The sequence below is a fragment of the Hevea brasiliensis genome, chromosome 7, assembly GCF_030052815.1.
Source record: "Hevea brasiliensis isolate MT/VB/25A 57/8 chromosome 7, ASM3005281v1, whole genome shotgun sequence".
Lineage (NCBI taxonomy): Eukaryota > Viridiplantae > Streptophyta > Magnoliopsida > Malpighiales > Euphorbiaceae > Hevea > Hevea brasiliensis.
The window spans coordinates 1,208,584-1,266,744 of NC_079499.1; the positions used below are offsets into that span (position 1 = coordinate 1,208,584).

Genomic DNA, 58,161 nt, shown 5'->3' on the forward strand with positions numbered 1-58,161 from the left:
CCTCTGTAAGGCATAACATGATCCTGTAAAATACTTAATGAACTACCGCACTTCATCTATCGATAACTTATTAAGTACCCTATAAGGGATTTTAAAACAATTTTCTTATTTTTGATAAGTGGTGAGCATTTTCTAATAGGTATTTAAAACATTTAATTGAAATTAAAAACTAGTTAAAACTTTTGACCCATTTTATTTTTCCGCAAATTTTATAAAAATTTTGACAGAGTTCCGTTTATATTTTGAGAAAATAGTTCTTCAAATACCTATAAAAAGCACTTCTAAAAATTTTTCTCAACCACTACTTCAAATTCTCAATCAATCTCAAATCTCAAGATTCCACAATCAACATTTCTCAATTTCCAAAATTCAATAATCCTCAAAATACTAGCAATTCATCTCATTCAAATTAAATAAAATAGTTCCACTCATATTTCATTAGAGACAAAATAATTTATATATACATCATTACAAAATTTACATCAAAGGAAATTCAAACTAAATTTTTATTACAAACTTCATACAAACTTTGTACAAGCTGCTCAAGACCCAAATTTTCATGTCCATAGATTTATGTGCAATACATACATCAAAAAAAATATTTACAGTCAGGGTATAAATTATACCCGTTAACTTCAAGCTGATAGATCCTCAATCTTCAACAGCTCAGTCTGCTGCTCCTCTAGTCTCTATATCTGCAACAGCAATAAAAGCTATCGCTGAGTACTAGGACTTAGTGGTGCACAATATACTAAAATAATCTTTATGCAAAATTTAAATCACATTTATTCAAAAATTTGACTGAACATGAAAATTAAATACAATTCATGCGTTATGAGATTTTAATCCCAACACTTTCATTTTGAAGTATCAAATCACATTTCATAAAATCCACAGTTAGATCATGCCATTCGAAACAAATAGAATCTCAATAGCCAGAGGCTAAAGAGAAATCACATCACAAGGCTAGCTAGCTCAAATATATAGATATCCATTCACATCCTCTTCTACTGGCACACCTCAACACTTCTCCAGAGAAGGAATCAAAATTCGAAACTAATTACCCCCACTAGTCGTGCTAGTGAGGTGTTCAAATATATAGTCATGACACTGTGGTTTCAAAACTTATCTTAACAATTTGCTAAACAATGTCATTTCAAATATACACAGTAACTTTCAACAATTTCGATTAAAGCATCATAAATAATATCTCAATTCACTTTTTCAAATTATTCAAAACAATATGTAGCAAATCATTTACAAAAATTACACGTTGTGCACAAACCTCAAGCAAGTCGCCTCTTGGCCTCGACTCGGTTCCTCGGGTTCTTTCCCGTTATTCTTTCCAACTGAAACACATAATTTTACAATGTTTCAGTACTAGAACTTAACATAAATCTAAAATAAATTTAGTTTCACTTTTACCTAGCTCTAACGTGCTAAACTCGACATTCTTGAAATTTTTTGTTTCGGGTTACTATTCATTATACTATTCAAGTCAAATTGTTGAATTTCTAAGGCTTAATAGGTATGGGAACTCCAACTTCACCCACATACCACATTTTGGTCACTAAATTTGTTAGTTTTGATCATTTTCTCAAAACTTAGGTCTTTTAGGTAAAATTGCCAATTTTCAGTTTTGGAGTCTTAAGTTGCACTGTTTCATTGGTTCTTTTACTGTTAGAATTTAGCAAAACTTTCTTCATAGAAAATATTTCCTATTGTCTTAAGTTTATTGTCCTTTTCGAATCACTCCAATTGGAGTTTTGTAGCTCAAGTTATAGTCAAAATATAGTTACTGTTCATGTTGTAGAATTTAGTTCTGCAGATTTATTGCTCCAAATTCATTCAGCAATTTGATCAAGTTAAGTCCATAATTTGGTCTAATTTTCTTCATATGAAATGTTCTACTATGTCTTAGGTTTCCATCGGTTCAAGAATCACCTAAATCGGAGTTTTCTAGAGAGAGTTATAGCCATTGAAACTTTACTGTTCATATGGCAAATCTGCAGTTCTGCAGATTCAGTGGTTCAATTTTGTTCAGTAATTTGATTGGGTTAATGGCATAATTTGAGTTTGTGTTCTTCGTAAAAGTTTTAGGTCTATATCTCATCTAACCACTGGTAAAATTTTAGGTCATTTTGACCTGCCTAGCTCGAGTTATGACCAAATGAACAAACACTGTTTATTTGGTCAGTTTATACAGGGCAGCCTGCAATTTTCCAACTTTGGTCAGTTTGTTCACTAGGTTTTGGTCACTTTTTGGGTATGCTTCCGAAATGAAAATTGTGTCATTTAGAGCCTATTTTCATTCCCAATTGGTCTCATACCAATTGGACTTGTAAAATTCCATTTTTTGTCCCTCAAAGTTGACTTGGTCATGCTTCCAGCAGCATGACTACACTCCCTCCGAATTTGGCTTTGATTCCAACACCTCTAACACTCTTCATTAGGTCACAAATGACCATTTCTCAACTCAAATAAGGTTAACTACATCATATAACTCATTCACAAATTTTTCTCCCCAAACCCTAGGTGCCAAGAACCCTAAATTTTCAACTTCTCAATTCTAAGCAATTCAAGGAAACCTCAACCTATACATTATATAAGCATCACTAATTAAGCTAGAAGGCATGTTTAATTAAATCAAAACACATCAATTCCATAAACTTCCAAGGCTGCCAAAAATTCATTATTTCCATAAAAGCATCAATTCTTCCATTTCATATGAAATTTCAACTCAACTTCACTTAATTAAACTAAAGAAAAAGATTAAATTAACTTACCTCTCTTGGGAGATTTCCAATCTAACCCACTCTTCACTTTCTTCCTTCCTATTCTTCTTCAATATTCTTTTCTAGGGTAACTAAGAAGCTTTTTAAGATTTAGGGTTAAAATTTGTGGGGAAAAAACTAAATTTTTCAAGCTTTAAAAGCTTGTTAATAGAGGAAAGTGAGGATGAGGGAGAGAGAGAGGTGAGTGACGGGTTGAGAGATAAGTTTTCTCTTTTTTTTTTTTTTCTTTTCTTTATGCTCCTTTTATGTCTTATGAAAGACCAAAAATCTAATTAATTAAATTCACAAATTCTTATTTTTATGGCTTCATGCATGATGTCATGCATGATGTCATCACCTTTTTAACTTTTTTATTTTTTTTTATTAATTCTTTAATTTAATTTTCAATTCCGAAATTTTCTTTTCTCCGATTTTATTTGACAGTTAGGTCAGAAATCAGCTCTCGGGGTCGATTGACCAAATTGCCCCTCACCGGTTCATCCCGGTTTACAAATAATTCAATATTTTTTCCGGCTCCTTGACCTAATTATTTGACTGACTTAACAGTTCTTTTTCATGATTTTCTCTTTTCCACTGTGTTCATAAGGGTCCTAAGGACCGCAGCATCACATTTTACGGTTCGAAATTTGAGTTTAAAATGACTTCGCAGTCCTTCTAGAGAAGGTCACCCATCGCTGTGACTCTCGGCTCTTTTAACTTATTATGTTCTGTTTTTCTTGTTTATACTTAACTAATTGGACATTACTAATTATTTGTGTTTATGGTTTATCTAGTTGTCTTAAGTATGGTTCTAATCCCCTTAATTGTCTGGACCGACTCTGGTCACCGGAGCAGTAAAATATACCAGGCTATACAAATAGGGGTGTTACAATGGCCATGCTTGATGAAATATTAAACACCAAGATGTTTGAGCTAGAAGAGAAAATTGTGGTCAACTTTAGAAAGAGGCCCCGAGGTAGGCCAATTAAATGGCATTAAAGTTATTAAGGTTCAAATTGTGTCTCTCACCCCTAGGAGATTTTTTCAATTCAACTAACCCTTATCCAAAGTTTTGGAGCGTCTCAAAGCTCAAGACCTCCTACAGCTCTTAGCACCCAGATCACTACCAAATCCACTCCCACCTATCTATGATATCAACCAATGTTGTCAGTTCTACCAAGCCCACAGTCATGACACTGACTGATGCTTTCAACTTAAGCATGATATCTAACACCTAATTGATGCTAAAAGGATAATTGACCTAGAAAATCACCAAAAAAAAAACACACTAGCCTCATGCCTAACCAAAATTTCCACCTACACCAGGTCTCTACATGATCTCCATCACCCCAAATAACCCTAATAGAATTATTGACTTTATCCAACCCATCCAAAAGCCCAATGAACCTCAATCTATAATAGTTGTTGACATTTGTGATAATTCTAGCTATGATGAGGGTCCTTTGGATGTCTGGACTGATTCTGATGAGGAGATAGTTGCATTACAACTAGATGATTCAGTTCCACTAGTGTCTGATTTTCAAGTTATTGGGATCTATGAAAACTTGATGGATCCAAAAGTAGTTACTGTGAAGAAAAGGATAAAGTTTTTTTTCTGGCATGGGCCTAGGAAAAAGTATAGATGGCCTGGTAACTTTTCTTGAGATGAAGGGGCAGATCACGAGTTATGGTTTGGGCTATGAATCAACCGAAGAGAAAGAAGAACCAAAGCCTCCTAAGTCCCTGAAAGAGGCGGTAATTACCTGAACATATGATTAAGGGTTACCACATGTGACAGAGCTAAAGCAGAAAATCACACCATTAATCTAAGGACTGCATGGAAAGCCAAAAGTTTGAGTTTGTCTTTTGTAATGCTTACAGTAGTGATATTGATGTTTCCAATTCCGATGTACTTGATAAAGATTTTGAGGCAAAGATCAATAACATGATCAGTCCTTTTGCTTACTTGTTTGATATTTATTCTAATAGGCGTATGCATAGCATTCATAATTATTTAGAATTTATTTCTATTAATGCATCAAAATCAATCTCTATTAATTTGCGTACACCAAATAATCCTAAAGACATTAAGTTAGCTGAAGATTTAACCCAAGAAGAAAGAGATAAATTTATAGCCTTGTTAACAAAGTACCAAAAAGCACATGCCACAAGCTTAAAATTAGATGGCCGATTCCCAAGCCAAGCTAGTGTCCCCATAGGAAAAGAATGATCAAAAGTTGACTTAGCTAGTTATCCTAATAAGGAGTAAAATTTCATGCTGTGAAGGATTAATAGTAGCAGATGTGGACCTAGAGGGAGAAAGAAAATGATATGAAGACATAAGGAGGTCTCTGGAAGCGAGAGAATACTCGCAATAAGCCTATAAAAGAGATAGAGTAACAATTCATAAATTAGCCACTCAATTTACTTTAGCTGGGGGGCAATTCTATAAACTCTTATGTGTGATAAAAAAATAGGCTAAACAAATAATGAAAGAAGTATATGCAGAAATGTGTGGTCCCCATACGAATGGAAAGGTTCTAGTTAAAAAAAAAAATATTCGAAACATATAAGGATTGGCCTAAAAACTCATTTATGTTCTTCAAGATTATCGTAGTACTACAAGGACATCCACGAGGACAACCCCATTCTCTTTAGTGTATGGGACTAAAGTAGTGCTATCCATTAAGCAAGAGGTCAAATCCTTAAGAGTGATATTAGAAGCTAAGATCCTAGAAAATGAGTAGGCCTAGAAGAGATATGAGGAACTAGCTTTGATTAATGAAAAGAGGATGTGAGCCTTGTATCGTATGCAGGCTTATCAGAGGAAGATAGCTAGAGCCTTTAATAAGAAGGTGAAGCCAATAAAGATCAAAGAGGGAGACATGGTTTTGAAACAATCTCGGCCCATCCCTTTTGATTTAAGAGGAAAGTTTACCCAAGCTAGGGTGGTCCATACATAGTCAACAAGATCTTACCACAGTAAGAATATTAGACCTGGATGGGAATGAATTTCAAGAACCAGTCAATTTAGACAGGCTCAAATGGTACTTTGTGTGAAATAGGCCCACTAGACTGAAAACCTATAAAAGGCGGTCTAGGCAAAAGTAAGGGTTAAAGGGGAAAAAAAAAAAAAAGAAGATGAAAAGCAAAAAAAAAAATACTAGATTGAAAATCTGCAAAAGGTGGTCTAGGCAAAAGGAAAGATGAGAGAAGATCTAGATGGAAAACCTGAAAAGGCCATTCAGCAGGTTATAAAAGCTTATTTCTAACTTTGGAAGGTTGAAAATTTAGTAAAACTAAATGTAAGAGGGAGTAATAGTGTACCTGAATAGATAAAGAAGTTTCTATTGCATTAACTAGGAATAAGTTTTATTTAATTATGATTGTGAATATTTGTGTCTTAAGGGATAAATCAAATGATTAAATAATTGAACAGCATTATTTTGATTTAATCTATGTCTTGTGAGCATGACAGAATATGTGCTTGATATGAATGCCCTGGTGATTGTCTAATTTCAAAAAAAAAAAGAAAAAGAAAAAGAAAAGAAAAAAAGAAAGCTCGTTAAGTGGAAAACTCGAAAGGGCTGCTTAAGCAAAAGTTAGAGCAAACCCGTAGAAATAAAAACTAGAAAGAGCATTTTAGGCAAAAGTTAGGGCACAAATAATATAGTTCATGGAAGAGAAATGAGTCAAGGCATAAACCATGGAAGGAGAGAAGAAAAAGAAAAATCAGAGGGAAATTGTATTGTGACCTTATAGAAGTCTTTTTTGGTGAATAATTCTTCTCAAAAAATTTGAGGTTATAAGAAAGTTTTTGCAAAAAGAAGTCCCCCAGAGGACTAAGTTTTTTTAGAATCTCTAGTAAAATCAGCATGCCCATAATAGGAAGTAGCATACAAGAAGCACAAAAATCACAAAAAGAGTTCTGAGACCTAATCATCCCATTTTTTCAAATCATGAAATAGATATTTTTTTTTGTAAGTCCTTAGACGTTATTTAGGGCATATGGCATAGTTGTGTAAGGCGTAGAAGAACATGCATCAACATGTCACCTGTAGGCATGTAAGGCGTAGAAGAACATGCATCACCACAGTTTCAAGTGTCGAACTACGAGGGGGTCTGATTCTTCCTCAGGATAGAGAGGGTGATACATAGGTAGTTTAGGATCGCGGTCCTAAATACGAACCCACAACATTTCATGACAGATGTTTTTTGGTAAGTTCTTAGACGTTATTTAAGGCACATGGCATAGTTGTGTAAGGCGTAGAAGAACACGCATTAACATGTCACCTGTAGGTGTGTAAGGCATAGAAGAACATGCATCACCACAGTTTCAAGTATCGAACTACGAGTGGGTCTGATTCTTCCTCAGGATAGCAAGGGGGATACATAGGTAGTTTAGGACTACGGTTCTAAATACGAATCCACAACATTTCAAATCACACAGTTGCCATTGTTATGAGACCGTAGCTAGTCTCATGACACAAAGTGTATCGACAGAGCAAGATACACTCAATTTTTACATGACACAATTATCACTGTTATGAGACCGTAGCTAGTCTCATGACGCAGAGTGTATCAACAGAGCAAGATACACTCATTTTTCACATGACAGTGTTATTACTATTATGAGACCGTAGCTAGTCTCATAACATAGAGTACGTCGATCGAGCAATATATACTTGATCCTCATAGCCAATGTTTCATAGTTATTAGAAATTTGAGTTTCACTTTGATGAAAGTTGAGCAATACTTTCGCATTGATTTCAACTTTCGCCAAAGTGGGGGGCAAACTGTAGACCCTTATTTTATGATGAGTATGTGCATTAAGGCTGTGGAAAACCCAATGATGAAAAATTATATGACTGTAAGATGTAATTGGAGGCATGGAGCTGAATTATTAATTCCGTGACATGATCTTGAAAAAAAAATAATATGTTTTTTGGGAAATTAATTTAATTTAAATAAAATCTTGTTTTGTTTAAATTTAATATTGGTAGTTCTTAAATAGACCTAATTAAACTTAATTGAGCCCCTTGAGCCTAAGAAAGCCTAGTTAGGAATTTTAAATATGACCCATTTAATTTATTTTTTAAAAAATTAAAATAAAAAAATATCTTTTTCTCTATCCTTCTCTCATATAAACTCTCTCTCCCCCATTGGCCTCACTCTCTTCCTTACTCCCTATTGGTGCCACCCCCTTTCCCTCTCTTCCTATTGGTTGGAACACCTCACCCATATCCTAGTTTCACCCAATTTCCTCAATCTCAGTTGTTTAAGTTATCTAAACCTTATTACCCTAGGACTCCAAACCCTACCACACCTCTTCCTCACTTTCTATTGGTGCCTTTCCCTTCCCCTCTCTTCCTATTGGTTGAAACACCTCATCCATATCTCAATCTCACCCAAATTCTGCAATCCTAGTTGTTTAAGTTATCTGAACTTTATCACCCTAGGACTCCAAACCCTATCACACCTCTCTCCCAAAACCCTATAAATACCCCACTGATAAAAAAAAATTAAAAAAAAGAGGAGAAAAAAAAAGTAGAGGGGAAGACCAAAAAAGAAAAAAAAAAATTAAAGAGAGGAATAGCCAAAATTTTTTTAGTTCCTCTTTCTTTCTAGCGATATTTCTTAAAGGTTAATTCTTTTATTTTCTTTTCAAGATCTATTCCATGTAATGTTTAATTCTATGTTCCTTGTTTTCAATTTATTTTGTATGTTCATATAGATCATGTAATCATGTTTAATTTGAGGTGATAAATAATTATGCACATATTCAGTTTTCGGTCTTTCATATTTTTATTATTTTTTATTATTTTCTGAATATGTAAAAATTTTAGGAAAATTATATTCCTATTCGTCACAAAATTCTATTAATTTTAGGCTCAAGAATCACCGAAAAAGCTTTCGTATTTTGTAAGTTATGGCTGTTTGAAGTTAGGGTTCCTGTAAAATCCGATTTGCAGAATGTCTGACTTGTGGAGCCCATATCTCCCTTGTTTCTTAATATTTTTTTGTAAATCTAGTAATTTCAGAATCTTATGAATCTTTTCCAATTGATTTTGCATTCATATCTGTTGTGGTTAATGAGTTACGAATTTTACAAAAAAGTAGTACGATTCTGTCACTGAGAAAAGTTACGATTTATGTAGACCATTCAGCTAGGGTTTTGTTTGATTTATAAATTTTATGATCTTATATGATATGTAGGCTGTCTTCTGTAATTTTTTTATGATTTTTAGGCATGTCTAACTATTTTTAAAAAATCAGATTTCTTGCTACCATCAATCTGCCAGAATTTGAAAATTATATATTTATGCATGTTCTTGTATTTTCTTGGGTTTTAATTGATATTTGATCTATTTTCCTGTATTCTTTTAATTCAAAAAGTGTTATGAAGTGTTTGGATCATGTTAGAAGACTTAGACTATTAGGTAATTGTAACTAATTAGGAATCTTAACCCTTTAGGAAATTAGAGTTAAAATCCAATGTAAATTGTTATTAATATTTTCTTTATTTCTTTTTTTTCTTTAGTTTCTTTATTTTTATTACAAACAAAATTGGTAAGTAGCCCTAAGATAAGTACCAAAAAGGGCATTTGCGTGGAGCTAAACGTGAATAAGCTATGGATATCATTGTCATACTAAAAAAGAAGACCCTTTTCTAAGAGTAGCTTACCCCAATGGCAACTGCAATTATTAACAAGTAAGTAATCCTAAATTTCTAAAATAACCATTGGCATGAAATTGTAGTAATAATAGGATTTTTTTTATAAATTAAAATTAACTTTATTTTTAATTTAACTGATGTTTGCATGTAATTAATTTAAATAAATATTTCGTAAATTAAAATTAATCTTATTTGTAAATTAAACTAATATTGACATGTAAAATAAATTTAATTTAATACTTAGTAATTGTAAAGTAAATTTGCATGTTAGAAATCTTTATTAGGTTGTGATTATTTGGGCCTTATCACTATTAGAATAAATTACGCATGTACATAATTAACTTAGTTCAATTATCCTTAGGGTAATTTGGTAAAAATTAATTAATTAGGTTAACTAGAAACGTAGGGTTATTCGAAATTGAATTTATTTTTAAATTAAATTCTCAATAATCAATTAATTTTAGTCATCTGGTAAATATCATTTAAATAATTAGCAACCCCATAAATAGGAATTGCTTGTGCATGAAAATTGTATGCAAACAACAACCCTTTTGTGAATTACTTGCATGTGTAGATTAGAATTGCACTTTTTAGAATGAAGTTTAATAAAGGAATAATAAACAAGACTTTTAAAAATATTAGTAGAGAACTGGCACTCGAATTAACAAGGTTAGACCAGGTGTAAGGGGTGCCTAACACCTTCCCCTTACGTACCCACTATCCCGAACCTAGACATTGGGATATGGTAATGACGGTTGTGGAAACTCTGCAAGGAGTAAGTTGCCATCCATGACCCTCGAAAGAAACACTGAATATGTCCAAGTTATTATCCGGGTGACGACTCCTATCTATCTATGCCTTCGTGGCATAAATCCTTAGCACCGTAGTAGTGTTATGGGAAGACAATACTTACAACTTACCAATGATTTGATTTTATTAAGATTGTATGAAGTGCACGTCTAAAAAATGCTGTCTAAGGAGGTAATACTTAAGTGAGACCATTGTTACTCCACCATCTTTCCTGGGCATTACCTGATGTATTTTATATAATTCTAATGGATTATATTTCATCTCACGCCCCCCTACACTCCCACTTACAATTTTCTTTTTTAGTACTAAAAAACTAGGAGAAATTGTCACTAATGATTATTCAACTTTTATAGTTGTTTCTACCCATAGTGCAGATAGAACTAAAATTTCATAATAAATTGTGGTCAATGGAGAACATTTCAGTTGATACTAAAGGTGGACAAAGAAACTGGGGGAAAATCACTTCTACAATCTATCATTGAATAGATTAATCCAGCTCAAAATACAACAGAATGGTGCTATTCCAGCTTAGACAGAATAGTACCCTTATACAACTCAAGCAACCTTCTGAAAACTCAACAACAGCAATAAACAGAAGCCGGCAAAACCATTACACCAATACTACAAGATTGCTCAATTGCAGGCAGCAAACCTACAAGCTAGAGTCAAAAGATCAATTCTACATGACCTCAACAAAAAATTAAAAAAAAAAAAAAATCCTCCTGATCCTCAAAAGAATCAGGCTAATAACATTGGATATCGAATAATATGAGGGAAAATAATGTAACTACTTCTATTCAACTTCTAAGCCGCAAAACTGTAGGACTACCTCAAAGTACTACAGCAAACTTCTCATTGGAAACAAGAGAAGAAGGATGGCCAATCAATGGCTCATAGTGGTCAGCTCCAGCACCACACCAACCTGCACATTACAAGTAGAAATTTAACTTGACAGCCATAATAGAAAGCAGCTGAAACTCAAAGACATGAATTCATAGATTATAAATAATTTGTTCACTAACGCTCAATTTCAACATGACAAAGACAAAGTTTCATTACCTGTTCCTTTCATAAATAGGAAGAAAGGAACTTCACAAATTTCACTTCTTGGACGATGTGGGAGGAAGAAAACACAATTCTCTTCATCAACCATTGCATCAGATCCATGTGCTTGCATCTGTTAATGCATAAGCAACACAAGACCAAAATTAGAACAGAAAAAAGTTTGAAAAGGGCAGTAGCTGTTACTGCATAAAAACTTGTTAAATTTAAATTCTATCATACTGACATAATTAGAACTTAAACACAGGGAAATTCCTACATGCCAATTTCAATAAGTAAATGCATTCATGCGGCCACAGTATTAAGCATTAGAGATCAATCAGCAAAATAAATTGCAAAGAACCAGAATCATGGAAAACAAAACCACATAGAAGATGGCACTAGAACAGAGAATTACAACTCCAACTGGTAATGATACAGATTAAAAATAGCGGCTCACCAACTTCTCAAATGGATAGCTATAGCTAACCGATATTCTAATACATAAGCATCCCAATTCATCTTCTCATGTATCAATGAAATGAAAAGTAGTTATCCATTATTTAACCACAAGTAGACATAAAAACTTTAATTCACAATGCATAACAGTGCTCATGTGGAAGTGGAACATATGAAAGGTAGACTAACTGACTAACACATTACCGATGATTAGAACACAGTACTAGATACCCATTTTCCTTAACACAAATCGTGATAATATGGAATCTGCCATTCCCTCCTAATATGAAAGAATGAATCAAATATGCACATCCTTACCACATAAATCTCTCGCTTGAACTCAGTTGCAAGACATTCGATTGCTATATCATCTCCAAAAGCCGCCGCATGACCTTCTCTATTCTCATCTACAGATAATAAACCCTCCTCAGTATATTGCAAAGTGATGATATCATACTCATCATCAGTTGAACCAGAGATCGACATGTATTTGGCCCAACTGGGGCCATCATTCACCGGAATACATCTCTCTTTGTATATAGACTCGGCCGCCATTTCTCTTCAAATAACAAAAGCAAATAATATAAAAACAAGTAGAACTAAAACCGGCAACAATCTGCAATAGAATGCTTCTATTCAATAACGCCTTCAAATCTTCACTAGCAATATAATAGAAGTTCTACTTATATTCTCATTTGAAAGTAGCTAAAGGCCCTAAATTTAACGAAACACACAGATCTGAAAATTTTACCTTTGCATCCCCAGCTGAACGAGCTCATCGATCGCGTAATCCAAATTCACGCGATCCTCCTTCTTGGCCAAGAGCTTGACCTCTTGAACCACATGAATCCCCCATCCGTTCTTCAGATCCGGCGAGTACATGTGCCTAATAACGTCATTTATCACTTCTTTCTCTTCATCACTCCCAGATACGAAGTCCTCCGAGAACCGCCGCACCGTCCGCCTCCTCAGCTCCGGCGCGTCCATCTCACGCGCCATCATTGCCCTTTGTGACGCGGTGAATAAGCAGTTCCCGTCCGCCGACACCTCTCCCCCGTGAGACAGCCTGAAAATAACCGATCTTGGCAGCGAAGAAGGCGCAGAGTCTTTATTACAATCCCCTGGATGCTTCCAAAGCACACCTTTGGCTTGGAGTTTCTGTAAATGGCGTCTTTGCTGGTCCTCCAGGCCAATCACGTCCTCCCATGCGGTCGTGGTGATCTTCGTTACACTCTGGTCTACTAGATCAACTGCTTCGAGAGAAGCCCCATTGGGATCTATCCAATGGAGGGCCGGCGACGAGGGTTGAAATGTCGTTTCGGCGACGGGAGTTGAATCGCATAGAAGTTTCCCCATTTGACTTGTGTCCTTATATCAATAAAATTAAAAAAAAAAAAAAAGGAAACAAAAAATTCGCGTTCTTTTCTTGATCTTTCTCTCCTTCAATGGGAGAGAGATAGAGTTTCAGAGACCCTAGAGAGAGAGAGAGAGAGAGAGAGAGAGATTAGGGTTAACGGATAGATTTGCGAGGCGGGACAGAAGGTTATGGCACGTGGCAGTATCGGGGAGATTTAGAGTCTCAAGGAAGGACGACAGATGCTAACATAAGCCCGTGGACCGTGACGGGCAAACTGAGCCGGATATGCAATGTTTATTTATTTTTTATTTATTTATATCATTATTATATTCTCCACCAAAAATGCCTCTTATGTATTTGAATGTAAACCATGATGTATGAAAAGCCAATTCGGATTAGACACATCAGCAACGGGGGGTCGAATTTTTAGATTGCCCAATGAGGATTGGTCAATGTGGATGGTTTTTAAGATGTGCACGTTCGCCTGGGTGTGGCTTCTGGCCGGCGTAACTCGCTAGTCTGAATGGTAGTCCAGTACCTCATCCAGATTTCAGCGCAACGGTCAATTAATGACGTGGCATTTGTTTATGCATTTCTTAGTTATCCACGTCAAGTCTCAACGGCTCCATCATTTTTTTGGTAAAAAAAATATATATTATTATTATTATTATTATAAAATTAATGTTTTATTTAAAGTTAAATAATCCTTAATTTAATTTAGATATATCCAATTTGACTTTCATTTAAAATTAAAGCTTTATTTGTTTAAAAGAATAATTTATTTATAAAAAATATTTTTGGAAAAAATATATTATTTTCTGTTATTTGGTATAATATTATAAATCAATTGAAAAATAATTAATTTCACTATAAAAAATTAAATAAAAAGGAAAATTAAAGACATTAATTAGTCATTATTTGGGAGATTTAAAAGTCTTAATAGGCCCTAACAACAACAAAAAATTTGATTAATGATAGTGAAGTAAGGTTATATTTAATAGAGCGTAATGCAATACAATATAATAAATTATGTAATATAATTATAATTTAATAAATTATCATTATATTCTTATATTTGATTGTAAAATAAAATATAAGTAATTTAATGTAATAGTAATTTTTATTTTAATATTTAATTTACTTATGAGTGATAATGATTATAATGATTAGTAGTTGAATGATAGTGGTGGCAGTGACAACGATAATTAGACAGCGGTGATGGTGGCAATGTGAGATAGTAGTGGTGTTAGTGGTCAGATAGTGTAGAGATAACAATAGTTAAATGATGATAGTGATAGTCAATTGGTGGCAATAGCGATAGTGATAGCGATAATAATAATAAGATAACAGTGGTGGTGATTGTGGTAATTGTGACAGTGGTGACAGAGTAAGAGTAATGGTTACATATATTTTTATATGTAATGATCATATGTTACTTTAATTATAATTAATTACATTATGTAATTATCATTTTATTACATCAATTTTGTTTTATTACCAAATAAGGTAATCAAATATATAATGTAATCATGATTACATTATAATTTTAATTACACTCTATCAACGACGACATAAGTATTTAAGAAAATGACTATCAATATTGAAATAAAAAGTAATATCATTGCATCTATGGTTGTATGTAACGATCGTTACGTTACTTTAATTATAATTAATTACATTATATAATTATCATTACATTATATCAATTTTTTTATTATCAAATAATGTAATTAAATATGTAATGTAATAATGATTACATTACAATTTTAATTGTACTATATCAAACACGACATAAGTATTTAAGAAAATGACTCTTAATCTTGAAATTAAAAAATTATTTAAAAAAAAAATTAGAGAGCATTTTTTCATTATTGGAAAATATTTCTAAATAATAAAAAATATGAAAAATATTTAAAAAAAAACACTTTCTATGAAAACAAACGAAACCTAATTATTTTCTTTTCTTTTTCTTAAAAAAAAGAAAATTTAATAAAAATATAAATTATAAAATTTTAAATTTAGTTTTAAATGGGTGCTAAATAAATTAAAAAACAAATAAATGAAGAAAAAAAGAATAAATATATCCAAAATTGTAATCCACAAACCTCTTGTTTCTTTTGGACTTCCTTTTTGTCATTTTGTTTTGGTAGGGGAGAAAGTCAACTCTACTACATTCATACTATACTTCATTTAAAGTCTCCCTAAAACTTTCACAGGATCAACATTTCTTTCCCTTCACAATCACTTTCTGATTTGAACACCTAATCATCAAATCAAAAAGGGTCAAAAATAAAATGGATAATCCAAAAAACCATTAAAGCAAAAAGATTTCAATATCAATCAACAACCATCACCATCAAATCCCCTTAGGCAATTGAGCTTTATTAGCACATCTTGATTTGAACCCCACTATTCTCTTCCTTCTTGATTTCTCTCACCATTTTGCAAAATAAATTTAAAAATTAATTAATCAAGTTATCATCTTCAAATTGCTATGGTGTGCATATCGAATTTCTCTTAATTTTATCAATTACTTATAGATAACTATTTTAATGCAAAGTAGAAATTAAAAAGAAAAAGAAAATTCCATTGGACATGTTATGGGCTTGAGGTTTAGGGTGCTAAGTATTAACAGAAGCCTGCAAAACTACTCTATTGGGCTTCTACTGGGATAACATCCAACCGAAAAAATATACAGAATGAAACGTGTGACAGTCAGCAGTGTTCCACGTGCATGCAGGCCACGTGGCATAATTTTTACTTGACACCTTTGTTTTTTTTTTTTTCACATTGACTCGCCACCTTCATTTATCTCATAATCCACTCTCATGACCCCTTCCATTCGGAGGATATGGTTTTGAATGAATCGTTAAGCTTATCTCAGTAAGATCTCTTCTTCTTCTTCTTCCTCTTTCTTTCTTTTTTGGGGTTCCTGTGACAATTGTTCTGTATTCTACATGGATTATAATGATATTGGTAATAAATTTTCTGTGTTTTTTTATACAATTCAAAGCCTATCATGAAAGATCATATGTATTTATCCATTTAAAAGTCTATTTTTCGTTACAATGTGAGATTAATTAGAACTTGATCATAGGACTCTTGCCTTAAAGCTTATTTTTGGGTTTTGCCAACTGATATTGATAAGCTTATTATCTCTTGCATGTTAATGACCATCAATCCAAATCTGTGCTAGTTTTCCGTAAGACCTTTCCTTTAATTTCTGATTTGATGACAATTCTCAGCAATCTTCATTTGAATTAGGTTAATCTCATAACACAAACATATAAAAGAAGAAGAAGACCAAGTGGAAGGAAAAATGTCAGGTATCTCTCTCGCTACTGCTACTAGAAATGAGCCTAATGAGGCCACCACAAAAGCTATGAAGCCCCAGCAAACGCCCCTCGAAAAACAGGAGCAAACTATGATGGGGGGTGTAATGGGATCATTGCGTGTGATAGAGCTCCAACTAGTTGCTTTCATAATGGTTTTCTCAGCAAGCGGGCTTGTCCCACTTCTTGATTTGGTATTTCCAGCTTTTGCTTCTGCTTATTTTTTAGTACTGGCTCGGCTGGCCTTCCCTTCAAATGGCCGAGTCAGTTCAGGCTCGCAAGATATATTTCAAGGAAGCAAGTTCTTTAGGTTGTATGTGATTGTGGGAACCGCAGTGGGACTGTTCTTGCCCCTGGCATACGTGTTGGGTGGGTTCGCAAGAGGCGATGATCATGCTGTTCGGTCAGCAACACCTCACTTGTTCCTGCTCTCATTTCAGATACTGACTGAGAACATCATCAGCGGGTTGTCACTTTTTTCGCTGCCGGTGAGAGCATTAGTTCCATTGCTTTACACAGTGAGAAGGATCTTTGTTATCGTTGATTGGATACAGGATGTGTGGCTTAACAAAACTCTACCATCCAATGCACAAGTCAAGGTAGCCAATCCCAATTAGCTTACAATTAAGGCTTTAATGTATTGAGTTGATTACAAATTAACAAGTTTGGTGAATGTGCATTGGCTCATCAACAAATTATCATGTTGGTGTATCTGCAGGACATTGGCTGGTATTGGTTTGGGAGGATTCTAGCAGCTATGAACCTTCTATATTTCTCTATCAATCTTTTCGGATTTTTGATTCCTCAGTTCCTTCCTCGGGCCTTCGAGAAGTATTTCCAGGAAAGGAATGAAACTCACGCGAAGATGGCAGAGGACAAGCGTTCTCCTGCTGCAAACAAACCCCAACCAACAGATAAGAAAGCTGATTAGCATTCTTTGCTGTTTGTTTTTGCAGTAGCTCTGAGTAGTGGGTCTATTTATGTTAAAATGCCTTCTTTTTTGCTTGAATGATTCTTGAAAGGAGAAATATGCATTTGCAATAAATTACATTGATCATGCATATTTGAGTTTCTCTGTTTTCTTGGAGGAAAGCAATAAATATTGTTCACCCTTTTAAGCTAATTGAAAGGCAACCTTACTCTGTTACAACAAAGCTAATTTGAACTTGAGACTTCATTGCTGTAAATCGACTTCAGTACCACAAATAGTTTGAACATTTTTGTTATAAAGAAATCTTAGTTATAACGTGAAATAGGCATTTAATATGCACCATTCATAGATGTGGCTTGTGGAAATGGTTTCCCACACGAAACATATGGGGAATCATGCTTGGAGACAAGAAGAAATCCAATATACTTTTGTTGTTTAATCTTCTTTTCTAGGCATATTCCTGACTGAATTTCTATGTTTAGTTAAGGTCTATGCCTTGATAATAACTTTGCTTGAAAATCTGAAGTTGCATTTTGATTCTCAACAATATTCTATTTTACTTTGATTGTTGATAGGTTAAGGGACATTAGTGGAAATGGGAATCTTAATTTCCTTCATTTTTGTTACTTGTTAAGAATAATTAATAATCACCGAATTTCATTATCCCTCGTTAATTTTAATTTTTAAAAATTTCTAATTTTTATTTAATTCATACCTCCCATCAACTTTTACCACAATTAAGGAACCGGTCCATGGGCTAATACACAAGTCCGCTAGCACGTCTAGTGCATTTAAGGAGTGTACATAAGTCAATTTGGACAAATACAAGGTATTTTGTCAAATTAAATCTAAAAAGTCAGTTTGATAGTATTCAAAAATGAAATTAATAAATTAAATTATAAAATTATATATATTTAAATTTTATATTAAGTTTAGACTTTTATAATTTAATTTTTGTTAAATCTGTTATATATATATATATATATATTTTATACATTAATCAAAAAATAAAACATTAATTTAAATTATATTATTTATTAAAAATAAAAAATAAAATAAAATTATTCACATATTTCTTTATATATATTTAATTTAAAATTAACTTTTATTATATCAATTTAAAATTTAAATTTAAATTTTAATTTATAATTATTTTTAAATCATAATTAATATTTAAATATATAAAATCATCAGACAAAAACCATCCCTTATTTTACTAGTGACTGTTTTGGTGTGGACTGTTTTCAATCTTTATGGCTAAACTTCTTTTTTTTTTTTTTTTTTTTTAAGATTTGAAAAGATGGGGTACTCTCTATTATTGATTGGGACCCTTAATAATTAACATGAGCTTGCTGCTTTCAGAAAAGGAAAATTAAATGAATGATTCTGGCCACCATCTTTCTAGTTAAACTCTATGTCTTTTATTCTTTAGCACTCCTTTCTAAAATAAAATTTAATATGTTTTAATTTTAAAAATTAAAATTAAAATAATAATTTAAAAATTATTTTTATTTTTAAAATTTTGATTTTAAATCAAAATTTTTAATCAGCAATTATAACATACAAGGACTACCTAGGAATAAGGATCCTACAACTAGGCTGAGAAAATGCCAACAATGAAAAAAGTAAAAGTGAAAAAATCGCTTCTTAGACCAATCCATCACTGACACGCGTCCAATGTTAACCGGATTTATGTACACCTTCAAACAAAAACAAAAAAATCATTACTATTCTCCTAGCTTTATGGTCGGTTGTCCTTATCCATGAATCTGTGAAAAGACAAATATGTCCTTGAAAATTAAGGCTATACCCCTGTAACTGTAAAACTACAAATTTTATGTGGCATTGCGACCTCTGCTCTGTGTGCGGTCTGTCCTTAAAATATCTCCCACTACAGTTCTCCCATGCTTCTAACCCCACGCTCCACAAATAATTATCAGCTCTGCACTTGCCTCTATCAATATCATTATTCTAATAATTTAATTGTTCGATATTAGAGATATAAAATTTAAAAAAAAAACTATTTAGAGAATATTATGTTAAACGGAGTTTAAAAAATAATTTAAAAAAGTTAATTTATCATTTTTATTGTTAAAATATATTAAATTTAATTTTAAAATAAATCCACAACTAAATCATTTAATTATAAAAACTTAATAATCAAATTTTTCTTTCCATTTACATTCTATATCTGTTTTAAAATAAAAAATATATTTTTCAATAATATTATAATTAAAAGTTTTAGGTTGTAAAATAAATATTTTAAATATTTTTATATTCATTAACCTTTTATTTATTTTCAGTTGTTTGAACAAAATGAGCTTTTAAATTGATATTACTGAAAATGTAATTTCAAAAAAAAATATTACTGAAAATATATAGATTTTGTTGTGTTACTGAAAATGTCTTCATAATTTTTTTAAATTACTGATAATTTAATCTGGCTACAGAGACTCGACAGGCGTGCTGAGAACACGCGCGCCACACCAGAGCGTGAGCTTGAGCGTGTAAAAAGAGAAGTAGCATAAGTAACCTGAAAAATAAGGAACGGTGACTGGTCTGTGCCTGACGTACAATTTCTGCCTTGTTTATTAAGTCAATTAAAAAACCCTACCCCCTTCTCTCTCTCTCTCAAAGCCACCCTGAACCTGCTCTTTATCCCCAAAGGTTACCCTCCACCACCAGTGCCACCTCGACCGCCGGCCCGCACAGAGAAAAGTGAAGAAACAATGAAGCTAAAGAACAAAGGTAAAGTATACCCATCTCCATCGTCATCATCGTCTTCTTCTGTTGCTGCCAGTAAAGATAGGGATAGAGATGTTCTCTCGGTACTCAAGCTTCTTCCAGCTGCCATTCTCGCTTTAGCTTCTGTTCTCGCCCTTGAAGACCGTGAAGTTCTTGCTTATATGATTACCAGGTCTCTGAAAACCACTACCAACCCAAACCCAAACAACCCTTCTTCTCTTGATCAAGATTCCAAGAGAAAATCCTCCAAAAAGCCACCAAATGCCTCCACCAACAACCTTAATACTAATAACCATAAGCCTCCTATCTTTGATTGTGATTGTTTTGACTGTTATACTAGCTACTGGTTCAGGTGGGACTCTTCTCCTAATCGTGAGCTCATCCATCAAGTCATTGAAGCCTTTGAAGAGCACTTGACCAACGGTGAACAATCCAGGAAAAGCTCTAAAGGTAAAAGACGAGACAGAGTGGGTCGGCGGGTTGGTGAGAAGCCGGTTCTTGATGTTATCGATCGACCCGAAATACTGGAGCTAGAGAGTACTCCTCCACAGAAAGCCAATGAATCCTCTATTATTTCTCCCGATGATGACGTCTCACAGATTGCTACGCCTGAGAGAGCGGCTGATGGAGAAGGGAAGGAGCAAAAGGAAGCTGAGAGAAATGAAGAGCAGAGTGAGTCAGTGCCCACGGCGGAGACGGAAGAGATGGCGGTGGTAAGTTCACCGCAGCAGGCAGTAAGCAACCACAAGGGTTTGGCAAGGAAGGTATTGCCGGACGTGTTAGGATTATTAAATTCTCGTTTATGGAGTCTTTGGGGTCCGAGTGTGTAGAATGCCAAAAAAAAAAAAGATTGTCTTTGCTTTCTTCCATTTTTGGAACCCAGAAAAATTTAGAAAAAATGAAAAAAAAGAAGTATATTTTTGGTGGAACGTAATTAGTACCTCTCATATTTCAATGGAAGCTTTAATTTTTTTTTTTAACGTGGGTATCTTTTTCTTTTCAATATTATTAATTTATTATTATATTGTACCTACCAGCAGCAGGTCATTTTCGATCAGGGAAAGATGTTTCATGCCATAACCCCTTTTGTATTTTTGATGGGTTCAAGTTTATTTCTCTTAATTATCTTACTTAGAAACCAAGTTTAAGAGATTAGGTGGTGGGTATATATAAGCAAATGTGTTTTTTAGCTAGTTAGTGGAGGCTATATTACTGGGATATTATCTGTATAAATGAATATTATATATAAAACTTTATGTTCTCTTTCATGTAAATGGATGCATTTTTTAATGCTTTCTTTTCATTCCATGCAATAATGTCTATTAAATTATGGCCTCATATTTTATTAGTTTACGGAAAGCCACTAAAATGGGGTTTGGGTGCCCTTCTTTGAGACACAATGAAAACCCTAGCCGAAAAATGCCCCCCATCTGGTAGTGGAGTGTAGTAGCTTTTATGGGTCAAGTGTGTGTTGTGATGGATAGGGCTTATCCTCTAGGATTTGGCCTTACTTGCAATGGCCTTTAGTTTCATTTATTGTAGTTGCAGCAATGGCTTGGGACCATACGGAACACCAGAGTATGTTTTTATGCGACATCAAATTTATGATGATGACTGCACTTGGGTATTTGGGTATGTTGATCCCCAAATGATAGGCCTCGTCAAGGGTCGGGTCGATTTGGTTCAAGTTTCAACCGGCTCTTCAGAGTTTTTGATCTGATATAATATAGATTTTAAATTTTTAATTAATTTGATTTTAACTAATTTTTATTCAATTTCGATTTTGATTTTAAGTTTAATTTGAAATCGGCCGTGGCCAAGTCTTGATGAAGTAAGTCTAGCATAAGACAAGAAATCTTGATAAGAAAATTTTCCTAGTGAAAGAAAATAGAGTAATAAATTAATTGAATGGTCTTTGTAAACCGATTATTATTATAAAATTAATTATTCTATTAAAAAATTTAGATTTTAAAATTTGCAATATAGTAATCCAAAAATGAAAATGCAATTTCATATTAAAACATTGAAAATTAAAAAAAGATCTAAATTAGTCTTACAATAATAAAAAGTATAGAAGAAATATAAAATTAAAAAAATTAATTAATTTTAAATTAAAGTATATATTATGTAAAATATTAAGAAAAAAAGATTAGTAATAATTGGACAATCTACATAAAGACGACCTAATAAATGGGATGTGAAAGATGTGAGGGTGGCTCGATAGTCTAATCAGCAAAATCCAAGATCGATGCCACCTTGTTTTTATTATAATCAATTATGCAACTCTTGGGTCTACTTGCTTACCAAGTTTATTATTATTATTATTATTATTATTATTATTATTATTATTATTATCTGTCAGGTCTTTTCAATTCTTAACACAAAATAAGATTACAATATTATTATCAATATGAAATTAATTCCCTTAGCAAGCATGAAATCATTTAATTACAAAATAGTATAAATTAAATTTATTATATCACAATAATCCACATGGATTGATTGTCTTTTATTAAATTTTTGTGATTTAATAACAGTAAGATTTATTGCTCAAATAAATTTAAATTTTTATGTTGATTGTTGATTATACAAGCTCTATTATTTATGGATAATTTATAATTTTATTTTTTAATTTAATTTTTAATAACATTTTAAATAAGATAAGTTATTATTATTAAATTAATTTTTAACTAAAATTTTTTCTTTTCTAATTTAATTTTTTTTCAATTATTTAATTTAATTTAAATAATTTTTTATCTATTATAATAATAAATTTTTAATTAATTTATAGTGTAATTAATTAAAATATCTATTTATTTATTTGTATACATGTATTAATATTAGCTTTTATGATTACTTCGATTAAAATATAATAAAATTATTTTATTCAAAAAATAATTTAAATTCCATAAAATTTTTATATTTTATCTCATAATTTATTTAAATTGATTTTTTTAAATTACAAAAAATATATTAGATTAATGAGAAAATAATATTATTTAAAAAATATAAAAATATAATTTTTTATTTTTAATATAGTAAAAAATATATTAAATTACTAATAATGAATTAAATTATTTAATTTTAATAATAATAAAAATATATAACATTCTTATTAATTAAAAATACTATTTTATTATGTTATTTCTTAAAAGTATTATATCTTTAAATTTTTATAAAATGTAAATTTTTTTATTAATCTGATATATTTTTTATAAAATAATTTTTTGACAAAAATAGTTATTATTTTACATAAATTTATGATATAAGTTAAATATATTTCATAAAAATTAAAATTTTAAAATATCATATTTTTTTATTAATATAATAAATATTAAAATATATATTATTTTTAAAATAAAGATTCCATAATTTTAATATTGTAACTTTATTTTTTTTAATTATCTTTACTCATTGTTAAATTTTCTATATAATTATATTTGTATTTTATTTTTGAAATTCTATTTCTATATAAAAAAAATATAGTTGAGAAATAATTTATGTATAAAAATTTAAATATTTAATTAAAATTTAAAAATATTTCTATTGAAAATTAATAATAATAAAATATGGATAATAAAAATATTAGTTATAATTGCATTTGATATATAATTATAATGAAATAAAATATTAAAAAATTTAAGAAATATTAAATAAGAAATTTATAAAAAAATTAGTAATTAAATAAATATTAATTAAATATATTTAAATAAATAAATTTTGAAAATGATAACTAATGACTTTTGAAATAAATAATAAAAAAATAAAGTAAATCAAAAAAGGATTTAAAAATACTTAGGTGAAATGAAAATATTTGGTGAGAGGAGAATGATTGATATGTATTAAATATTTTATATGACATACTATATATAGAAAAACAAATGAAAATTATTTAAATAAAAGTTTAATTTTATAATTAAATATTATTTAATTAAAAAAAGGCAACAAAAGCATTTAAATTCAATTTTTATAACAGTAAAATATTTTTCATTTATTTGGCTATTTCATTTTAATGGTCATAAGTTAGCTATAATAATAATAATAATAATAAGCATTAATTAATCTTAAGAAAGTGAAATAAAAAAAATTAAATTGTTAACATAAAAATTAATACATACTAATTATAAATAAGTTAAATTTTTATATTTTATTTTTATAATTTTATATGTGGACTACACTTTTTATCTTACAAATTTTTTAGTAAAGATTTCATAATAAAAAAAATAGAAAATACAATAATATAATAAAAATATTTATTAAAAATATAAATAATTTAACGTTGATTAAATTATATGATAATTGATTATGAGATCATAAATTAATAGTCAATTTTATTTAAATTAATTGCCATTACTGACCTTTATTATTATTATTATTATTATTATGGATGATATGTGGTAAACAATATTTGAACATAAATAAATTTATAAAAAAAATAATATAAATAGTTTTTAAATATTGCATTTAATCACAAAAAGGTTTTAGTTTTTAAAAATTAAATTTTAAAGAAAAAAATAATTTAAATCAAAATGTTAAAGCAGAATTGTAAATAATATTGATAATTAAAAAATAAATAAAAAAATTAAATAATTATTATTATTATAAAAGAGTATAAAGAAAGTTATTAGTAAAAAGTGACGTATGGCAAGTTTTTTAAGGAAAGTGTTATGTAGTATTTCCTTAGGAATACTACTATACTTTATTTATATATATAGAGAGAGAGATTTAAAACTTTTAATTTTAAACAATTTAATCATAATTTTTAATCCAAAATTTAAATATCAATTTAGTGATTTTGACTTTTTTTACACTTAAATTGCAATGTGGCATGGCATATAACATTTTATAATTTTTTTTTATTTGATTGATCTCTCTTTCTCTCTCTCCTTCTTTTTATTTGTATATTTTGAGCAATCAAGCTCACTTAGCGTGGAATCCCTACTCTTTCGTTCATTTACAGTATATACATTTAGAATGCATCCACCATATTCCTCACTAAGTAAGCTTGAGAGAGAGAGAATCAAATAAAAATAATTTTTAAATTTTAAATAAAAATTTTTCAATTTTGAAAGTTATAATTAAATTATCAAAAATTAAACGTTTTTAATATAATTAGTAAGATTTGAATTTATTTGATCAATAAGCTTAATAATAATAATAATATTAATAATAATTTTTAATTTAGTGATTTTTTTTAGCAAAGTGGTTGGAAGTATTTTATGATGGGATTGAGGGAGTGAATATTGGAGATTGGATGTATAAAGTGTTAGTTTAGTTCTTGAACTAGTTAAAAACCAGTCACAAATCAAATCTGAAAACCCTTGAATCTGACTCAAAATTACAAAAGAGTAGGTTTGGATAAGGAGAGATGGGTCAAAAAGCTATGTTTACAAATTGACAAAACAAGTTACATACAACATCAACCATTTTCTTGGGATGATTTGCTAAACTGAAATATTCATGTCTTAAACTCTGCTCAGTCCAAAATATAAGAAACAAAAGAATACATCTAATCTCAACTTGTTTTTTAGCAAATTTAATAAATCACTGAGGCTTATGAGTCACATTGCTTGGTCAGTTGCTGCCATGGAGAATAGACAAGAAGACTCTCAAAATTTCATTAACCATCTCTTTTCACTATCTAGATTTTCCAGGATCTTTTTAATCTCCTCACATTCAGGTTATAATCATGTTTACTGCTCATTTAATAGTTTTGGGTTCAGTTTCCAAACTGGAGGGCTTCACTGTTCTCTTCAGGTATAGAGACAGCTTGAAGATGGTGCAAAAATTCTACTTTATTATGGCAAACAGCTCTGCTTATGTCCCAGCAAGCAAAACTTATCAATCTTGCTTTAGAACCTGGCATTCTTAGTCATCTAGCTAGACATGCAAAATCTATAATTTGCAGTCCAAATCAAAGAACTGGTCTTTTTAAAAATGAACATTATAAAACAAAGTTTGTAGCAAAATCATATGAAACATGTTGACAGAATTTTTACACAAGCTTAAGGATGCAAACTCTGGATTGATTTCAGAATCAAAATCTGAGAAAGGTCATTCTCTACCTTGCATTATTGTGCTGAGAACTATATGAATGTTGAGGTGCGATGAGGCAACATTCCAGGATAATATGAGCAGGCCCTGCCCGAGAATTGAAGTCCAAATAGAAAAGAAGCACCCTGTTGATATAGCATGGGTTGTCTCAGGTTATTTTCCAACTAGAGGTTGATAAGGGCCTGTCACTGTCAAGCCATGATCTATCTATAATACGCCCATAGTTGGCCATTAATTGTCATACACGTGTTACGCTTCAAATCAAGGTCTTTTTCCAACCACAACTGAAGCTGATGATGATACCACCTTCAATTTTTGTTGAGATTCAGTTGTCCAGGAGTACCAACATCATCTTCATCACCATATATTCACCACCTGCTTGACCCTTTCTGTTTGCTTGATATTCTCAGCTGATTTGTCCCAAAGTCCTCTGTTCAACGGATGGAGAAAGCCTATTCCACAAGCTTGATGGGTACAACAAGGACTCATATCACTGTGGAAATCTGTGCATCCAGACTGTATGATAGAGAAAAGGTAAAGCGAAGATGAAAGTGCCTTCTTATTGTCTGCCGCAGAGTATGTTTGGAGCTGGGAACTGTCCACAAGCTGTTATCCTATTTTCATGTTAGCTACCAATAACCTGATGGCACAAAAAAAAAAAAAAAATACCTGACCCTACGTATTTAGTATATGATCAAAATTCATAACATGGAAATGGAAGCCTAATACATTACACATGGTATGGCTTCTGAGTTCTGTTCCTGCCGTGCTGATCCAGGATTTATGATCTGTTTGGTACTGCTGTGGAAGTTATTATTGAAAAAAAATAGCTTCTAAATATATTGGTTTAAATATATTGGTTAGATGTATTAAAAATTGCTTTAAAATAAAATTTGACATGATTTAGTATAAAAACTCTAAAATAATTAAACAATTTTTTCTAAATTGCTCTTTTCAAAGCCATTTTTTGACTTATCGACCTAAGAGCTCCAAATAGGTTCTCAAACATAGAGAGAGAGAATGCTGCAACAGACATATGTTAAGTTGTACAGGAGACATAACCATTTTCATCCACACATTAACCAAAGTTTGAACAGGATTCAACACTTGATCACTAGTCCCACTTCATGTCCTTCCCACCAGCACTGCCTCCTCAATCTTGGGACTTGGAATGGAGTTCTATTCTCAAGCCACAATTTGGTAGAATGAGATACCCGAGGATCATCAAAATGTATATTATACATCAAAGTATATGACCCAATTATATTTGATCTGCCTCCTGCAATTGCTTTGATTTACCAGAAAAGTAGTATCATGTAAATAAATCATAGGAAACACATCAATCAATCAGTAGTACAATTATGGAGGAATGCATCAGTCCTTCATGAGTTCCCTCAATTATTTATAAATTTTAAAATATTTTGTGGACATATTTTAACCATTAAGACTATAACAGCTATCTTAGAAAGATATTTGTTCTAATCAAGGATGGCTTTGTTATGTTATCTTTCTCTGTGAACTTAAAAGCCCTCTTCTCTTCTTTCAGTCACTCCGATTCATAAAGTTGCTTGTGGGGCAGACTCAGTATGTGGGGGCTAACAGTCCTGGTCCAGATGATATAAACTAAGAGAAAACACATATCTGATGATGGTACAGAATTTGATCATGACTGGGACTGGCTAACTCAGAAGGATAACTACTGATCTCACGTGGCAGCTTCAACATGCCACAGCAAAAAGTAGCCAGAAATAGTGGTGTTATAACGGGCACACTAATTTAAGAGTAATGTATCATCATCAATTAGGATAAGTAGAACCAGGTTCTTAGAGCTGCATTGCATCCAATGGCAGAGAGCATGCAGGGTTACCGATTACAAGTGTTTGTACCTGTGAAGGTGTACAGGTTTCTTCCAAAATTTTATAGCTTTAGAGAGTTCAAGTGCAACCAATCCATCGATCGATCACTGTAAACATGCAAAGCCTAAGATCAAAATGATGTAGCTAACAAGAAGATATTTAATAAAGACAAACACAATTATGTATATTATCATATAAAGGAAATTTTCAGACAAAATACCCCATCAGTGGGGAAGACCAGCAAAAAAGCAATGAGCATTTCAGCTTATTGTACCCTAGTTCTGAATGAGAAAAAGATCTTTATATTTGTCTAATTGTCCTTGAACTCATTAAACTTCGACAAAATATTCTCTTGTGTCCCCACTTTTGAATAGAACAATGTACAAGCAATAGCTATTATTAGAAAGATAAGAGAAAGTGCATGTGTGTAAACATGTCACCTTGGAAAGTGGCATTTTCAAACAAGGCACATAATCCGTCTGTCAATTCAACGTGCTTAAATGCATCTGCATATAGATTCATTAGATTTGCATTTGCAGGAAATAAGATGCATGCTGCTAGAGTTTCAAAAGGAATGGCTACATCAAGTTACATCTAGTGCTTAATGCAGGACTATCACATAGAGCAATCAAAGATGAATATGGCAGAAAAAATTGATCAATCTTGCAACAAAACTACTACGTGGCTTACACACAATCATTTGCTGGAAGGGTCCAGGACCCACAATCAATTTGCCCACATGATTTGATCTTGACAATGAATAGCCAACCCAAAGCTTGTAACTATCTCTGTGTTTCTCTCCAGCTACCTTCATCTTAGGCATTGGAGGCTTTCAAGGAGCAACTGATATCTCATTCGTAAACGGTTCTACTTCTGATTATGAAAAGTAGCTATTATCCTATCCTCTCATCATAGACAAAGTGAGCAAAGCTCGGGTTTTCTAAGAGAGAAAGAACATGAAGGTTATGTCTATGCTCCTTATAGACCCAATAGAGAACAGTACTCTTTATTCATGGAAAAGAAAGTTATACTCCTCAATGCTTCATGAGCTAACCACACAATCACTTCTTATTGCAGTTACTAGGTTGGATGCACCGTAAGTTCAGGCAGAATAGCAGTGAACCGCTGAAGGATTTTGCCATTGGTAAGTTTCTTTCTGCCATTTAGATGTTCCTGATAAGTTTAAGTATTCAAACAGGCATGACCATACCCTCATCTTTGAGTTAAAAGACAGTCATGCATAGCTCATAATATACACCCGCGAAAGACGCTAAATTCTTGGCAAGCAGGCTCATGTTGATCTCCTAGGATACATGTTTAACCATCAAAAGCCTGATATATAATGGCACTACTTGAGAAAAACCAGAGATTAAATTGCCTTAGGGCTTTGTGAAAGGGCATATTCTCCATACTGCATGCTACTCTGACTGAAATACAACCACAGGACACCTGAGAAGTAAGTTGCTCTGAAGTATACATAAAAGCTGAAGAGTTATTTGAATGTTGAACTGACATAATATCACAAAATAAGACTCATATTTCATTCTTTCCTGAATGAAGTGTTAGAATGTTTTCAGTCAAGTTCATTTAACACACTTTGTGTCAGGTCATGCTTGCAATTGTCTTATAGGACAGCCATCCCTTGACGACCAACAATACTACTCAAAACCAAACTATGGAACCAGATCATTCAAGCAAGCACAGAAAGATCACCTTCGAAAATCTTTTGCTGGTCTGGAAGCAGCAAGAATAGAAGAAGAAGAAGAGGAAGACTATGAAGAAGAATCGTCAGCTGCCATATCTGAGCTATTCCACGGTTTTCTTGCAATTGGTACCCTTGGTTCAGATCCAATCAATACCGAACCCTCAACACCAACATTTGCCATCTCCGTTGAGAACATCACTGAAAAAGAGACTGAAGTAACCGAAAACGAACTGAAGCTCATCAATGACGAGTTGGAGAAGGTTCTGGTAGCTGAAGCTAGAGAAGATTGTTGCAATGACTCATCAGGAAGAAACAGTTATGTCAGTGCAGGGAGAAGCAGTCAGGGTAGCACTATTACCCTTAGCGGAAAGCCAATGGAAGGCCAGGAGACCAATGTGAATGGAACAACAGTCTGTCCGCTCCAGGGATACCTATTTGGGTCAGCAATTGAATTATCAGAAACGACAACCGTGGCAAAGAAGGAACACAGGACATCACTCGGCGAGCTGTTTCAGAGGGCTAAAATAGCAGAAGAGAATTCTGGGGGTAAATGTGAAAGGGATGAGAAGCGCATAGAGAAGGAAGCTGATAAATCTGCTGTGCATCTCATGAAAAAGATGCTGAAGAAAAAAATGCTCCATGCTTCTTCTAGGAGCTCTGCTGCCACTGCTGGTGGAACCGTTGATACTGCTTCAGCAGAAACAAAACTGCACAAGGTATAGATATGCTATCTCTTTCAAATTCCTTCTTGTTTGAGTGTTGCCTTAGCATCCAAATGTTATGCAAGTAAAAAATTCCATTAATCTCAATCTTGCAGCCCAATGATCATATGTATGAATTTAATGTATAACTGAAAGTTTGCCACCTCAGACAAGTAATTTACAGATTTCAGGTTTCACAGGATATGTGTCTGTCCTTTGGTATAAAACTTTGATCAATGTGTGGTGTGCAGATCCTACACATGTTCCACAGGAAAGTTCACCCAGAAAGCTCAACATCAGCGCGGAAGGCAGATAAATCCCAGAAAAATGAGAATAAGAAGAGCACCAACAATGGGGGACACAACAATGGAAGTCAAATACTCCTAGATGAAGACATCACAGTACTTCCTCAGAGAACCCTTTCAAAGCGGAGCATAAGGCGCTACAAGAGTCAATCTAATCCACCCCACTTCACTCTTAGCAGCAGTGACTCAAATGAAAGCAGGGAATACTGGATCAAAACAGACGCAGACTGTAAGTACATATGCATTTCACATTCCTAAAATACACTAAAAAACCAAGCGTGTGTTTACCAAGTCAGTTATTGGTTTGTCCAATTGGAGATCTTATTTTAGCTTCTAGTTAAGTTTCATTCAAACAGATTTTCATAGAATTACAAGGATGGACAGTTCCTATTATCATATTTATAACCTTCTTGGCTTTATAATAACATTGAACAACTATGCTAATTCAGTTCTATGTTTGCATTGTAGACCTTGTGTTGGAGCTGTAAAAGGCAGATGCAGCAGTGAAGCATGGTTCTACATTGTTATCTTCGATTTGGTACTGTATTAGTGTGTTTGTATGGGTGATTGGTGCTAGTAATACGTGATTAGTTGTGTTAAATAGAACTTGAGTGGAACAAATAAATAAAAGAGGCAGTCCTCCCCAAAAGCTGCCTTTTAAACAAGTAATGTGGAATGTAACACATACTGTTTTTGCATTAATCATGAAGGAAACTATGCTGTCCTGAATCAATTCTAAAAGAACTATGTTGAGATGATGCTGTTTATAAACAAGAACTACTTATTTGATGGGCAGAATTTCAACATGCTTCGCAACAATGCAAAAATAATACATTAATTATGCAGTTGAGCAATAACATATTCAATCTCATCTATCCAAAATTTGACTTTTATCTAAATTAAGAAGGATTGGAAAAAGAATAAGATAAATGCACCTTGATAAGTAAATAAACATGTGCTAATATCTTCCACAAACCTTAACAAATCATACTCCTTTCATGTCCTGAGCACTCTCAATCAAATAATGGAGAATCAGAAAAGAGAAGTTGTCTATTTCTGATTAGTACATTGGATACTGAGCCCCCGCCAACCCTAACCCTCTCCCTCCCCCTTCCTTTCTCCTCTATTGAAAAGCATACCAGAATGCAATTTTTAGAATTTTGAAGATTTTAGCATCAATTTTTATGGTCAATTCATAGGAAAAGAAGAGGAAGAAGAAGCTGCATGTACCCAGTTTAGCTCTTTATTTGCTGGTTAATATCATCCGTGACAGTGACCAGACATGAACTGGAAGTCACAGAAAGTCATCAGAACCAAAAAGGTACAAACGAAAGCGCCTCAAGCTGATAAAACTTTTCTATACGTGAATGATTAGACAGCCTACCCATTTTCTATCCAAAATACCAATTCATCGTTCAGTTCACGCTTGACGATAGATGGTTTGAGAAGTCCCTCACTTAGACGATGGAAGTATGACCAATCGTTAACAACGTAGCCAGCGGTACCACCAGATTTCTTTAATTCATCCCGTTTGTTTCCCAGTAAAAGGGGAAAAAGAAGTCTCCTGTTTAGGTAGAATTAGGGTGTTATTTTATAAGCTTCCCTGCAACTATAAATTCTTGTGTATTTGATGTGCGTTATTTAATCGCATGCTGTGTTGAAGAGCAGAGAGCTTTAGCCTCTGATATCATTTTGTGTAGGCAGTTCTCTGATTGTTCAGTCAGATCTATAATGGCGTTCCTGGAAACTGCTGCAGATTGCCTTTACTTGTTCGAACAACCCTCCTGCCCAGCTGCAGGATATTTTGTACTTACAAGAGGAATCTCGCTTTGGTTAGAATCCAATTCTCTTAAAACGAAACCACCATTTCCGACCCAGACTAGAACTTGGGCCAGGTCTACCTTAGGATGCTAGGCGTAAATCCAGCCCAAAAATAATTTGATTTTATCAAGCCTAACTAACACCACAGGAAACCAGGGCCCCTGTTAATTGGGCTGAAAAAATGCTAAAGGGGATCGGCTCAGATCAACACAACAAAACCATATCTGAATTCAAGGCAAAGATGATAGGTAACAAATGAATATATAAATATGCAGAGGTTTATTTCATTCATAACCAAAATGTTCTGAATACCTGATACAACAAATCAAGGGAACGGAAAGCAATAAAAGAAAAAATTAAACCCAAAGGAAAGGGAATTCCTCTAGCATGTACTGTCCATATAATTCACTAACAACTCCTGAACCATAACTCTATCTGGTATCCTCCCCGCTGCACCATAAATTGGAGCTAGGCCTCCACTTATGGGACCTGGATTTTCTTTCACCTAAGAAGATTCAAGAAAAGAAGAATCAATTGAAACATTAAAAGCAACTCCACTGCCATTCTCCATCATCTCAAATGAGAAATAGAAAACTTTAAAGCACTTGCTACTTAATAAATGGGTTTATTGAATGATAGGCCAATTTCATAATTTAAAGTTAAGAACTTACAGTTTGCACAGATTCCCTCAAATCCTGAAGAAAGTCCTCAATAACCGATACATGTTGAAGGGTAACACATATATGAAGGCTGATTTAGCCACATCAACAAAAAGCAACAATAATTAGTCTTTAACAATGTGCCCACTAAAGTTGATGTTCAAAAGCAACTAACGAGACTGAATAAAAGAAGGGCTACAAACTATCAAACCAGTGGCTACTGGCCAACCATTTGGGATCAATCAATTCAAAATGGAGTTCATAATTTCAGGTGTCATCAATGATTAGTAGATTAACTCGCCAACACAGATGGCTATGGCATTAACTATGCATGTGTTTCTACTCAAATTGCATACCTGTTAGGTCTCTGCAATGCATTTAAGTGCCAGCCTTTTGATGACATTATATCATTGACTTCAAATATGTCTAGAACATTTGATCCAAATGCCACGATTGTCATATCTGGCTTCCCAATGATAAATAACTCAGGTATCTCCTTTATACTACAAGTAAAATAAAATAAAATAATTCAATAAAGTTATCACACAATTCAAAGGAGCACAAATGGGTAGTAAAAATACAAACCCTTTCTCTAATTTTTTGGATGCTTCCATTATTGCCTTTGCGTTCTTCAAGAACCCTTTACAATGTAAGGGAACAATGATCAGTCTAAAAATATAGAATTGGATAAAATATCAGGATAAGCAATAAAGGAAACCAAATGCTAACACCTTCTTGTCCTAGTGACATCATTGCTGCCCAAGCCCCAGCTATCAAACCCCCAGGCCTGCTACCAGCAATGGTAGGAGACACATATAGCCCACCTGACCACTCGGTGACTGCAGGAAGGACAAAAAGAAAACAGATTTAGAACACCAAAAACATACACTTGAAACCACAAAAAATAAGTAATCCTATCAACTAAACATTAGCAGAAGCCCTTTGTCTTCACCAAAAGGCATTGCCTATCAGAGTCCACACTGGTCCCATCAATTTATCACAACTCAGGCAATGCCCAATAATAAGCCCCCTATTTTCACCCCAAGAAACACATCCTTTCTCCATCCAAACTCTCCATTTTTAACACACATAATCATTGTGAATTAGAAAGTTTTATAAAAAGAATTAAAGGAACCATTGCCTGTTGAGCTAACAATAAAATAAGATATTCCTAAGTAAAAACCAATACGCTACCACTAAAAAAGATCTTTGCAAGGAAAAACAAAACAGGGTAATTTATATAAAAAATTTATTTGGCAAAAGGAAACTAAACTCACCGGCAACAAATTGATGCTGTTGTAAAACAGTAAGGCAAGGACCCACGTGCATGAATAGTCAATGCCATGACAAGAAACTCATATTAGAAAGAATTAAGAAGATGCATTAACGAATAATTAAGATATATATATATATATATATATATATATATATATATATATATAATGTGCATCTCTAGCAAAACATTTTATTTAAAAACCCTAATTACCAAGATTTTGTGGTCTCCAATTACTGTTTACCCAACTTAATTGTTAAAGGGGGCAAAATAACAAAGAGAAGCAAGAACAGAAACAATTCATTTTTATGTGAGCAATACATGAGATCTGCAATTCAAATTTAAAAAAAAAAAAAAAAAGGAAAATTTCTGAGTAGTATCAGTTGCCCAAAATCAAATGAAGAAGTTTCCTGAAGCCAAGTTGCATGAAAACAAGCACCAGTATAATATATACCATAAATCAGTATGACAATAGAATTACAAAATTAGAACTGGAGAGAGAGAATTTCATTTGTGACTGCACTTAATAAGTGAAAGCAATAACTTCTAAGATGAGTAAAATCAACAATAAATTTTACCTTTCTAATATCATGATTTCTGTATAGAACTACACTTGTTCCTTTAGGAGCAAGACCATATTTATGCACATCCACTGATATTGAGGTTACTCCTTTAACAGAAAAATCAAAAGGTGGTATTGGGTACCTGATCAGAGACAGAAAAAGAGCATGTGATGAGAGGGTTTCTGATTAGCATCTTAAGGCATTGACATAAGATAACTGCCTGCCTAATTAACCAGTAGAGCTGAAATAGGTGACAAACTGCATGGATAACAAACTCATGAGTTGTGGTAAAGAACTTTCAAAACAGATTTGCGGGATATTCTAGTAGATATTATGGCATCCAACAACGATACATAAAGGATGCATCTGATATATTATTACCATCTACTGAGAGCCAAAGCCAAAAGCTATGTACACACGTATACACTGCCTATATAATAATAATAGAGATACAAATAACTTTGAATTGAGTCCCAGAGATAGCTCAAATATTAGAACTAAGCTTTAGTGTCTAAGCATTCATTAGACTTCTGAATCTTTTGAATATAACCTTCTGTGATGTACATTTCAACAGACAAATATTTACATTCCTCATACCTCAGTTCAGAAATAAAACATGCATATCCAAAAAAAAACAGCCATGAAACTCCATAGTGAATCTATATAAATTTTGTAAGGATACTAAATTATAAGTGTGAAAGTAAGATTTAATGCAAAAAAATGACCATGTTCCTTTAATACAAGAATTTCATGGTTTAGTTTCAGAACAAAGCATGGCACACCAATTGGCAACCACCACATGAAAGATAATTGGTTCTTAAAGAATCAGACATACCCAAGCTGACGAGCAAAAGGTAACACAAAACCACCAAGACAGAGGTCAACATGGAGACATATCCCATATTGGAAGGCCAATTCCCCAAGCTCCTACAAAAGAATTTTTCATTATTTGAATGAAAAGCTATCAAAGAACAATGAAGTCAAGTACATTGAGAACATAGGCTTTGTTAAAAACTTACTGTTGCAAAGGAGTCAGGGTGTGGAAATCACATACCTCGATAGGATCAATGATGCCATGAGGAAAACCTGGTGCAGATCCAACAATCTGCAGCACCAATGCACCAAGATAATAAATTGATCTTGAACCTAAATATGGTAACATCATCTACTCCAGAAGTTTTCTCTCACCCTTTTTTTGGGGGATTGAGGTTAGGGGGTGGGGAATGAGGATTCTGAGAGAAACAAAGTAAAAAAATTATTAAGTGCAGAATGCATACCAAAATGGTGTTTCTGTTAATGTGTCGTCTTATTGCTTTGACATTTGCTTGAAATTTCTCATTCACTGGAACACGCCACAACTTTATGTTAAAGTATTGTGCTGCCTTGTCATATGCTGAGTGTGCAGATTCAGGTATGATCCTATTCTTGGGAATGAAATCACTCTTATTAGCAACTCTTAAATCAGGGATAAATAAGCCTAAAAAAATCATATTTGAAAATAGACATACATTTCAGGCCTTGTAATTCCCTTCTTTGCCTTCATATAGTCACGAGATGATTTGACAGCCAATAATATACTTTCAGTTCCTCCGGATGTCATGTTTCCACATATTTCTCCTCCAGAAGCCTTTTTTTTACTGCCAAGTATTGAAGCTGTCATTGCAACAACTTCAGCTTCAAATCGTGCAACACTCTGGAATATATCGAAATGCAATGGATTGGTATGTGAAAACCTGAAAATGAATTCCATTAAAGTTTTACTAAGGGAGAACCAAAGGATAAATTGATAGTAATAAATGGGGAAGCACATAAAGGTCATGTTTTTTAGTTTTTATACTCTCAATTAAATTTAAGGTTTGCAGAGAGGAAAGAGGGAACACCTAAGCTTATCATGGTCATCGTGTTATTTAAAGATTGAATTTTATTAAGCAATATAAAGTAATTTAATTATTTGAAGAGGAAATTTGAAGTATGACTAGATAAATAAATAAAAGCACAGGATGTGCCAAATCTTACTAACATTGAACATGCCTCATTTAGCACAGAAAAATGTCCTTCAGATTCAGTTCCTCCAATGTAACTGCAAAATATAAAAAATAAAAAAATAAAAAAAAAATTGAAACATCAACAACTTTTTAAAGTCAAGCAGAACAGAGAATTTCCTCATCATTAATGAATGAGATAACTACAAAGAGAATACTTAGTAATAATAGCAAACATACACTGTACCAGAGCATTTTCCTCGCCAAACTACATCATTCATTTTCTCTTCCTTCATTTTCTCAATTACTCCAGTTCCTAAGCCTTCTCTTGGCAACTCAGTCCTCCAGCTTTCTCGCTTAGATTTACCACCAGACTGCAACTTATCAACAACCTACGTGTTCAAAGGCCAACACATGCAAAAGATTAAAGCATGAGTTATTAGCGCGCACACACACACACAAGCAAAGTCAACAACCCAATACATGCAACCATACAAGCTCATGACAATATAAACTGGAGATTAGTTTCAATTACAGGTTATATGGGCAGACATTTCTCTTAGGAAAGGACCTTACCTTATGACCCTAATATCAGGCAATTCATAATTCAACAATAGAAGCTACCTGACCTTATCTAATAAATCTTAACAGTAACTGCCAGAATTGCCTAGTTGCTACAATTGGCAAGCTATGCCACTTCAAGGATAGTTGACCACTGATATGGTTCATCAACGAAGATAAACAAACAGTATGAGCAGCCTAGTTAAAACCGAATTGGGCATTTAATGCAAATATTCTTTAAGCTTTTCCTTTTGGCCCGGTTAAATAAAATTTATCAAACACTGAATTCACTGTTATATAACTCAAACGAGAACACTTTCACATAACCAATCAATCAGAAAAAGCAGAACAGAATAGTGCCTAACCTTCTGCTTCTCCGCATCGATGTAACTCTTCACCCAAGGCACCATCCTTCATTTTAAGAATAAAACAAAATTTAATTTACCAAAAAAAAAATTATTAAAAAAAAAAAGAGCGAGCAAATAAAGATTAATTACTTGATGGAGGTCATAAAAAACCCTAAAATGGTGGCTCTGAGACCATTTTCATAAACAACACGAAGAAAGGAGCGGAGAATCCTCGCAAGGAGGAGAGTAAAGAAAGGAGTAAGAAGCAAAACAAGAGGTTCGTATTCCGATAAGAAGGAATTAGCAGAAACTCTAAATTCAGATAGTAATGAGTGGAGAGAAGCCATAACCATGTCCATTCCTGCCAATGCCAAGAAGCGCAAAGCGATAAGACCAACAAGGAGCAACAATCTAGAGCTACGTTATTATTTATTATTTTATTAGAGAGAGAGAGAGAGAGAGAGCTGCGTGGGGGCTTTATGTAGTTTAAGATTATTTATTAAGTTTGGATCGCGTGCAAGCGACGTTCCATTTGTGTTTGGCGGGGCTTGTCGGCTTTCGTCTATTCAGCGTCTCTAAATATTTAATAAAACTAATTATTTATTTCCTATTTTGAAAATATATTAATTAATTTTATATTTTTAATTTAAAATAATTTATTTTTTAATTTTAATTTTATTAAATATTATTAATAAAAAAAATACTAAATTACAATTTATAAGAAAAATTTATCAAAAATTATCAATTAATTTCTATATTCGCGGTGGTTTGTGGATTAGTTGCAATGTTTCTGTTTAATCTAGTTTGTTGATTTTTTAAGTAATTTTTTTTATTCTTTTAAATTTCTAGTGGCAGAGTGGGATTGAGATCTAGACTTTTTTTTTTCTTCTTAATCAATTTTTAATTAGATAAAAAAAAATTAAAGTCAATTATGGATTCAGTTTCAAACAATCTGAAACCAGTTCGTGGAAGAACGGAGGCCTTTGGATGTCTTTTCATTCTATCAGTCACAAGGTCAATTTCATTATTCATTATTTTTTTAATAAACTAGTTTGTGTTGCAAATTTTGTACCGTTATACATACTTGTAGTTAATTTTTTTTTTTATTTATAATATTATTATAATTAGTGTTGCTTGAAATTTTTGTTGGTAATTGATCAAAATGTTATCCATCATCAAGAGAACGAGGAGAGGCTGGTAGGGCTACTCTGACGATTCAAGTTAATAAATATTAATAAAAATAAAAAAAATAAAATTATGTATCTTAAATATTGATGTGAATCATATTTATAGAATAAAATATAATATCTTTTCTAATTTAATTGAGATTTCACATAATATGTTTTATATTTTCAATGATAATATATGACATATTTTTCTTATATAACTGATTATATTCGGTCACTCTTTTTTTTTTTTGAAATACATAATTATAATTTGATCGAACATTCATTTTATACGAACACTTTATAATTGTCTGAATACTTAATATCTTATCTAAACACCTGATATCTTAATCGAACACTTTGTAAACTGTTCAAATACCTACTTTGTCCGAATAACCCATCTTCAAGGCATTCTTTTTTTTTTTTTTAAGACTTGAAGATCCAAATTGTTTACCATTTAGTTCAAAAATTGGTCATGCCATATCAATAATAGTAATAATTAATTAGTTACTAAATTAAAATATAATTTATTTAAGAGTTATTGGCAAAAAAAATTAAAATTTTGCATTGATTGCTCATTTTATTCAATTTTTTTTTTAATTTTGGACAATTAACTAAAATTTTTAATCCAATTATCAAAATCAAAATTGGAGATTTTGAATTTTGCCTTAAATATTCAGCTTAAAAAAAATAAAATAAAATGTTAACCTTTTAAATAACAAAAGCACACAGCAAAGTTAAAAATATGTCGATTTTTATATTGAATTTCTACAAAATGCAATCATGACTAAAATTAAAATTTTTATTTAATCAATGAATATAACGAGAATTTTACCAAAATCAATGTTTGGTAGCAATGAAACTTTTTTTAGCCATTGCCAATATTAGAATAATTGTAAGCCAAAAAATAATTAAATTAAATGCAAAAAAAAAAAGGAGCTAGCAACTGAAATATTATTTTAAAGCTTTAATTGGTTTTTCTTTAAAATTTAGATTGGAGTTGTATCAATTATCAAATAAAATGATTTTTGCAATGTAATTGAAATACATATTTTTACTTTGACAAAATTTTCTCCTTTTTTTTTTATAAATTAAAGAAGTTTTTTTTTTTTTTTTTTTTGCAATATCAATTTCATGTATTTTGATTTTTTTTCCATGCACCAAAATAAAAAATATATATATATAAATATATATACATAAAAGTTAAACTCCTAAAACTATAAATAGAGTTTTTTTTAATTATTTTCTTTATTTTTTTAATCTTATGATATTTTTATTTTATTTAAAGCATATTAATTTTCAATAATTTATCAAATTTAATTATTTACTATTTTTAATTATAGTATTATTACCTAATGAGAATTTATTTTTAATTTTAAAAAATAGTAGTAAACAATAAATCAGTAGACAATCTTTTACTTAAAGAAGATAATTTTTTGATAATTATTTTTAAATATTAAGATAAGATTATAGACTTATAGCAAAAACTTTTTGCTTTCAATTTTATATTAACAATGATAATAAATAAATAAATAAATAAAAATCTGTTCAATTACAAAGCTTAAACTATTTTTATTTAATAATATAGTACGGTTTTTCAAAATCGATTTGGATTTATTTTAAGCAATTTTTTTCTAATTAATTTTAAGTTTAAAAAATTTTCTAAGAAAAGTAGAATAGTAAAATAAATTTCTATTTTCTTCATATTTTTATTTTATTTTCTAACTCCTTCTTTTTTCTAAGTTATTTTAGAGTTAGACTTCTATTTAAATAGAAATTTTTAAATATTTAATTATTTTTAAAGAATAATAAAAATTTTCTATGTCAAGAAAAAATTTTATTTGTTTATAAAAACTATTAGCCTTTTTTTTTTGAATTTATTATTTTAGAAATTATTTATATTACTTTTCAAATTTTAATGTAATTATATTGTAATAAATTTTTATCTATTATTTTCTTCTTCTTTTTTTTTAATTTTAAAACTTTCTTATTTTGTTTAAAATATATTCATTTTTAGTAGCCAATTATAAATTTGGTCCTTCATTGTCATAATATAAAATAATTAAAACTAAAAATTTAAAATTTATATAGTCTCTTAAATTAATTTAAATAATAAAAATATAATTATAAATAATATAAAGAATTAAAGATGTTTTGGATATTCAAATATTTTACCCCTTCATACATTTATATATATTATAGATAAATAGATTATATATAGATTATAGATAGACAGATAGATATAGATTATCAATTAATTGTATTTTTACTTTTCACTTGCTAATTTATTATTTTAGTTAATTATTTCTTATAAAAATTTATATTTAATTAAAGTTAAATATAAGTAGGATTAAAATTAATTTAAATAATAAAAATATAATTATAATTAATTTAAAGAATAATTGGTATTTTTGTCAAAACTAATGTCTCATCTCTCACTCTCACATTTATATATGATACAGAAATTATAGATTAATTGTTTTTTTTAATTTATTATTTTAATTAAAATTTTATATTTAATTAGAGTATAAATAGAACTAAAAATTTTAAATTTATATAGATATTAAAATTAATTTAAATAATAAAAATATATTTATAATTAATTTAAAAAAGGAAGAACATTGGAAAACTAATGTTTCCCCTTTTTCATATTTATATATAGTATAGATAGAAATATAGGTTATAATATTTTATTTAATCTTTTATTTTATTTTTTTCTTTTTTTTTTCATATACTATTTTTTTTTCAATATAGAAGTTTTTAATCATGGAAAAACGCACCAATAATAGTGTTTATTCAAATATTATAATTTGATATAATTTTTTAAAATATATAAAAAATAAAATATTTTAGTAATGAGCTTTAAATTTAGTAATATCGAATTTAAAATTCAGCAGAATCAATTATTAAAAAAAAAAAAACTTTGATTTCGGATATTAATGCTTGAATTGGGTTAGGCCTAAAAAAATGACTTTGGCTTGGGCTGAGCAACACTATATGGGAGTTGGAACTTATCCGGCCTGAGAGAAAGAGAGGCTGATTTTGGACGATTAATTTTTAAATATATTTTTCAGTTTTCTTTTTCCCATAGAACAATTGAAGGACGGAATTACATTCTATCAATAATTTTTTTTAAAATGTTTTTTCTTATTAAATCTAAATTAATCCTTACATGGTAATATATTTTTTCTCTAATTTTTAAATATTAAAAATTATTTACTTTTTTTAGTTAAAATAAAAACTAACAAAAAATAAAAAAAAATTGGAAGAACACCAACTCAGCAAGCCCAACAGATCAAACCTACAAAACAACGAACTCCTCGTTTTCCTCTTCTTCTTTTCATCTAGAACTGGAGAGAGGGTGGAATAGTTACCGGCAACGTTTAGCACAGGAACGTCTTCTTCCTGTTAGACATGCTCTTCATCATCGAACCCACCAGTAACTACTTCTTAGCCAGATTTGGTATGACTTGATGCAGCTCATGGGCAGTTAACAAGTTCACTTATCCATTGATGAAGAAGGAGAGTCCAAATCGCAATCACTTGATTCTCCTTTTCCAACTCCTATTTCATTTGCATATTATTCTCATTGACACCAAACATAAGCTTTATTTTATTTTATTTTTAAAAAAAATATAGTTATTTAAACTTAATTATAGAATTAATTTAAGTAAAAAAAAATATTTTAAACATATAATCTTTATTCCATTATTTTTCTGGCTTCAAAATTATTTCGGAAGAGTGAGACTTGGTAAAAGCACACCAGAGGATTAGGTGCAGCCATGCAGAGGTGCTGCTGCTGCTGCTGCAGGTTAATCTACAACTTCATCCTCACCACGTCATGCATTACGAAGCTAACTATGACCAGAGCCCCCATGTCTCAATTTTCTGTAACACATGTTTGGATAGGTGGAAAAGGAGGGAAAGGGAAATAACAAAAAGAAAAAAAAAAACTCGGAGTTTATTTATAAAGGAAAAAAGTTGAATAAAATTGGATGAAGCTGGCGTCTGCAAAATTTGACTGGACTAATGGTAATTATAATGGAGATTCTTACTTGGACGTGGGTTCTTGGCAACCCCAATAATAGTAAATATAATTTCTCTTGTTTAGCATTATTCTTCCAATTATTATAGAAAAAAATTTCTCTAAATATATTAATTAAATAATATTAAAATTTATTTAAAATTTAAATTAATATAACTTAATTAAATATATAAAATGAATATAATTTTAGAAATCGAACCCGATAGTTTCGACTCGAACCAGTCGACTGGCCACGAATATAAATGGATAGGGTACGACCATTTTTTTTCCCCCCAATGTTGACCAGTCACCCTTCAATAATACGATGCAATAAGTTGGACGTTAATTGTTAATTTGAGTGTTGAATACTGTTCTTCATTTGTGCCACATTTGAAGTTTCCAAAATCCTCTGCTTAAAAAAAAAAAAGTTTCCAAAATCCAGATTTTTTTTTTTTTTTTAATGATGTTGCACAGTTATTCTAGAAAGATCTTGTTTGCTTGGTGATTAATTTTCTCCGTTAAATATGAATGTAGAAAAAAGTGCATACATACTTTTCAAATGTATTGCATCATTATTGATGGGTTTAAATTTAATAATATTAAAATATAAATATAAAATTTTAAATTTAAATTTAAGTTAAAATTAAAATTTACATTCTATTGTTCTGCATGCATGTTGATACTATTTAATATTTATATTTTATTTTTATTAAATTTTTTAAATTTTTTTATTAATTAATATTAATTAATTTATTATTTAATTTTTTTATTTTAATAAAATTAATTAATTAATATCTATATTTTAAAAAAATTTATTAGTTAATTTTTATAATTTGATTCTATTGATTATTTAGTCTCATAATTATTTTTTATACCTAAATTATTTTAACTCTCTCTTATTTTTTTTTATTATATTATTCATTTCTCTCTTATTTTTCTATCTATAATTCTTATCTTTTATACCTACACTCTTTAATAATTTATTCTCTATTTACTTTCATTTATTGATAAAAATAGTATAAAATATCTACATAAAAAAATTAATTAATTTTCTTAAATTTCTAAATAATTAAAATAAATTATTTTTATATGAAGAAAACATAAAAATTATGTTTAATTAATTAAAAAATTAAAACAAATGTAAATTTAAATTTAATTTTTATATAGTAAAATTTTTATTTTTATTTAATAATATATTTTCAAAATATTATATTTTTAAAAATATACTAATTTTATTAAAATAAAAAATTAAATAATAATATTTTTTAAAATAAAAAAATTAAATAATAGTATTTTTTAAAATATAAAAATTAAATAATATTTTAAATAATATGAATAATGAAAAAAAATTAATATAATAATTTAATAATTAATAAAAATAAAATAAATAAATTAAATAATATATTTTTTATAATATAATAATTAAAAAATTAATTTTATTAAAATATAATAACTAAATAATAATTTTAGCTTGAAAATTAAAATTGCATACGGCAGGTTCATTTTCAACGATGAATCAGCATCTTGACTCAAAGCATGGAAAAACGAGGGATAACCGCAGAAAAAGGTTAAGATCTTTTAATAATCAGACAACAATTAATGCATTGTCTAATAGCTGCTCATCATAACAAGTCTAGAAATTTTAATTATTGTAACCTATAATTTAAATTTTAATTTCCATAAATTTTGAAAAAAAATCATCTACTTTGGTCCAACCCCATCTGTTAAAACAAGGCAGCTGAGCTCACTTGTGAAGCAATTTTGTAAAAATGAGAAGAAATTGATAGAACTTCAAATATATTAAATCTTCAAAGTTTAAAATGAATTCTCTGTTCCCATTGTAATTTAATTTTATAATAAAAAAGGACAATTTTGGAGAATGATGGAAAGGGAAAGATCAAAGACCGCAAATTAAATAATTTGTTATGATCAAAATTGGAGATTGGGGGAGCCATGTGATTATTGCGTTTGTTGGATGTGAGAAATGAGAGGCTGCGCCGCTGTCCTTATCCGACCAAATTTCAAACCACATGCGGCCATCAGTTCATATTCAAAGCCGCGTGCTCATTTGCAATAAAATTTAAAAAAAAAAAAATCCTCGATTAATTAATTAAGAAAATTATTTGGTAAAACGCCTGTGACCCAATGCCTCAAACTCAAATTAAAAATTAACAAGAAAAGAAACGTCTCGTTTGTCTTGCCCTATATAGTTGAACATGGACTAACTTTTCTCTTTTGAACAAATGGTGGGTTTAACATAAAAAAAAAAAAAAAAGAAAACACCAAATTATTTAATAAATCAAACAAAATTTTTAAAATAGGACAATTCAATTATAAAATTTTAGCTTGAAATCAAACTTTGTTCATCTCTACTGTCTTGTATAGTTTGCAAAAGTATACATTTTCAATATATTATAAATTTTCCATTATTTTACCATTTTATTTAATATATTGGTGTAATATCACCATTTTATACTATAATTTTTTAGTATAACAAATGGGGTGTTAATGTATGTTATGATAAAATTAATTTGTTGATTGGCTAATATTAGATTATCTTCTCCTATGTGAATGTGATCCATAATATCAAGGAAAAGTACTCATGTACGAAATAAGAGTTGGGTCAAAATCAACAAAAAAAAATTTATAAACTATGTTCTATGAATTATATAATTGTTTAAATTGCAAGGGTAATTATTTTTCTAATATTGTTCATGAAGTTTTTTTTTTTTTTAAGTAAATCGTAGGTATTTTCAAGTTAATTATATTTCAGTGCAGGAGTAAAATATTTTCAATATGATTTTTTTTTATTTACAAGGGTCAAATGCTCGGCTTTATTAAAAAAAAATAAAATATTTTATCATTTATATCAACTTTATTAATTATTTTCAAGTTATTTTGATAGGTAAATTATTAGGTGCACTTAAAATATGCATACTTTCACTCATAAAATACTGAGTTTTATATTTTTATTTTTATATAAATATGCATTACACTTTTTTTTAATACACTTTATAATTTATCACTTTCATGTTCGTGTAATTTTTTTATTTTTTGCTTCAAAAATTCTATACGGTATAATTTATCACTAATTTACGTGACGTTTACGACACCAAACAAAGGATAAGAGGAGCTGAGACTGTGAGGTTATTAGCCATCACAGCCGCCTCTCAAAGATCTCCATAATTTATTGCTTTAATAGCTCGGCAGGCGGCAGCCACTTAACTCTCACATATTCCTCTTTAAAAAGTCGTTCCTCTCGTCTTCCTCCTCTAATATTTTCCAATGGAGAATTTTGCATCATTTTTTCCGCTTTCATCTTCAGCAGCAGCAGAAACAACCATGTCATTGAACGTGGGTAGTTCTCAAGGTTTTACAGACTACTTCCAAGTTAACAAGGAAAATGGGTTCTTGGGCTTGATCCAGGAGATGGAGGATCATCAACATCATCATCATCATCATGTGATGGGTGGTTTCAATGGTAACAATAGCAACAATTATATCAACTTGTCTTCTCAGAATAAAAGCTTTGGTGGGTCTGAAAATGAAGAGAAATTATTGGGGAAGAAGAAGGGATCGGAGAAGAAAATAAGAAAGCCTAGATATGCCTTTCAAACAAGGAGCAGAGTTGATATTCTTGATGATGGGTACAGATGGAGAAAGTATGGCCAGAAGGCTGTCAAGAACAATAAGTTTCCAAGGTCAGCTCTTAATTATCATCTATATATACATATCAATATCTTACTTAATATTTCTTTAAAATAATATTGATCTAGCTGATTGGAGGGAAAATTATATATGTATTTTGGAAAGGATAGAAAGATTGATGAATAAAATCAACTCCATTGCAAGCATATTGATCATGGGTTATTCTACTAGCTTTAGGGTATGTTTGGCATTACAAGACATTTTACTTGTTATATTTTTCTTGGAAAGAATAGAAACAAACAAAGGATTAATCTTAAGACATATGATATGAGTAACTTCATAGTAAATTAAAGGTTAAGATTTCAAAATGCATGGAGAGCAATTAAAGAAGATCGTCCATGCGTATGTGTTTAAGTGATGATCGACTTCTTCACCTTGTTTGAACTCCCATTTACCAACTATTATCTAACCTTGAATTTTATGAACATGAATCATATGTTTCGTGGAAAATTGGTATCTCAACCCTCTTCTAGATTAACTTGTTTTGAGCGTCAAACATATGATGTAGTGTATACAATAATTAAGCTTGATTAATTGTCCTTAATTACCATTAATATGATTAATTAATTAATTAGTTTGTGTTTTTTTATTGCTTGTAGAAGCTATTACCGGTGTACTCATCAAGGGTGCAATGTCAAAAAGCAAGTTCAAAGATTGACAAGAGATGAAGGAATTGTTGTCACAACCTATGAAGGAATGCATTCTCATCCAATTGAAAAATCTACTGATAACTTTGAGCACATCTTGAGCCAAATGCAAATCTATGCACTTCCTTTTAATTAGTCCCTTAATCTCCAATACAAGAATTAACATTTAATATTAATTTCTTGTACATTAATAAATTATGTAATGCTTTTTTTTGTATAATCCTTAGTCCGGGGATTAGCCGATTTGATTAGTGTGTAACTCTAAGAGATTAATGACTCAAAATCCTTTTTGCTTGAATCCCTTAAACATTTTTAATGTGTATAATTTTAATACTCTTTTATGCATAATGCAAACATTAATCATTAACCGATTTATCTAATTTTAGGTTCACATATTTTTTAAATGAAAAAATATTTAATTTAATAATTAAATTAAATCAAAATAAAAATGAACTAAAACTAAGACCCAAACTCATTGTGAATCCATGGTTTTAAGAAATCAAAGACTAAGGATTTTGACTCAAAATTTGACTACCTTGAACAGGTAGATGCTACTCCAATACTAGGAGGTTTGAAATTTGAATTCTATGTAACATGTTGAACGGGATTCTTTGCTTATTTAGTTCTTAGATTTATGTAGAAATTAATTGTTTTGTCCGTGTACTACGTTGATTATTTATTAATTTATTTTTATTAATATAAATTACTATATATTTTTATATTTAATATTTTTAGATTAATTTTAGAGATGTACAATTATAATATGACAAAGGAAGTTTTATAATACTTGAAATTATAAATTTAGAAATTCTTAAATTCTTAAAAAAATATAGTAAATAAAATTCTAAATGATTATCACTTTTATATTTGAGATAAGATTTTATTAATTGAAATTTAAAATATTTAAATAAAAGATAATATTAAATATGATAAATTAATTTTTACATAAAAATAAAAAAAAAAGTTTTATTACCAAATACAAAGAAGATTGTGAAATTGAGTAATGATTGAGCTGATTCTATTTATTTTGAAAATTAATAAATTTCCCATTAATTTTATTTCTTATTAAGTGTGTCTCATGTTAATTTGTTAAGTCACTTTTATAAAGTTATTAAGACTTAATTTTAATATATATATATATATATATACACTAATGGGTAGAGTTCAATAAAAATTATCTTATTTAAATTTTAATTTGATTAAAAATGTAATATTTGAACTTGTTTTGTAATTAATAATGCATATAAAAGCATGCCTTTTATTGATAATTTATATTTTAAAAATTTAATAATTATATAAAATATTTAAATTCTATAAATAATTATATTGGAGCGATTACAATCCCTTATTCAATTTGTCAACAAAGCAATTGAAGCCGAATAGCTTTTAACTTTGTGGCCACGAAACGACAACGTGCTTGATGCTTCATAATCAAACGTGTCACCTTCATTCCCCTCGCAGCCAGAGTCCAAAGCCACCCGCCGTGAAAGGTGACAACAAAACGAACCATTGAAACATGTAATATTGATGAATTTAAATAAACTCAACACTATTATTAAGGTTAAGATAGTAATTACCTAATTAATTAATTAATATTTGTCATTTAAGGAAATCATATTACATGCATTAGCAAATTCAATTTTGCAAAAAAAAGTAAAAAAAATTTATTAAAATACAAAAGAAAAAAATGAATTTTAGCGAAATAATTCAAAGGGTATTTTTTTTATTATTTCAATTATAAATAAAATTTTAATTGAAGATTTCACAAATTTTTATGATAATTTCACATATTATTAAATTATATTTACGATCACTAAATTATATTTAATAATTTAAAGATTATTTTCGTAAATGCAAAGCAGCAAAAAAAGAAAAATGCATATTCGGCTGGCTAAGGTTACAATCGTAATTTATGACCAACTGCGAGGTCTATTAGCTATCCAAGTCGCTAATAGGTTTGTTTCGTTCGCAGCAAGTAGCAGCCCGGCTCTACTCAATTCCCACCAGGACACTGAAACCCGATACAAAACCCACTCTCACACAGAGAGATTCCTTTCTGGTTCTCCTATTTTTCCAATTAGAGACTTGGCTGATGCTCAATAGCTGCGATGTGCATTGATTTCTATGGGCTATAGATATAATTGATATTGTATCTATAGATTTTTTTTTTAAAGAAGAATCACTGGCCATGGCTCTCCCCCTCGGCAAGTTAACCATCCTTGTTGGTGCAGGTACGTACAATTTCCCCCATCTCTAATTCTTCGCTGCTTCGATTTTGTTTCTTCTGTTTTCTTATGATCACAATTGGGCCTGAATCCCCCTTTTTTTTTTAATATATATATAGTTTTGTTGGGGATATTTGTTATGGAGCAGAGTACATAGGGCTTTTGATAAACCCTAGGTTTGATTTTGATGTATTTATTGATGTGGTTGGATTTATGAAGGTTAAGATTTTGCTTTAGTGATCTTTTGGTTCAGTGTTAATTACCAACTTACTTAGCTAGCAATGTCTCTGTTTTTGCACTCTTGGTAAATTTTCCATTTGTAATAATCGGTAGTGAATACCTATACTTGTTTAAAATTTATGGAAGTATGGTTTATTTAGACTTCGAACAAACGAAAATCTCTAGGGGGGAATTTAGCTCATTGAAAAGTATGATATGTTACTTATTTCAGATATTGATCGAGGTATGCATTTTTAGGCGTTTTATTTGTTTGAGCGTTTGTGCCTATGATTAGTTCATGCATTTTGTTTTTTGCACTCTATTTTTTTCATATTAACACGAAGCTTTAATGCACTTTCTTAATACTGGTTTCTCACCATAGTTGTTTATAGACATAAAGGGCAAGGCCAGGAAGTTGAAACAATATTATTTTCTTAGGAAGTGGGTGAGCTTGTTTAGCATTGTGCCATTGAGGCCTTGGTGTTTCTCCTATTCTTCCCCATCGCATTTTGCCTTATTTTCTAACTTAATACTTCATCTTCGCTTGTTCTTTTTTATTTTTCATTTAAAAATTAATATTGATTTTTTGTTTTGGGTCAAGTGGAAAAATTTTATGGCTCAGTGAATTTATCTCGTGCCTTTTAGGTATTATTGGCTCAGTTCTTGCAAAAGAGGGGCGCTTGTCAAATGTGTCTGATTTGGTTTCAGGTGCATTCAAGGTAATTGTAGGACCGAAGTCATTTTGAGCTCTTTTAAATGCATAAAGTCAAATTGTATTGGTTCTTTACTTTTATTCTTTATTTATAGAGTAAGTTTAGACTTGTTTGCAGGTTTCTCTGTTACTTTATGTCATGGGAGTTTCATGTACATATGTCATAGAAAAGCTTTCCACTTCTTATCTCTTTATCTTCTTATGGGTGGGAAGACATACATGCTTTTAGGATGAGAAGACTCGGAAATTAGTTATTTGTCATGATAATCAATTAATCATTTTTTTTTTCCTTTTATTTAGTGACGGATTCCATTCAGAGCATTCCTTACCGGTTCTGATATTGGTTTGAGGCTCTTTACTTAGTTCAATTGTGCAGAGATAATGCTTAGTTGGTTTCCTGGTCTTTATTAATCTAGGATCTTATAGTATAGAATTAGTTTTGCTTTATATCATGATCTTATATCCTTTTTCATGATAACATGATCTTATATCCTTTTTCATGATAACATGATCTTTGTCAACCTTTTATGCATTTAGGCTCATATTTTGTGGTTTATGTAGGACAGATGCAAATTGATATTTCATGGAGCCATTACATACAATATGTTCCCTACAAGTTTTGTTTGATCTTTACTATCCTCATCTTCTTAGACCTTATAATTTCATTCAAAGTTTTGTCTAAAATTTTCAATCACTCATAAGCTTTGTTTGTTTTGTGTAAAATATTTCACTGGAGAGCATTTTTTGGTGTTTGGGTTCCATAGGAAATTTGGTTAGTGGAAAAAGTTTTCTTTTGTGGTATGGTAAACTAAGACATTTTCGGACTTCCACAAACACATAAAAAGGAAAATCTAAGTCTTTGTTGTAGATTTAGTGTTACAACTAGAGAACAGAATATTTTGTTGATCAAAACATTTTTTCCAAAGTGGTTTTCACAGAGCTTTAGTCTGTTTAATGCCAATTACTAATCAATTTGTCTTTTATTGTAGATTGCTTTTAAGCAAATTAGACAAGATGATTCTACCTCATCAATTGGCAAGCCACATAATGATTCTTTGATGGCTCAGGTTTGCATGTTAACCTTTTTGTATTGGATTTTATTTTAATCTAATTTCAGAAGCATGGTAGCTTGGATGTTAATGAATGTACAAATAATTGGCAGCTGTTTGAGGATGCATGGAAATATGCACTTCCTTGAAAATGGATTGTTGTCGTCTGCTATTATGTTTACCAAGGCTAATCTTTTTTATTGAAATTTTAAGTGTTCATTTTTTTGCACACGTGCATGCATGTGCACAAAACAATCATTGAATGAGAGCAGAATTTCATTAGGTGTGATTGTTAAGGACCAAATTTACTTTTTCTTTTCTTCTCAAATGTGCTTATCATTTTATGAAACAAGACTATCTCTTCTTTGGAAATTTCTGCTAGAAAATATGAATGTGGATCCTTTTTTTGACTTTTATAGGTTAACAGTCTTCGGCAGGAGCTGCAAATGTTAGCATCAAACAGATCAGTTACAATTGTAACTGCAAGCGGGACAGGTTTGAGTTTGTAATATTTTGAAAAATGTCAAAAAAAAAAAGGAGAAAAATTCCATGACATACCATTTCTTGAGAAGTCTTAGGGTGTCTTTCTTACTGCTGCTCTTGAATTTCATTATCTAACTACAGAACAACTCTCTATTATCTTTGTTGAAGTTTCTTGGTGATATATTGACCTTTGACTTTGCACTTTCTCTGGGCTGTTCTTAGATGTATTCATAATGTGCAGGTGCAGGTGCAAGTAAATATGGTATAATTGTTGTCGTGGGTGTATTTGGATATGGCTATGTTTGGTGGAAGGTGATGTTCTTGTTTCTACAAGTTTTTGTGGAATAATTGATAAGAAACTAAATACAACAACGAATGCATACAATCCAAGGCATCTTACTGAACTTCACTAAATCTTAATCTTGTGTTAATTGGGAATTGGCAACATAGTTCCTTCCCCCTTCCATTCTGTCCTATCTATGGCAACTAGTTTGCTACAAAAATTTACCTGTTTGATATTGGCACAGCATATGGAGTTAGGTTGGTATGGTCATCGCATGCATGAATAAATCACAACAGTCAGTTGCTTTTCAATTTGTTCTCTCTGCTGAAGCTTATGGTAAGGTGGCTTGTTTTTTAATTTGGCTGCTTTGGCAACCAACTCTCTTTATTTTTCTGGAACATCATATGAATTATGAAGTGCAATAACCACAAAGATTTTGCTCATTAAATCCCAAGCTATGTTACAGTTTGGTATGAGCATCTTAGATGTGTATGTGTTTATGGTCAAACTCGCCTGTTGACCAATATTTTCATAGATCTTGCTGCTAATTAGAATTATCCATGTCAAAATATCCATGCCTGATATGGGTACTTTAGGGTGGTAACCATGTTGTCAAGATCATGAAATTTTTTGAGAGGTTTGAACTGTTGTATAAGCAAATTCATCAATTAAGATTGACTGTGAAATCCTAATCTTTTATTTGAATGCACCATGGGTGTGAAAAGTAGATGTAATGGTGTGTTTCAGATGCATAATGTTCTTTGATGTTGGCTGATGTTTTGAATCGTTTTATAATTTCAGGGCTGGAAACTTCCAGACATGATGTTTGCAACAAGACGAGGTTTATCCGATGCTTGCACTTCTATAGCCCAACAACTTGAAAATGTTTATGCATCAATCAGAGTAAGGGTCGAATGAATGCTCGGCTTTATTCAAAAAATATAAAATATTTTATTATTTATATCAACTTCATTAATTATTTTCAAGTTATTTTGATAGGTAAATTATTAGGTGCACTCAAAATATGCGTACTTTCACTCATAAAATAGTGAGTTTTATATTTTTATTTTTATATAAATATGCATTACACTTTTTTTTAATACACTTTATAATTTATCACTTTCATGTTCGTGTAATTTTTTTATTTTTTGCTTCAAAAATTCTATACGGTATAATTTATCACTAATTTACGTGACGTTTACGACACCAAACAAAGGATAAGAGGAGCTGAGACTGTGAGGTTATTAGCCATCACAGCCGCCTCTCAAAGATCTCCATAATTTATTGCTTTAATAGCTCGGCAGGCGGCAGCCACTTAACTCTCACATATTCCTCTTTAAAAAGTCGTTCCTCTCGTCTTCCTCCTCTAATATTTTCCAATGGAGAATTTTGCATCATTTTTTCCGCTTTCATCTTCAGCAGCAGCAGAAACAACCATGTCATTGAACGTGGGTAGTTCTCAAGGTTTTACAGACTACTTCCAAGTTAACAAGGAAAATGGGTTCTTGGGCTTGATCCAGGAGATGGAAGATCATCAACATCATCATCATCATCATGTGATGGGTGGTTTCAATGGTAACAATAGCAACAATTATATCAACTTGTCTTCTCAGAATAAAAGCTTTGGTGGGTCTGAAAATGAAGAGAAATTATTGGGGAAGAAGAAGGGATCGGAGAAGAAAATAAGAAAGCCTAGATATGCCTTTCAAACAAGGAGCAGAGTTGATATTCTTGATGATGGGTACAGATGGAGAAAGTATGGCCAGAAGGCTGTCAAGAACAATAAGTTTCCAAGGTCAGCTCTTAATTATCATCTATATATACATATCAATATCTTACTTAATATTTCTTTAAAATAATATTGATCTAGCTGATTGGAGGGAAAATTATATATGTATTTTGGAAAGGATAGAAAGATTGATGAATAAAATCAACTCCATTGCAAGCATATTGATCATGGGTTATTCTACTAGCTTTAGGGTATGTTCGGCATTACAAGACATATTTTACTTGTTATATTTTTGTTTGGAAAGAATAGAAACAAACAAAGGATTAATCTTAAGACATATGATATGAGTAACTTCATAGTACATTAAAGGTTAAGATTTCAAAATGCATGGAGAGCAATTCAAGAAGATCGTCCATGTGTATGTGTTTAAGTGATGATCGATTTCTTCACCTTGTTTGAACTCCCATTTACCAACTATTATCTAACCTTGAATTTTATGAACATGAATCATATGTTTCGTAGAAAATTGGTATCTCAACCCTCTTCTAGATTAACTTGTTTTGAGCGTCAAACATATGATGTAGTGTATACAATAATTAAGCTTGATTAATTGTCCTTAATTACCATTAATATGATTAATTAATTAATTAGTTTGTGTTTTTTTTATTGCTTGTAGAAGCTATTACCGGTGTACTCATCAAGGGTGCAATGTCAAAAAGCAAGTTCAAAGATTGACAAGAGATGAAGGAATTGTTGTCACAACCTATGAAGGAATGCATTCTCATCCAATTGAAAAATCTACTGATAACTTTGAGCACATCTTGAGCCAAATGCAAATCTATGCACTTCCTTTTAATTAGTCCCTTAATCTCCAATACAAGAATTAACATTTAATATTAATTTCTTGTACATTAATAAATTATGTAATGCTTTTTTTGTATAATCCTTAGTCCGGGGATTAGCCGATTTGATTAGTGTGTAACTCTAAGAGATTAATGACTCAAAATCCTTTTTGCTTGAATCCCTTAAACATTTTTAATGTGTATAATTTTAATACTCTTTTATGCATAATGCAAACATTAATCATTAACCGATTTATCTAATTTTAGGTTCACATATTTTTTTAAATGAAAAAATATTTAATTTAATAATTAAATTAAATCAAAATAAAAATGAACTAAAACTAAGACCCAAACTCATTGTGAATCCATGGTTTTAAGAAATCAAAGACTAAGGATTTTGACTCAAAATTTGACTACCTTGAACAGGTAGATGCTACTCCAATACTAGGAGGTTTGAAATTTGAATTCCATGTAACATTTTGAACGGGATTCTTTGCTTATTTAGTTCTTAGATTTATGTAGAAATTAATTGTTTTGTCCGTGTACTACGTTGATTATTTATTAATTTATTTTTATTAATATAAATTACTATATATTTTTATATTTAATATATTTTTATAAGTATTTTATAAAATTATACTAATGATAAAATTTTTAATTAATTATAATTTTATTTCAAGTGATAATAAATAAATAAGTTGACTAATAAAATATATTTCAAATTAATTGATATTTACTTAGCAGCGGATTCAGAAAAAAAAAAATTTCGGGGTCAATATATAAATAAAATATATAATATATTTGGTATACTAAAAAATAATATATTTAATGCTCATATTGTAACACCCCCATTTGCATAGCCTTGTAGATTTCACTGTTTCGGTGATCGGTGTCGGCCAGGACAATTAAGGGGATTAGAACCACACTTAAGTCAATTAGAAAAGCTATAAACACAAATAATTAGTAATGTTCAATTAGTTGAGTATAAATAAGAAAAATAGAACAGAAGAAGTTAAACGAGCCGAGAGTCACAGCGATGAGTGACCTCCTCGGGAACGACTGCGAAGTCATTTTAAACTCAAATTTCGAACCGTAAAAAGTGACGCTGCGGTCCTTATGACCCTTATGAACACAGTGGAAAAGAGAAAATCACGAAAAAGAACTGTTAAGCCAGTCAAATAATTAGGTCAGGGAGCCGGAAGAAATATTGGATTATTTACAAACCGGGATGAACCGACGAGGGGCAATTTGGTCAATTGACCCTGAGAGCTGACTCCTGACCTAACTGTCAAATAAAATCGGAGAAAAGAAAATTTCGGGATCGAAAATTAAATTAAAGAACTAATAGAACAAAAAAAGAAAAAAGAAGGAAAATGAAAAAGGTGTAGGGAAATGACATCATGCATGATACCATAAATCTCGTAATTAATAAATTAATTAAATGGATTAATTGTTGTCTTCCATAAGAATAAAAACATAAAAGATAAGAAAAAATATATATATTATTCTTCTTCAAAAACGTGCATCTCTCCTCTCCCTCTCTTTTCTCCTTAGTTTCCTCCATAGCCATGAAATTCAAGCTTTCAAAGCTTGAATCAACCCCATAAACTCCCAAAAAATTCTACTAAATTATGATTAAGCTTTGTTTGGGCTACTAGAAGAGGAGATAGAAGAAACAAGAAAGAAGAAAAAAGAGAAGAAAATTAGTGATTGGAAAATCAAACAAAGGTTAGTATATAAATTTAAATTCTTTTACTAAATTTCTATGTTCTTAGTTTAATTAACTTAGAAAGTAACTTAAAATGAAACAAAAATAATTGTGAGGGATTAAAGCTGAATTTAGGCTAGCTAGGGTTTGATGTGTGTGCATGAATTTGATGGACTTAAAGGTGTATATGAGCTTGATAGAGTTAAAGAATGATGTACATAGGCATTGAATTGGTTAAATGAAACAACTTAGTGAGTTAGGGTTAGAAGGCTAGGGTTTGTGAACCAAATTTTGGAGAAATGCATAAATGATGACTTTGGTCTATTGTGAGATGAAAATGGTCAATAATGACCAAAAGAGATGTGTGGGAATTGTTGGAATGAAAACCAAATTCGTAGGTCAAATGGTCATCTTCTTGGCAAGATGACCAAACCTACTTTGAAGGACCAAAACGGGAATTTTACAAGCCCAATTGATATGCCACCAATTGGGGATGAAAATAGACATAAAAGGGCACAATTTTCATTAAGGAACCATGCCCAAAAACTGACCAAAACTTAGTGAAACAATTGACCAAAGTGAAATGAGAGCAGGCTGCGACTGCACCAAACTAACCAAATGAACAGTAACTGTTCATTTGGTCATAATTCGAGCTATACAGGTCAAATTGACCTGAAATTTTACCAGCAATTAGATAGGACATAGATCTAAAACTTTCATGAAGAACACCACCCCAAATTATGCCATTAACCCATTCAAATTATTGAGCAAAGTTGAGTTACTATACCTGCGATTCTGCAGAATTCCATTTGAGCAGTAATGTTTGAAGGGCTATAACTCTCTTTAGGAAACTCGGATTTAGGTGATTCTTGAACCGATGGAAACCTAAGACATAATAGAACATTTCATATGAAGAAAGTTAGACCAAATTATGAACTTAACTTGATCAAATTACTGAACAAAGTTGGACAAAAAATCTTCCAGAACCAAAATACTAGTATGAACAGTACACGTGAACAGTAATTGTATTTTGGCTATAACTTGAGCTACAAAACTCCGATTGGGGTGATCCAAAAATGAGAATACACTTAAGACAATAAGGAACATTTTATATGAATGAAGTTTTACCAAATTCCAACAGTAGATTGACCAATGGAACAGTGCAACTTCGGAGCACCAAAACCGAAAATTGACAATTTTACCTAAATGACTTAAGCTTTGAGAAAATGACCAAAACCACCAAGTTTAATTGCCAAAATGTGGTATGTGGGTGAAGTTGGAGTTAGAAAGGTCCCTTAGGCAAATCCCACATCGGCAAAGCACGGAGTTGGTCTTGGGTTCAAAAGTAATGATATATAAAATAGGGGAACTAATCACTAGAGGCGCCTTTTGGTGGAATGGCCTGGAGAGTTGG

The 58,161-nt window shown here is 31.0% G+C and overlaps 8 protein-coding genes and 1 long non-coding RNA gene across 14 annotated transcripts; 6 read left to right on the forward strand and 3 right to left on the reverse strand.

Annotated features, from left to right (window-relative positions):
• Positions 1–10,709: 10,709 nt before the first annotated feature.
• On the reverse strand, positions 10,710–13,346 carry LOC110638174 (uncharacterized). The gene is made up of 4 exons (XM_021788633.2): positions 12,512–13,346; positions 12,079–12,319; positions 11,320–11,437; positions 10,710–11,182 (listed from the first exon to the last, which is right to left on the reverse strand). Exons 1-4 carry the CDS (start codon positions 13,114–13,116, stop codon positions 11,091–11,093), a joined length of 1,056 nt encoding a protein of 351 aa, XP_021644325.2. The 5' UTR covers positions 13,117–13,346; the 3' UTR covers positions 10,710–11,090.
• A 2,572-nt stretch (positions 13,347–15,918) lies between these two features.
• LOC110638164 (uncharacterized) lies at positions 15,919–17,572 on the forward strand. 3 transcript variants are annotated; one of them, XM_058149575.1, is made up of 3 exons: positions 15,919–16,000; positions 16,363–17,048; positions 17,168–17,572. In XM_058149575.1, exons 2-3 carry the CDS (start codon positions 16,437–16,439, stop codon positions 17,378–17,380), a joined length of 825 nt encoding a protein of 274 aa, XP_058005558.1. In that variant the 5' UTR covers positions 15,919–16,000; positions 16,363–16,436; the 3' UTR covers positions 17,381–17,572. The 3 variants fall into 3 exon arrangements, with proteins under 3 accessions (XP_058005558.1, XP_021644310.2, XP_058005560.1); XM_021788618.2 differs by having other exon boundaries at positions 15,920–16,000; positions 16,382–17,048; XM_058149577.1 differs by having other exon boundaries at positions 15,979–16,093; positions 16,382–17,048.
• Positions 17,573–19,771: 2,199 nt separating this feature from the next.
• Positions 19,772–21,101, forward strand: LOC110638175 (uncharacterized). Its single transcript, XM_021788634.2, has one exon. The coding sequence runs from the start codon at positions 20,110–20,112 to the stop codon at positions 20,953–20,955; it is 846 nt and encodes a 281-aa protein (XP_021644326.2). The 5' UTR covers positions 19,772–20,109; the 3' UTR covers positions 20,956–21,101.
• Positions 21,102–26,033: 4,932 nt separating this feature from the next.
• On the reverse strand, positions 26,034–28,606 carry LOC110638125 (uncharacterized). The gene is made up of 2 exons (XR_009149955.1): positions 28,476–28,606; positions 26,034–28,142 (listed from the first exon to the last, which is right to left on the reverse strand). It is a non-coding gene; the product is annotated as an uncharacterized LOC110638125 (long non-coding RNA).
• A 241-nt stretch (positions 28,607–28,847) lies between these two features.
• Positions 28,848–31,479, forward strand: LOC110638124 (protein LAZY 1). 2 transcript variants are annotated; one of them, XM_021788567.2, is made up of 5 exons: positions 28,848–28,997; positions 29,113–29,179; positions 29,666–30,456; positions 30,693–30,975; positions 31,215–31,479. In XM_021788567.2, the coding sequence occupies exons 1-5, from the start codon at positions 28,992–28,994 to the stop codon at positions 31,232–31,234; spliced, it is 1,167 nt and encodes a 388-aa protein (XP_021644259.2). In that variant the 5' UTR covers positions 28,848–28,991; the 3' UTR covers positions 31,235–31,479. The 2 variants fall into 2 exon arrangements, with proteins under 2 accessions (XP_021644259.2, XP_021644258.2); XM_021788566.2 differs by having other exon boundaries at positions 28,849–28,997; positions 29,642–30,456.
• Positions 31,480–32,827: 1,348 nt separating this feature from the next.
• Positions 32,828–38,412, reverse strand: LOC110638162 (sphingosine-1-phosphate lyase). Of its 3 annotated transcripts, none has more exons than XM_021788615.2 (15): positions 38,103–38,412; positions 37,971–38,016; positions 37,285–37,436; positions 37,083–37,142; positions 36,571–36,795; positions 36,340–36,481; positions 36,117–36,167; positions 35,898–35,989; positions 35,078–35,204; positions 34,504–34,519; positions 33,958–34,065; positions 33,812–33,866; positions 33,583–33,729; positions 33,239–33,317; positions 32,828–33,072 (listed from the first exon to the last, which is right to left on the reverse strand). In XM_021788615.2, the coding sequence occupies exons 1-15, from the start codon at positions 38,309–38,311 to the stop codon at positions 32,950–32,952; spliced, it is 1,632 nt and encodes a 543-aa protein (XP_021644307.1). In that variant the 5' UTR covers positions 38,312–38,412; the 3' UTR covers positions 32,828–32,949. The 3 variants fall into 3 exon arrangements, with proteins under 3 accessions (XP_021644307.1, XP_021644308.1, XP_058005561.1); XM_021788616.2 differs by having other exon boundaries at positions 38,303–38,396; XM_058149578.1 differs by lacking the exons at positions 37,971–38,016; positions 38,103–38,412 and having other exon boundaries at positions 37,292–37,438.
• Positions 38,413–46,297: 7,885 nt separating this feature from the next.
• Positions 46,298–47,877, forward strand: LOC131181455 (probable WRKY transcription factor 75). The gene is made up of 2 exons (XM_058149580.1): positions 46,298–46,843; positions 47,450–47,877. Exons 1-2 carry the CDS (start codon positions 46,428–46,430, stop codon positions 47,631–47,633), a joined length of 600 nt encoding a protein of 199 aa, XP_058005563.1. The 5' UTR covers positions 46,298–46,427; the 3' UTR covers positions 47,634–47,877.
• A 1,645-nt stretch (positions 47,878–49,522) lies between these two features.
• On the forward strand, positions 49,523–53,386 carry LOC131181615 (uncharacterized). The gene is made up of 6 exons (XM_058150471.1): positions 49,523–49,728; positions 50,587–50,660; positions 51,643–51,720; positions 52,122–52,197; positions 52,427–52,497; positions 53,270–53,386. Exons 1-6 carry the CDS (start codon positions 49,686–49,688, stop codon positions 53,384–53,386), a joined length of 459 nt encoding a protein of 152 aa, XP_058006454.1. The 5' UTR covers positions 49,523–49,685.
• Positions 53,387–53,716: 330 nt separating this feature from the next.
• LOC110638129 (probable WRKY transcription factor 75) lies at positions 53,717–55,218 on the forward strand. Its single transcript, XM_021788572.2, has 2 exons — positions 53,717–54,263; positions 54,874–55,218. The coding sequence occupies exons 1-2, from the start codon at positions 53,848–53,850 to the stop codon at positions 55,055–55,057; spliced, it is 600 nt and encodes a 199-aa protein (XP_021644264.2). The 5' UTR covers positions 53,717–53,847; the 3' UTR covers positions 55,058–55,218.
• The last annotated feature ends 2,943 nt before the right edge of the window (positions 55,219–58,161 follow it).

Excerpts from the sequence above, each read along its gene's own strand:
- LOC110638174 (XM_021788633.2), bottom strand. The coding sequence starts at position 13,116 with ATGGGGAAACTTCTATGCGATTCAACTCCCGTCGCCGAAACGACATTT. Across the intron at positions 11,438-12,078 it reads TCAAGCGAGAGATTTATGTG|ATGCAAGCACATGGATCTGA; the intron begins GTAAGGATGTGC and ends ATGCATTAACAG. Across the intron at positions 11,183-11,319 it reads CCTATTTATGAAAGGAACAG|GTTGGTGTGGTGCTGGAGCT; the intron begins GTAATGAAACTT and ends TGTAATGTGCAG.
- LOC110638164 (XM_058149575.1), top strand. The coding sequence starts at position 16,437 with ATGTCAGGTATCTCTCTCGCTACTGCTACTAGAAATGAGCCTAATGAG. Across the intron at positions 17,049-17,167 it reads CATCCAATGCACAAGTCAAG|GACATTGGCTGGTATTGGTT; the intron begins GTAGCCAATCCC and ends GTGTATCTGCAG.
- LOC110638175 (XM_021788634.2), top strand. The coding sequence starts at position 20,110 with ATGAAGCTAAAGAACAAAGGTAAAGTATACCCATCTCCATCGTCATCA.
- LOC110638124 (XM_021788566.2), top strand. Across the intron at positions 29,180-29,641 it reads GCTGAAGGATTTTGCCATTG|GTCATGCTTGCAATTGTCTT; the intron begins GTAAGTTTCTTT and ends ACTTTGTGTCAG. Across the intron at positions 30,976-31,214 it reads GATCAAAACAGACGCAGACT|ACCTTGTGTTGGAGCTGTAA; the intron begins GTAAGTACATAT and ends TTTGCATTGTAG.
- LOC110638162 (XM_021788615.2), bottom strand. The coding sequence starts at position 38,311 with ATGGACATGGTTATGGCTTCTCTCCACTCATTACTATCTGAATTTAGA. Across the intron at positions 35,205-35,897 it reads CCTTTTGCTCGTCAGCTTGG|GTACCCAATACCACCTTTTG; the intron begins GTATGTCTGATT and ends GTCTCTGATCAG. Across the intron at positions 33,318-33,582 it reads GCATTGCAGAGACCTAACAG|CCTTCATATATGTGTTACCC; the intron begins GTATGCAATTTG and ends TGGCTAAATCAG.
- LOC131181455 (XM_058149580.1), top strand. The coding sequence starts at position 46,428 with ATGGAGAATTTTGCATCATTTTTTCCGCTTTCATCTTCAGCAGCAGCA. Across the intron at positions 46,844-47,449 it reads AAGAACAATAAGTTTCCAAG|AAGCTATTACCGGTGTACTC; the intron begins GTCAGCTCTTAA and ends TATTGCTTGTAG.
- LOC131181615 (XM_058150471.1), top strand. The coding sequence starts at position 49,686 with ATGGCTCTCCCCCTCGGCAAGTTAACCATCCTTGTTGGTGCAG. Across the intron at positions 50,661-51,642 it reads TGGTTTCAGGTGCATTCAAG|ATTGCTTTTAAGCAAATTAG; the intron begins GTAATTGTAGGA and ends CTTTTATTGTAG. Across the intron at positions 52,498-53,269 it reads ATGGCTATGTTTGGTGGAAG|GGCTGGAAACTTCCAGACAT; the intron begins GTGATGTTCTTG and ends TTATAATTTCAG.
- LOC110638129 (XM_021788572.2), top strand. The coding sequence starts at position 53,848 with ATGGAGAATTTTGCATCATTTTTTCCGCTTTCATCTTCAGCAGCAGCA. Across the intron at positions 54,264-54,873 it reads AAGAACAATAAGTTTCCAAG|AAGCTATTACCGGTGTACTC; the intron begins GTCAGCTCTTAA and ends TATTGCTTGTAG.